The sequence below is a fragment of the Oncorhynchus mykiss genome, chromosome 2 (genome assembly GCF_013265735.2).
Source record: "Oncorhynchus mykiss isolate Arlee chromosome 2, USDA_OmykA_1.1, whole genome shotgun sequence".
Lineage (NCBI taxonomy): Eukaryota > Metazoa > Chordata > Actinopteri > Salmoniformes > Salmonidae > Oncorhynchus > Oncorhynchus mykiss.
Window position 1 is genome coordinate 29,655,263 of NC_048566.1, and position 65,157 is coordinate 29,720,419.

The 65,157-nt window shown below is 43.6% G+C and overlaps 3 protein-coding genes, 1 long non-coding RNA gene and 1 pseudogene across 6 annotated transcripts; 3 read left to right on the forward strand and 2 right to left on the reverse strand.

The window, feature by feature from the left end:
• Window positions 1-6,766, forward strand: part of LOC118936731 — a 7,154-nt pseudogene extending 388 nt beyond the window's left edge.
• A 17,178-nt stretch (window positions 6,767-23,944) lies between these two features.
• Window positions 23,945-29,888, forward strand: LOC110486269. Its single transcript, XM_021557732.2, has 3 exons — window positions 23,945-24,099; window positions 28,209-28,340; window positions 29,273-29,888. The coding sequence occupies exons 1-3, from the start codon at window positions 24,088-24,090 to the stop codon at window positions 29,441-29,443; spliced, it is 315 nt and encodes a 104-aa protein (XP_021413407.2). The 5' UTR covers window positions 23,945-24,087; the 3' UTR covers window positions 29,444-29,888.
• A 704-nt stretch (window positions 29,889-30,592) lies between these two features.
• Window positions 30,593-42,424, forward strand: LOC110486279 (transcription intermediary factor 1-alpha). 2 transcript variants are annotated; one of them, XM_021557752.2, is made up of 15 exons: window positions 30,593-30,765; window positions 30,935-31,124; window positions 32,289-32,404; window positions 32,533-32,668; window positions 33,032-33,152; window positions 33,385-33,501; window positions 37,641-37,755; window positions 37,875-38,021; window positions 38,853-38,964; window positions 39,256-40,832; window positions 40,969-41,168; window positions 41,300-41,402; window positions 41,540-41,608; window positions 41,780-41,914; window positions 42,051-42,424. In XM_021557752.2, the coding sequence occupies exons 2-15, from the start codon at window positions 30,935-30,937 to the stop codon at window positions 42,327-42,329; spliced, it is 3,417 nt and encodes a 1,138-aa protein (XP_021413427.2). In that variant the 5' UTR covers window positions 30,593-30,765; the 3' UTR covers window positions 42,330-42,424. The 2 variants fall into 2 exon arrangements, with proteins under 2 accessions (XP_021413427.2, XP_021413419.2); XM_021557744.2 differs by having other exon boundaries at window positions 30,606-30,828.
• A 972-nt stretch (window positions 42,425-43,396) lies between these two features.
• plin6 (perilipin 6) lies at window positions 43,397-52,679 on the reverse strand. 2 transcript variants are annotated; one of them, XM_021557777.2, is made up of 5 exons: window positions 52,603-52,679; window positions 51,877-52,114; window positions 51,165-51,346; window positions 46,133-46,399; window positions 43,397-45,901 (listed from the first exon to the last, which is right to left on the reverse strand). In XM_021557777.2, the coding sequence occupies exons 1-5, from the start codon at window positions 52,657-52,659 to the stop codon at window positions 44,300-44,302; spliced, it is 2,346 nt and encodes a 781-aa protein (XP_021413452.2). In that variant the 5' UTR covers window positions 52,660-52,679; the 3' UTR covers window positions 43,397-44,299. The 2 variants fall into 2 exon arrangements, with proteins under 2 accessions (XP_021413452.2, XP_036800726.1); XM_036944831.1 differs by lacking the exons at window positions 51,165-51,346; window positions 51,877-52,114; window positions 52,603-52,679 and adding an exon at window positions 47,281-47,438 and having other exon boundaries at window positions 43,399-45,901.
• A 168-nt stretch (window positions 52,680-52,847) lies between these two features.
• LOC118938819 lies at window positions 52,848-54,386 on the reverse strand. The gene is made up of 3 exons (XR_005036152.1): window positions 54,250-54,386; window positions 53,121-53,166; window positions 52,848-53,039 (listed from the first exon to the last, which is right to left on the reverse strand). It is a non-coding gene; the product is annotated as an uncharacterized LOC118938819 (long non-coding RNA).
• Between the last annotated feature and the right edge of the window lie 10,771 nt (window positions 54,387-65,157).

The window sequence follows — 65,157 nt, forward strand, 5'->3', positions numbered from 1 at the left end:
CAGGGTTCCCAGATGCCCAAGGCGTTGCCCAGAAAGCAAGACCAAACCTTTCTGTGATCCTCGTCTCAGTGGGCTCGTGCAGAGTTTGGGTGGGTTTTTGTTGGCCTATTCCTCGCCCCTGTGTACGGAATGACTGCACTGTTCATACAGAACCAAGGGCTGTGGTATTGCGTGTGTACCATGATCACCATAGCTTTCCTCTCAGCATTTGGCACGGGCCTCTCCATCTGCGTGCGTGCGAATGTTGTACTCATGATGCCAATGCTGTGTTCAAGTGAATAGCCTACATATGAAGATTGTTTTAACCATACCACAAAAAATAGTATATGTGCTGTGCGTTGAAATGCACCCAGCCCAACAGTCAAATCAACACTTTGGCAACATTTAGACAGATAGTCCAATTCTGATCTCTTTAAACCCACTATTTTGTCTTTTTACCAAAATAAAAATTTGAAAATATCTAATGTGATTTGTCAAAATCCCAATTAGTGTGAAAAAATATCAGAATTGGGCTGCCTGTCTAAACACAGCCTTTCAAACAGAGAGAGACAAACGGGATTGATGCAAACTGGATATATTGTTTCCCAGGCAGGTGAAGGCACATACAGTAGAAGGGAAAGACCACCATTTTGTATGAAACAAGTGGAGTTGTGTCCATGTCATAGCCTACCTGTAATCAATTAGAGCACACAAACAATTAATTAAAACAGACCAATAAGCTCACAGTTCCAAAATCACATGGTTACCATAGTGTTATGATACTGATGATTTGTCTTCCACAGATTGTTTGTTTACATTTCTTCCATTGTGGCTAGATGGAGGAGGCCTACAGCTCAATCTAGTGGTAGGGTCGGGGACAACAATTGTTGACAACTAGCATTGTAGCTAAGCCTAACCCTAATCCTTTTCCTAACCTTAACCTCATTCTCCTAACCTGTTACATTAATTCACCTAACCTGCCACATTAGTTATCTTAGCCTGCTATGTAAACATACCATCTGTGGCGACAAATCATCAGTATTACCACACCGGGAATGAACCTTTGTTTGGTTGTAGTACGCCAGAATACCCCACAGGCACCTCCAACCTGTTAACATTTTCCCCTGCTTTGAAAAGAAACATTTACTAAAAATTCACTAAGTATGCTATCTTTCATATAGGAGTCGTGAGCAAGTGGCGACGCCTCCACGTTTACAAGTAGCTCACCCACTGGCTCAATCTCTTTAGGACAGTCAGTTTGGAGATGCCAGAAGGGCTGGTCCATATTCTTTCTAGCAGGCCTGTCTAACTTTTTTTGTGCAAAATTATCATGATCTGGCTTATAATGAGAGCCTCAAGGGGGAAAAAATGGGACATTGTGGGGGCCTCGAGGGGGGAAAAATGGGCTAATGTGTTCCGCACATTCCGCCCCTGAGTTGACAAAAGCAGTGCAGAGGTGGAAGATGTGTCGGTAACTGCTGTTTGACTTGACAGGAAAATAAACTCAAGTTTTTAATCTTGCTGCTGAGCAAGTGTGTTAATTAGTGCTAGCTAATTGCTGTAGGCTATGGCATGTGATTGTTCTAGAATGTTATTTATGTATGTCCCTTATCGATGGGTGAATAAAGCTAAAGCAGCCAAGGTGATAATGGCTAGAGTCGTTTTTGCTTAGCCAAAGAACCCGACCAGGCGTTCATTCAGGGGTTAAAGTTTTCCGTTACTTCTGAGGGGTCGTTTTTTGAGATCAGTGTAGATCCTCATTAACTTGAATATGGATTCATATGGATCATTTCAAATTCATTTATTTTAATAAATTAGGGCAGATACAAATTAACAGTTGAAACAGTTATTCAACGCAATGCCTCGTAGTTAAGCCAATTTTCAAAGCTATTTGTGATCCAGTTTGCTGATTTCCCAATGGCCAGCCATCATGATTGGTTCTTGCCCCCACCCCTTTGCCACTCCAGGAAGAAAAAAAAAAAATTGAGAAACGCCCGAGTGGACGGAATGACCTACAATGCAATACTCAGTACACCAACTTGTTCTGGGTACCACTAATGCACTTAATTTTTTATTTTGTATTTCCTCACAGTGAAGGGCAAGGACTTCCTCCTGTTCCTCATCTTCTCCATGTTGGTCCAGGGCCCCATGACCAACACCCTGGAAAACTTTGACCGTGCAGCGGACAGCGTGGTGTGTGGGGCCGAACCTGCCACGAGCCAGACCCAGCAGGTACGTCTGTGGGCCATGCTTATTCTAGCACTGTCATTATTTGAAGACACTGTTAGTACAGTTACTGTATCTAACAATTTAACTCTCCAAATGAAGCCTTCCATTGATTTCTGTGCCCTCTGCCCCCTGTTACAGCTCGTTCCCTGAGAAACGTGTTACACTTCCTGGTCGGCATTGGCGAGGTGTGTAATGACAAACTGGGTACCCCCTGTAAGAAGTGTAACAAGCTATTTGATGATGCCCGTGATGACTGCATGGAGATCCTGTCTGTGTTCAACTTCCTTTGTCACATTGTGGATGGGTTCTGTCCCCTCTGTGGTCTCGCTTGAGGTTGGTTGACATGTTATTCCATCATACAGTAGAATCACTATCCTCACTCACCCTTACTTCCATCAGCTGTCAGTAGTAGAGGAAGGGTAGCTGTTTGTCATAGTGTCAGATGAATAAATTATTGTCCACTGAGAAGCAGGTTCAAATCGCAAGAGTAGGAACCTGGGAGGCTTTAGCACTTACAGTATACAGCTGTATCAATAGAGTAAAGGAAATGTGAAAAGGACATCAATCACTGTGGAAGGTGTCTGTTTAAAAAAGGAAAATCTATGGTAGTGTTATAATTAGGTTGTCATATCTGCATTGTCATTGACGCAGTCTTCGCTTAATGTTTCTCTTATAGAGCCATTATGAAGGACAACTTTGTTAGGGCCTCCTAACCATTACTCCTTGCCTCCTAACCATTACATTATCTGAGATGTTTGTTCTCTGTTTTTAAGTCATTCTCAGCTAGCACATTTGGTTCCTTAGCAGTTCTGGGAATGTACGTTTTTGGTTTCCCATTGGTTGTGGGAATGAAGCCATAAGTTTCCTTACCGTTAAGGCTTTTGAAAAAGTTCTGAGAACAGAAGTGAAAATTTCACTTGTTCTGGGAACATACATTTTCAGATTGCAGGGAGGTTCTGAGAAAGTTTTCCTATGGTTTCCTGAAAGTTTTCCTGGGAGGTTTTATTAACGAACGGAAATTATAGGTCATTTTAAGGTAATTAAATAACGTTCTGAGAACATGTTTCAATAAGACTTTTAATAACACTGCTAGCTTAGGTTTACTGTTTTGAACTCATAGCATAGATAGGACACTTGTAAATTAATTTGCTTAGGCATTAATCATGCAAACATATTTGTTTTTTATTGTGGCATGGTGTCAGTGAGATTCAAACCTATGATCTTCTGCTCTCTATACTCTCTACTAATACAAAGTCGTACATTTTTGTAAATTCAAACAGATTCTATTTCAAAGGAAACAAGCACTCATTAAGATCAGGTGTGGCCAACACACCTGAAAACACTTAACAAGATAGAGGATAGAGAGAGCTTTATTGATGCGGAGAATGGAAAGTTTGTTTTTTAAACGTTCATGTTTTCTTGTGGTTTTTATGGAAAGTTTTCTTACTGTTCTGAGAACAGTACTTTAAATAGAACCATGAGGAAACCTGCAAAAAATGTTATGCTGAAGTACTGGAATTCCAATAGTAGAACTTAATTTCCTAACATTCGCTGAACATTCTGAGAAAATTCATTAAATGGAACCATGAGGGAACTTGCAGAAAACATTATGCTGAAGTTCTTGAATTCACATAGAAGAACGTTGTTTCTTAATGTTCTCTGTACATTCGGAGAACATGACTTTAACTAGAACCATTAGGAAACCTGTAGAAAACATTGGAATTCCCACAGAAGAACATTGTTTCTTAACGTTGTCTGAACAATTTGAGAAGATTACTTTAAATAGAACCATGAAGAAACCTATAGGAAAAGTTATGGGAAGATTGCATGCAAAATAACCATAGGATAACCACGCTCTCGCCAAGCTTTAAACAACATATGGTTCTCAGAACATTATGAGCTAGCTGGGTGGTCAGTAGTTTAAAATCTTCTGAAACTCAGTTAAAATGTCCCCTTTTTTTGCACCCGAGCCTGTTTTTTCCGATTTTGGTGAAAAATTGCTGACTACAAATATGTTAGCTCATGGAAAAATAGATCACCCATTGTTGTGAGGTTGACATCAGTGTGGAGGTACAGCACAGCCCTCCTCTTTAGCTCTCTGGAAGCTCTGAGGTGCTCTGCGGTGCTCTGTGTTATTCTTTAGCCTAGGAGGGCAGGGTAACTTAGGAGCCAAGGCCTAGTTAAAACCCTCCAGCCCCACACTGCCCTCATGTTTCCTCTCACATTTCCCAGGAGGAGCGCAGGCGTGAGTCACCCTCCATCACTCTGCCTCCCCTGTTTTCTTTTCAAATGAATTATTGTTTCATATCCACCGCTGCTCTCGGGCCAGCCAGGAGCCAGCCAGGAGCCAGCCAGGAGCCAGCCAGGAGCCAGCCGGGCACTGGTGACTTTTTAATCCAAACATGACCCGAGGGCCAGAGATGAAACACGCTTCCTGGCCCTTGGGAGATCTAGAATGCTGCTCTCAGCATAAAGTGAATGGTGTCATTTCACTTTCTAAACTATGGGTCATAAATCCTATATAATGCTGTCTTATAAACCTGACATGACACTTGGGTTTACTTTTAATGACCGTTCACAATGGTTTTATGAGACAATGACTAGAGCCTGTGATGCAGAGATGCATTTGTCACGTAAATTAGCTAGAGGTTATGTCATTTGTAGGTATGAGAACAGTAATTATCAATGCATTCCTCTCATGTCAGTTGGTCAGCTGTTTTGCATCATCCCTTCTTACATTGTCGTCCACATGAAGACATAGATTGCTGCCCGTAAGTAAAGTCCAGAGGGACAAAAAACCTTGCCCTATATAATAGTTTCTACTACTTCTCTATTCCAAGGTAGAACATTCTTCAATTATAATTCTACTGTAACTCCTTTTTGATGGCCAATCTAAACAGTCACAAATGCACAGTGGCACATTCTTGAAGTGCCTCTTTGCTCTCTTCTAGCAACCATAGCAGTTTTCGAGAAGATGAAGAAGGAGTTTGAGTTCAACATATCGGCCCCTATGCACTTTGACATGAATGTGAACAGCAGTCAGACGGTGCAACAGGTGTCATATGATGGAGGAAGTGTCGGTGGAGCTGGGACGTTTCTAGGACGTGATGGGTCTAATAGCCTACATAGGCCTCTTCCTTCTGCTGCTAATGTACCTACGGTGAGTCTATCTATATTCATTCACATGGGTCATGCAAACAAGGTTTGACAAGGAGCGGTATACTCTATACCAGGGTTTCCCTTGAGTTTGCCCTGCTCTAGTGTGTGTGTGTGTGTGTGTGTGTGTGTGTGTGTGTGTGTGTGTGTGTGTTTTTTTAGGGCTGTCCTGTACAAACATAAGTACCTGCACCAGAATGACTTTGACAACACTTACATCACAGAGCAGTTTGAGGAGCTCAACGAGAGATTGGCTAGAGAGGGAAAACCCCCTGTCTAACCGCTCAGCCAGAGAGAGGCCCGCACCTACATCAGAGCATGTGTGTGGAGCAGGAAGAATGCACAGGAAAGAGGAGAAGATAAATGGATTGTAGGGAGGAAGCATTGTGGGTGTTGATAGAAAAGGTAGGGAGCGAAAGGATATAGAGAAGTTAGAAAATGAGAACAACAACAAAAACATCTAGAAAGGTGAAAAGAGAAAGTCAGTGTAACATTGATGTCATGGCAGTGAAAACACCCACCTAACCTCCCCTCCCACACACCCATCTCTGTCCTTTAGTCTCAGTGTACCTGACGGCCAGGGAGCAGTGGACGGCTGCCCTCAGCGCAGTGTCCATTCTCAGGCACATAGCCATAGGATGCCTGGGGTGGCGCTGGACCTGGTGGTCTTCTGGATGTTTGACCTGGTGCACTACCAAGCCCAGGGGGACATCGTGGCCAGAGGTGAGACAGTCTGGCTACAGGGAAATAGATGATGTTCAGTTCAAGGTTATTTACTGTACTAAAAACATTGAAATCATTGAAATAAAAACAGGAATAGATGAGAGGTATAATATCTGCATTCGTTATTGCTTCCAAAAAGTATATTTACCTGAATGAAACCAGAAACACTGCTAACAAGCCGAGTCTCAAAACATGTTTGTACAGATATTTTGTTTGTACACATTTTGTTTGGGCTGTTATTTTGGACTTAGTTATTTTAGACATAACAGTTTATTTTATGAGAGAAAGTGGTTGTTCGGTGTGATGAATAACCTTGCCTGAAACCTGAAGTCTATCAGTTTACTCCATTCTATTCAGTCCAATAAAGGAATTAAACTGGACATCAGTTTCCAATTAAATACTATAGAACAGATTATTCTAATGAAATTGTATATCAAACCATATTTGGAACCAACAACATCATCCAAGACATTGTGTTCTCTCTTTGTGCTCTCTCTAGCACCCCATCGTATTGGCAGTGGAAGTAAATGGCACAGGCAATGCCCTGGACATCTTCAAGGACATAGCAGCTGCCTTCGCCATTCTGCAGAAGGGCAGCATCACTGTTCTCAGCAAGAATTGTCTGATGAAGCCTTCAGAGCCAGACCACTCAGGATACATGCTCATAGGTAACACCTAGACTAGTAGTATTTAGTATTTACTAGGATCCCCAAGGCCAAGGCAGCAGCTACTCTACCTGGGGTCCAAACAGGAATAAAACAATTACATGAAAACAAAACAACAGCCTACATTATAAATACAATAATACAATACATTATTACTCTTATTACAAATGTATAATATTTACAATACTACATTAAGGGATAATCAACGAGGGGCTATGCATTCGATGGAAAATAATGAACGACGTGAAAGGTGTGTTCCATCAAGCGTTAGTGGAGTGGAATTGGCCGTCCATGGAGGTACATTATTTTCTACCGAGTGCATAGAGCCACAAATTGATTATCCCTTTTATACCATGGATATAATTTAACACATTTGGCACTAGAAATATGTTCATTTGTTTCTAGAAATGTGTTCGATATCCATTAAAGTAGCTAGCAAGTTTACTACATAGTGTCCATGGTAACCAAACAAACAGACTTGCTAGTTTATCTAACCAAATCATCAGTCCTAGTTTGCTGTTATGAAAATCAAATTCAACAATACCGTGGTCAATTCGACTTGCTTTTAAAAGAAGCTCAAACAAAACATGTAAAAATGAAATATAGCCATTCTAACAATATTTCTGATTGTCTTCTCAACTCACCATCACATACTTTTACTGTGGGACAGTCAACTGCAAATTAGTCTGACATATTGTCTCTTATCTCACCACCACTAATGAGATGGGTGTGCTTGAATCATGTCGCATCGGAGCTTCTCAAAGTCAGGGGGCGTGATCGACCTGGATCGATATTTAGTTTTAATTCAGAAGAGAGCACTGAATCCAGCTTCACACAGATATAAACTGGCAAAGGGCAGCCTTCCATCATTTTGATGGTGCTTTCAAGACAACTGGGAACTCTGAAGTTCAAATCATGACGACAGTGATCTTTAGGATGCAAAGTCAGAGCTCTAGAAAGAGGCCCGAGTTCCTGAGTTGGAATTCCGTGTTGGATGACCGTTCAAAACTACACTGCTCAAAATAAAAAAAAGGGAACACTAAAATAACACATCCTAGATCTGAATGAATGAAATATTCTTATTAAATACTTTTTTCTTTACATAGTTGAATGTGCTGACAATAAAATCACACAAACATTATCAATGGAAATCAAATGTATCAACCCATGGAGGTCTGGATTTAGAGTCACACTCAAAATTAAAGTGGAAAACCACACTACAGGCTGATCCAACTTTGATGTAATGTCCTTAAAACAAGTCAAAATGAGGCTCAGTAGTGTGTGTGGCCTCCACGTGCCTGTATGACCTCCCTAGAACGCCTGGGCATGCTCCTGATGAGGTGGCGGATGGTCTCCTGAGGGATCTCCTCCCAGACCTGGACTAAAGCATCCGCCAACTCCTGGACAGTCTGTGGTGCAACGTGGCGTTGGTGGATGGAGCGAGACATGATGTCCCAGATGTGCTCAATTGGATACAGGTCTGGGGAATGGGCGGGCCAGTCCATAGCATCAATGCCTTCCTCTTGCAGGAACTGCTGACACACTCCAGCCACATGAGGTCTAGCATTGTCTTGCATTAGGAGGAACCCAGGGCCAACCGCACCAGCATATGGTCTCGCAAGGGGTCTGAGGATCTCATCTCGGTACCTAATGGCAGTCAGGCTACCTCTGGCAAGCACATGGAGAGCTGTGCGGCCCCCCAAAGAAATGCCACCCCACACCATGACTGACCCACCGCCAAACCGGTCATTGTGGAGGATGTTGCAGGCAGCAGAACGTTCTCCACGGCGTCTCCAGACTGTCACTTCTGTCAAATGTGCTCAGTGTGAATCTGCTTTCAACTGTGAAGAGCACAGGGCGCCAGTGGCGAATTTGCCAATCTTGGTGTTCTCTGGCAAATGAAAAACATCCTGCACGGTGTTGGGCTGTAAGCACAACCCCCACCTGTGGACATTGGGCCCTCATACCACCCTCATGGAGTCTGTTTCTGACCGTTTGAGCAGACACATGCACATTTGTGGCCTGCTGGAGGTCATTTTGCAGGGCTCTTGCAGTGCTCCTCCTGCTCCTCCTTGCACAAAGGCAGAGGTAGCGGTCCTGCTGCTGGGTTGTTGCCCTACGGCCTCCTCCACGTCTCCTCATGTACTGGCCTGTCTCCTGGTAGCGCCTCCATGCTCTGGACACTACGCTGACAGACACAGCAAACCTTCTTGCCACAGCTCGCATTGATGTGCCATCCTGGATGAGCTGCACTACCTGAGCCACTTGTGTGGGTTGTAGACTCCGTCTCATGCTACCACTAGAGTGAAAGCAACCAAAACATCAGCCAGGAAGCATAGGAACTGAGAAGTGGTCTGTGGTCCCCACCTGCAGAACCACTCCTTTATTGGGGGTGTCTTGCTAATTGCCTATAATTTCCACCTGTTGTCTATTCCATTTGCACAACAGCATGTGAAATTTATTGTCAATCAGTGTTACTTCCTAAGTGGACGGTTTGATTTCACAGAACTGTGATTGACTTGGAGTTACATTGTGTTGTTTTAAGTGTTCCCTTTATTTTTTGAGCAGTGTATTTTTCCCAGTTGTAGCCAATTTCTTTCAGAGTTTCCAGTTGCAGTGAGCGCATAGAAGTCGGAGATTTCCGAGGTCCCAGTTCCAAGTTCCCAGTTGTTTTGAACTCTGCATTAATGCTCAGAGGGAAACAGCAGGGCCTTTGAGTTAAGAACAAAACTCCTCCGTAGTGACCGGTGAATGCATTTTTCTGCAGTTTTCGGTCACATGACAGCTAGATCAGCTGTTCAAATTCACTTACCTGCATGTCAACTGAGCCAGGATCACAGTCGAACGGATTGGGAAGTAGGTCCGTCCCAAAGTACTCATCCAAGCGTTGGAGGTGAGCAGTTATCACTGTGTGGGACACTTCTGTTATTTTCTTTTCATTACACAGAAGTATTTTTTTTCTTTTAACATCCCATTGTGAATGACAACAATTCCTCTCTCAATGCATTTTTTTTCTCCAACACTCCCCCTTGATAACCACCAAGCCTCAATGTGAAACATTGCCATGCTCTGATCACATATCTCCACATAGTTTTGCGAACAGGCGTGTGCGCAGTGGATGTGGTTTGATGTAGTTAACAATCGAAGTTACCTGCTGCAGTATATCTCCAAATTCTGTGCTCAGCTCTTTTGCCACCAGTTGCTCTCGGTGTATGATACAATGCATCCATATTGCAGAGGGAGACACATTCATAACTAGAGTGCAGAGGCCTGCCCCCCATCCCCTGATAGATGGAGCCATATCTGTGCAAATGTCCACCATTCGATCCCATATGGAATCTGTTTGTCGTCAATATAGCCACGCAGCACACTCAACATTCCATATGCCGTTTCATACTTGGAAATCGTGAGACAGAACAATATGTACTTATGAATAGCATCCCCCGACATGTACAGCAAACAAAAGTCAATGCATAGGCATCTCGGCCCTGACAGCTGTCGTCCATTTGAATAGCATAAGCTTGGAAGTTTTTGAGTCATTCATTCAGAGTTTCCTCTTGATTGTGAGCAATATCATAAATTATTTGTTTAACAGTGTTATCTGACAAAGGTATTGATGTGAGTTTCTGTGCCTCTGCCTCCCAACACATTGTTTTCACCATATCAATTGCAGCCGGTAATATCAAAGTCTCTGCAATAGTGTATGGTTTCATAGGTTAGTGGGCCTAGCCATTCACCGTGGGAATGATTCAAGTGCAACGGTCAAGTGCGGCCTTTTCCCATGATCTAAGAGAGCTCTCTGGTTAATTAATTTATACATATAAAGTTATATTTAGATTTTGGGGGAATTTTGGAAATTCTCCCGCAACCCCATTTTCATATCAGGTGACTGATCTCTGTCCGGGTGTCCGGGTGACTGATCTCAGAAAATTCCGCAGGTGAAGAAGCCGGATGTGGAAGTCTTGGACTGGCGTGGTTACACGTGGTCTGCGGTTGTGAGGCCAGTTGGATGTACTAAAACGATGTTAGAGGCGGCTTATGGTAGAGAAATTAACGTTAAATTCTCTGGCAATGGACCTCCCGGGTGGCGCAGTGGTCTAGGGCACTGCATCGCATCGCTAGCTGCTAGCCTAGCGTCATCCGGTTTAGGGAGGGTTTGGCCGGTAGGGATATCCTTGTCTCATCGCGCACCAGCGACTCCTATGGTGGGCCGGACGCAGTGCACGCTAACCAAGGTCGCCAGGTGTTTCCTCCGACACATTGGTGCGGCTGGCTTTCGGGTTGGATGCACGCTGTGTTAAGAAGCAGGTTGGATTGTGTTTCAGAGGACGCATGACTTTCGACCTTCGTCTCTCCCGTCTCTCCTGAGCCCGTACTGCAGTCAGCATTTCAATTGTATGCTCCCTCAAAACTTGAGACATCTGTGGCATTGTGTTGTGTGACAACTGCACATTTTAGACTGTGTAATGATCATGCTGTTTAATCAGCTTCTTGATATGCCACATCTGTCAGGTGGATGGATTATCTTGGCAGAGGAGAAATGCTCACTAGCTGGGATGTAAACACATTTCTGCTGCATAAAATGTGAGAGAAATAAGCTTTTTGTGTGTGTGGAAAATTTCTGCGATATTTTTTACATATATTTTTGTTCAGTAAATGTATTTTTTTGTGGACTTTTAACATTAAATTATCTGGTAGAACTTGCCCCTAAGATTAACATACAGGTAACTGCCAAAATAATGGAAACACTTGAGTAAATGGGGGATACAAAGTATATTGAAAGCAGATGCTTCCACACAGGTGTGGTTCCTTAGTTAATTAGGCAATTAACATCCCATCATGCTTAGGGTCATGTATAAAATGATTTGGCCCATTATTATTGCTACCATGGCTATGCTCCCATAGGATGACAATGCTCCTATCCACAGGGCAATAGTAGTCACTGAATGTTTTGATGATCATGAAAACGATGTTAACCATATGCCATGGACTTCTCAGTCACCAGATCTCAACCTAATTGAGCACCTATGGGAGATTCTGGAGCGGTGCCTGAGACCGTGTTTTCTATCATCAACAAAACACAAAATTATGGAATTTCTCATGGAAGAATGGTGTCTCGTCCCTCTGGTAGAGCTCCAGACACAACAGTCAATGCCTGGGTGCATTGAAGCTGTTCTGACTCGTGGTTGCCCGACTCCCTATTAAGATGCTTTATGTGTTTCCTTTATTTTGGCTGTTATCTGTATCTATGCCTTGGCCTAGGGATATGGAGTAAATTCTACAGGGTCTCTGTATTTTTTGCTGTTTAACACTGACACCCAGTGGCCAAAATAAGCTGTTTGCTTTGCTTCCTCTCTCTTAAAAGGAGTTAAGGAGGCTCGTGTGTGCCAGGTACCACCCGAAACGAGGACGGGTACGTTATGACCCAGTCACAACTCTCTCTTTACCTGTCCAATCCCAAACCCCCTCCTCTAGCCCTTACCACTTCTGTGTTTGCTGATCTGAGGGAACCAGGTAGGTGTAGTAATAAATAGATACCTTCCCAGTGGACTTAGCTGTCGCTTACACCTATCCATTTCATTTAGATCTGCAAACACGGATGAGTTAGGGGCTGTCAGTTACATAACAACTACACTGAAATAAAAAGATCCACAGATAGATTTGTTCACAATAGCCACTACAGGTTGTGGTTTTGTGCAGGCAGAATAGAACTTGTTCTGCAGTAGTCTGCTGGTCTGGGAGTCTAGGAGAAAGCGGAATGTGAACCATGCATAGAATTGAAACAAGGTCAGCACTGCACAGCAATACAGATGTACTTATCTTGATTTCAGGACAAAAGAACAGACAGAAATGTTATGCTTAAAAAGTTAATACAGCTTGATCACGTTCTCTTCTTGTCGTGCAAAAGGTAGATAAACTATTAAACCAGGGAACAAAAACTATCATTTTGTTGTCGATTCTGGTCTTATGTAGTGGCGGTCTTTGTCATTGTTTGTATACTAGTAGTGGCACGGTTAGCATCAGCCATTATCTATTACAAACTGGTGTGACAGGGAAGGTGTTGCATCATTCTAATGGCAGTGTTCATACACGTTGTCAGCAGCTTCAGGTTTAGTGTCACTACATTTTATACTAGACTGTTGGATCAGATGGAATTCAAACCATGTACAGAATGTTGAGACTCAGCACCGGGTCTGTGTACCGTAACTTTGTCTATGTGCACACATAACTCTATGTACAGGTAACTGCCAAAATAAAGGAAACATAAAGTGTCTTAATAGGGCGTTGGGCCACCACAAGCCACCAGAACAGCTTCAATGCACCTTGGCATAGATTCTATTGGAGGGATGCGACACCATTCTTCCATGAGAAATTCCATAATTTTGGTTTTTGTTAATGGTGGTGGAAAACGCTGTCTCAAGCCTCGTTCACATCACCCATAAGCACTCCTTGCGTTGCTCCGGATGTCATGCTTTTCAATGGGGAAGTCCATAATGGAGTGCAAACGCAATGCCCCCTTGCAGTTGAAGGTTCCGTTGCAGGATGGACGCTGCAAACTTTAACATTTTTCAAACTTTGCGTCATCTTTAGTCCAGCCAGAGTCTGTCGAAGAACAGGAAGTTGCCAGACCACAGAGATAATGTGGTTTTCGCTAATGGCTTTATGGGATAGCTAGCAACTTCCTATAAGTGAATACAATTTAATAGCAATGTTAAATGATTATATTATATGACTGTTGCCTACCGTAAACATGCGCCACTACAGAATCTCCCATAAGTGTTCAATTGGGTTGAGAATTGAGATCTGGTGACTGAGACACACGAACACCCTTTAAACCCCCTATACTGCTTTGAGACCCCTCTTTCATAGTCTCTGAGAACTCTTCTTCTAGCCATGGTAGCCAAAATAATGGGCAACTGGGCATTTTTATACATGACCCTAAGCATGATGGGATGTTAATTGCTTAATTAACTCAGCAACCACACCTGTGTGGAAGCATCTGCTTTCAATATACAGTGCCTTGCGAAAGTATTCGGCCCCCTTGAACTTTGCGACCTTTTGCCACATTTCAGGCTTCAAACATAAAGATATAAAACTGTATTTTTTTGTGAAGAATCAACAACAAGTGGGACACAATCATGAAGTGGAACGATATTTATTGGATATTTCAAACTTTTTTAACAAATCAAAAACTGAAAAATTGGGCGTGCAAAATTATTCAGCCCCTTTACTTTCAGTGCAGCAAACTCTCTCCAGAAGTTCAGTGAGGATCTCTAAATGATCCAATGTTGACCTAAATGACTAATGATGATAAATACAATCCACCTGTGTGTAATCAAGTCTCCGTATAAATGCACCTGCACTGTGATAGACTCAGAGGTCCGTTAAAAGCGCAGAGAGCATCATGAAGAACAAGGAACACACCAGGCAGGTCCGAGATACTGTTGTGAAGAAGTTTAAAGCCGGATTTGGATACAAAAATATTTCCCAAGCGTTAAACATCCCAAGGAGTACTGTGCAAGCAATAATATTGAAATGGAAGGAGTATCAGACCACTGCAAATCTACCAAGACCTGGCCGTCCCTCTAAACTTTCAGCTCATACAAGGAGAAGACTGATCAGAGATGCAGCCAAGAGGCCCATGATCACTCTGGAAGAACTGCAGAGATCTACAGCTGAGGTGGGAGACTCTGTCCATAGGACAACAATCAGTCGTATATTGCACAAATCTGGCCTTTATGGAAGAGTGGCAAGAAGAAAGCCATTTCTTAAAGATATCCATAAAAAGTGTTGCTTAAAGTTTGCCACAAGCCACCTGGGAGACACACCAAACATGTGGAAGAAGGTGCTCTGGTCAGATGAAACCAAAATTGAACTTTTTGGCAACAATGCAAAACGTTATGTTTGGCGTAAAAGCAACACAGCTCATCACCCTGAACACACCATCCCCACTGTCAAACATGGTGGTGGCAGCATCATGGTTTGGGCCTGCTTTTCTTCAGCAGGGACAGGGAAGATGGTTAAAATTGATGGGAAGATGGATGGAGCCAAATACAGGACCATTCTGGAAGAAAACCTGATGGAGTCTGCAAAAGACCTGAGACTGGGACGGAGATTTGTCTTCCAACAAGACAATGATCCAAAACATAAAGCAAAATCTACAATGGAATGGTTCAAAAATAAACATATCCAGGTGTCAGAAGGGCCAAGTCACTACCTCACTGAGCTCGAGCTGTTTTGCAAGGAGGAATGGGAAAAAATGTCAGTCTCTCGATGTGCAAAACTGATAGAGACATACCCCAAGCGACTTACAGCTGTAATCGCAGCAAAAGGTGGCGCTACAAAGTATTAACTTAAGGGGGCTGAATAATTTTGCACGCCCAATTTTTCAGTTTTTGATTTGTTAAAAAAGTTTGAAATATCCAATAAATGTCGTTCCACTTCATGATTGTGTCCCACTTGTTGTTGATTCTTCACAAACAAATACAGTTTTATATCTTTATGTTTGAAGCCTGAAATGTGGCAAAGGGTCGCAAAGTTCAAGGGGGCCGAATACTTTCGCAAGGCACTGTACACTGCTCAAAAAAAGGGAACACTAAAATAACACATCCTAGATCTGAATGAATGAAATATTCTTATTAAATACTTTTTTCTTTACATAGTTGAATGTGCTGACAACAAAATCACACAAAAAGTATCAATGGAAATCAAATTTATCAACCCATGGAGGTCTGGATTTGGAGTCACACTCAAAATTAAAGTGGAAAACCACACTACAGGCTGATCCAACTTTGATGTAATGTCCTTAAAACAAGTCAAAATGAGGCTCAGTAGTGTGTGTGGCCTCCACGTAGTCTGTATGACCTCCCTAGAACGCCTGGGCATGCTCCTGATGAGGTGGCGGATGGTCTCCTGAGGGATCTCCTCCCAGACCTGGACTAAAGCATCCGCCAACTCCTGGACAGTCTGTGGTGCAACGTGGCGTTGGTGGATGGAGCGAGACATGATGTCCCAGATGTGCTCAATTGGAGTCAGGTCTGGGGAACGGGTGGGCCAGTCCATAGCATCAATGCCTTCCTCTTGCAGGAACTGCTGACACACTCCAGTCACATGAGGTCTAGCATTGTCTTGCATTAGGAGGAACCCAGGGCCAACCGCACCAGCATATGGTCTCACAAGGGGTCTGAGGATCTCATCTTGGTACCTAATGGCAGTCAGGCTACCTCTGGCGAGCACATGAAGGGCTGTGCGGCCCCCCAAAGAAATGCCACCCCACACCATGACTGACCCACCGCCAAACCGGTCATTGTGGAGGATGTTGCAGGCAGCAGAACGTTCTCCACGGTGTCTCCAGACTCTGTCACGTCTGTCACATGTGCTCAGTGTGAATCTGCTTTCATCTGTGAAGAGCACAGGGCGCCAGTGGCGAATTTGCCAATCTTGGTGTTCTCTGGCAAATGAAAAACATCCTGCACGGTGTTTGGCTATACGCACAACCCCCACCTGTGGACGTCGGGCCCTCATACCACCCTCATGGAGTCTGTTTCTGACCGTTTGAGCAGACACATGCACATTTGTGGCCTGCTGGATGTCATTTTGCAGTGCTCTTGCAGTGCTCCTCCTGCGGAGGTAGCGGTCCTGCTGCTGGGTTGTTGCCCTCCTACGGCCTCCTCCACGTCTCCTGATGTACTGGCCTGTCTCCTGGTAGCGCCTCCATGCTCTGGACACTACGCTGACAGACACAGCAAACCTTCTTTCCACAGCTCACATTGACGTGCCATCCTGGATGAACTGCACTACCTGAGCACTTGTCTGGGTTGTAGACTCCGTCTCATGCTACCACTTGAGTGAAAGCACCGCCAGCATTCAAAAGTGACCAAAACATCAGCCAGGAAGCATAGGAACTGAGAAGTGGTCTGTGGTCACCACCTGCAGAACCACTCCTTTATTGGGGGTGTCTTGCTAATTGCCTATAATTTCCACCTGTTGTCTATTCCATTTGCACAACAGCATGTGAAATGTATTGTCAATCAGTGTTGCTTCCTAAGTGGACAGTTTGATTTCACAGAAGTGTGATTGACTTGGAGTTACATTGTGTTGTTTAAGTGTTCCCTTTATTTTTTGAGCAGTCTACTGTGTATCCCTAATTTACTCAAGTGTTTCCTTTGTTTTGGCAATTACCTGTATATGTCTATTGTCTGCCGATAGGTAATTATTGTCTTGCCCTGGTGACAATCTAATTTAGTCTCTGAGATTGACAAAGCATGATCAGGAAATTCTATAGATTATCTACTGGGCCATGCTGCAGATGCATTCTATTTGTCCAGCACCTTTTCCAGATCCAGACACTTCCAGACACTTTTAACATAACATAGAGCAGGTAATGGTTTCTCATTCCTCTGTGGGGCAGGAGCGGGTGCAGCTCTTCCACATGAGGATTCCGTCTCTAGGTAAAGCCCTGCTGAGGTCTGTAGCCAGGAATAGGGCAGAAGGAGAGGGACCCAGATTCCTCCAGACACTCACAACCTGGTAAAATGAATGTCAATTTCACCTAAATCTCCCATTCTTGAAGTCATTTCTCATCTTTTCACCATGTTAGTATTTTAACTAGTGCATTTTTTTTTTGCACATGCAAATCCAAAATAGTACAGGACTGTAACACATTACACATATTTATAGTGGATGTGTGTACAGAAAGCTTTGACACATCACTAATGTTATTACAGCAACTCGCCCAAGCCTTCCCCATTTCTCCTTCTCCCAAATCCATTCAGCTGATGTTCTGAGCTGCAAAATCTGGACCCCTACAAATCAGCCGGGCTAGACAATCTGGACCAATTCTTTCTAAAATTATCTGCCGAAATTGTTGCCACCCCTATTACTAGCCTGTTCAACCTCTCTTTCGTGTCGTCTGAGATTCCCAAAGATTGGAAAGCAGCTGCGGTCATCCCCCTCTTCAAAGGGGGGGACACTCTTGACCCAAACTGCTACAGACCTATATCTATCCTACCATGCCTTTCTAAGGTCTTCGAAAGCCAAGTCAACAAATAGATTACCGACCATTTCGAATCTCACCATACCTTCTCTGCTATGCAATCTGGTTTCAGAGCTGGTCATGGGTGCACCTCAGCCACGCTCAAGGTCCTAAACGATATCTTAACCGCCATCGATAAGAAACATTACTGTGCAGCCATATTCATTGATCTGGCCAAGGCTTTCGACTCTGTCAATCACCACATCCTCATCGGCAGACTCAACAGCCTTGGTTTCTCAAATGATTGCCTCGCCTGGTTCACCAACTACTTCTCTGATAGAGTTCAGTGTGTCAAATCGGAGGGTCTGTTGTCCGGACCTCTGGCAGTCTCTATGGGGGTGCCACAGGGTTCAATTCTTGGACCGACTCTCTTCTCTGTATACATCAATGAGGTCGCTCTTGCTGCTGGTGAGTCTCTGATCCACCTCTACGCAGACGACACCATTCTGTATACTTCCGGCCCTTCTTTGGACACTGTGTTAACAACCCTCCAGGCAAGCTTCAATGCCATACAACTCTCCTTCCGTGGCCTCCAATTGCTCTTAAATACAAGTAAAACTAAATGCATGCTCTTCAACCGATCGCTACCTGCACCTACCCGCCTGTCCAACATCACTACTCTGGATGGCTCTGACTTAGAATACGTGGACAACTACAAATACTTAGGTGTCTGGTTAGACTGTAAACTCTCCTTCCAGACCCATATCAAACATCTCCAATCCAAAGTTAAATCTAGAATTGGCTTCCTATTTCGCAACAAAGCATCCTTCACTCATGCTGCCAAACATACCCTTGTAAAACTGACCATCCTACCAATCCTCGACTTTGGCGATGTCATTTACAAAATATCCTCCAATACCCTACTCAACAAATTGGATTCAGTCTATCACAGTGCAATCCGTTTTGTCACCAAAGCCCCATATACTACCCACCATTGCGACCTGTACGCTCTCGTTGGCTGGCCCTCGCTTCATACTCGTCGCCAAACCCACTGGCTCCATGTCATCTACAAGACCCTGCTAGGTAAAGTCCCCCCTTATCTCAGCTCGCTGGTCACCATAGCATCTCCCACCTGTAGCACACGCTCCAGCAGGTATATCTCTCTAGTCACCCCCAAAACCAATTCTTTCTTTGGCCGCCTCTCTTTCCAGTTCTCTGCTGCCAATGACTGGAACGAACTACAAAAATCTCTGAAACTGGAAACACTTATCTCCCTCACTAGCTTTAAGCACCAACTGTCAGAGCAGCTCACAGATTACTGCACCTGTACATAGCCCACCTATAATTTAGCCCTAACAACTACCTCTTTCCCAACTGTATTTAATTTATTTATTTATTTTGCTCCATGCACCCCATTATTTTTATTTCTACTTTGCACATTCTTCCATTGCAAAACTACCAGTGTTTTACTTGCTATATTGTATTTACCTTGCCACCATGGCCTTTTTTGCCTTTACCTCCCTTCTCACCTCATTTGCTCACATTGTAAATAGACTTGTTTCTACTCTATTATTGACTGTATGTTTGTTTTACTCCATGTGTAACTCTGTGTCGTTGTATCTGTCGAACTGCTTTGCTTTATCTTGGCCAGGTCGCAATTGTAAATGAGAACTTGTTCTCAACTTGCCTACCTGGTTAAATAAAGGTAAAATAAATAAATAAAATAAATTACAGCTAATGATGTGTTCTTTAATCTAGCCTCCCAGGTGGGTCCTACCTGGCTGAAATTATGGGGGTGTCCTCTGTCTCTTGCATGGCCTGTGGAAGGGGAGGAGAGGGACAGGATGACCCCAGCATGGTCACATGCATCACCCCTCAGTGTAAAGGTACAGCAGCCGAACTCAGGCCTTTAAGGTTGTCTTTGTTTGGGGATTTTTGTTTTTGTTTACAGGACCCCCTTGAAAAGTAGATAGATCTGTTTCTTCTACAAGCTCATAAAAGTTACCTGCCTTTCATGTACCGCTTTTTTTTGTGTCATAAAATCTTACCTTTTTTCCTTGTAAAATCAAATGGAGTTTGACCTTACTGTGTTGTGTGTACAGTGAGGGAGTTGACTCTGTTAAATTGTTGACTCAGCCTATAAGGATAAGAATTCAGCTAACACCTTTGGTGAAGCACAACGAGGGGTGTTTCTCAAAGCCAGATTTGCAACTCTTTGCAATCACTTATTACTTGTTACTTGTTGTTTCAGAATGTTAACCCATGTTTGCAGTCCATATCTTTTGATACTATTTTGTCAAATAGCCCCTGGTCTTGATGAGTTTTATGTTCCTCTTGGCAATCTGACTTTTCTGTTCCATTCAACTGCTCCACTGTGGTTTGTTGCACTCTAATCCGTGTGCTGTTTTAACGTTACACAGGGGTATACTGTAAGCAGTGCTTACAGAGTATGGGCCAGGTGTGTGCAGCTTGCATGGGACCCCTGACCTTTCAGGAGGACTGTGAGAAAGAGCTGGGAGGCATCCACAGGGACACATTACTCATGATGACCACGCGTTAGACTGTTAAACCTGTTAGACTCTAGCTGCCCACTTAACTATCGTGTTACACTTTGTTTGGTTACACTTAAAATACAGTAAGTTACTCACTTGCCCCAATTGCATTTTGTCACTAGAAACAATTTGTAACGTAGTAACTAAACATATAACTAATGTGGAATAATAATGAATTAATGAACTAGAATGTGTCTCTTAGTCATACAGAAGAGCAGTTGTGTGTTGTATGTTCCTGTATGTTCCAGAGACTCCAGTGATGATGAGCAGCTGGGCCTGTGGACCGCCGCGCTAACTTGCCCCCACATCCCCCACAGGGGCACCAGGAGACTGATGAAGAGGGGGATCGCCATGGCAACGTGGCGAAGGCCCTCAGAGAGCAGGGTGCAGCGTGGGGCCTTCAGCAGTATAGGGCTGGTGGAAGTAGACAATGGGGACATATATATATTTTTTTAATAACTTTATTTAACGAGGCAAGTCAGTTAAGAACACATTCTTATTTTCAATCACGGCCTAGGAACGGTGGGTTAACTGCCTTTTTCAGGGGCAGAACCACAGATTATTACCTTGTTTCAGTCACTAGTCCAACGCTCTAACCACCTGCCTCACGAGGAGCCTGCCTGTTACGCGAATGCAGTAAGAAGCCAAGGTAAGTTGCTAGCTAGCATTAAACTTATCTTATAAAAAACAATCAATCAGTTATAATCACCAGTTATAACTACACATGGTTGACAATATTACTAGTTTATCTAGCGTGTCCTGTGTTGCATATAATCGATGCATTGCGCATTCGCAAAAAAGGGCTGTCGTTGCTCCAACGTGTACCTAACCATAAACACCAATGCCTTTCTTAAAATCGATACACAGTATATATTTTTAAACCTGCATATTTAGCTAAAAGAAAGGTTAGCAGGCAATATTAACCAAGTGAAATTGTGTCACTTCTCTTGCGTTCATTGCACCAGAGTCAGGGTATATGCAACAGTTTGGGTCGCCTGGCTCATTTCGAACTAATTTGCCAGAATGTTACGTAATAATGACATAACATTAAAGGATTTGCAATGTAACAGCAATATTTAGACTTAGGGTTGCCATCCGTTAGATAAAATATGGAACGGTTCCGTATTTCACTGAAAGAATAAACGTTTTGTTTTTTCGAAATGATAGTTTATGGATTTGAACATATTAATGACCTAAGGCTCATATTTATGTGTGTTATTATGTTATTATTATTATGTCATTATGTTATGATTTGATAGAGCAGTCTGACTGAGCGACGGTAGGCACCAGCAGGCTCTTAAGCATTCATTCAAACAGCACTTTTGTATGTTTTGCCAGCAGCTCTTCGCAATGCTTCAAGCATTGCGCTGTTTATGACTTCAAGCCTCTCAACTCCCGAGATTAGTCTGGTGTAACTGATGTGAAATGGCTAGCTAGTTAGCGGGGTGCGGTTGTTCTCCTTGTGGAGTGATGGGTAACGCTGCTTCGAGGGTGGCTGTTGTCGATGTGTTCCTGGTTTGAGCCCAGGTAGCAGAGAGGGATGGAAGCTATACTGTTACACTGTCATGAGAATTATGTTCTCAAGGTTCCTAACCCAATTCAAGTATACTACTCAGTCTGTGACCTAGAATTTGTAAGATACTGGTCGAATGAAACAGATGGAGGCCCAGCTAAAATAGTCAAAAAGGTTTATTCACGAGAGCGCTGGTCTGTGTACAAAACCATTCATTTTATACTGGCTTCTTACGCACATACTTTCACACACAAACTTTAGGTATCCTACGCACACACGCACATACTTTCACACACAAACATTAGGTATCCTACGCACACACTGTCCTGCTACCCAGCCGACAAAGATTAGGGGAGTCCGAATTACTCCCCGTCCTCCCTCAAGAAAAGGAGACCCTGGGAAGTACTCTCAGTGGCCCCCAGCCAAGGTCGGCACCGAATCTTGCTCAGACAGTCTGTTTTTAAGATACTATATCAGACATTGTACAGATATATTGTTTTACCCTAATTCTGACTAAAAACTACACTCACGGATATATAATTCTACTGACTAAAACCATACACCTCATTAATTATAACTTTATGATTCTAATCAATTTCATACAATTATATGGTTTCAGGGTGGAGTATTCGAATCATTAATTTAAACCTATAAATTCCATCAACATACACTGGCAATACTAAAAAAATAAAAAATGCAATTCGTATAGAGAGAAATATTCCTATAATAACTACAACCTAAAACTTCTTACCTGGGAATATTGAAGACTCATGTTAAAAGGAACCACCAGCTTTCATATGTGCTCATGTTCTGAGCAAGGAACTTAAACGTTAGCTTTCTTACATAGCACATATTGCACTTTTACTTTCTTCTCCAACACTTTGTTTTTGCATTATTTAAACCAAATTGAACATGTTTCATTATTTATTTGAGGCTAAATTGATTTTATTGATGTATTATATTAAGTTAAAATAAGTGTTCATTCATTATTGATGTAATTGTCATTATTACAAATACATTTAAAAAATCAGCCGATTAATCAGTATCGCCTTTTTTGGGTCCTCCAATAATCGGTATCGGCGTTGAAAAATCATAATTGTCGACCTCTAGACAGTAGTGGTCATATCAGTCCCCCCCATTGACTCTGAACACAGGTAATGGAGATGTGACTCTTCATATTTATGAATATGATCACTACTATCATTACCATCAGAATGAACATGATCTGACATTTATTTGAGCATTCATTACCAAGACTACTCAGAACAGGACCACTCTGAGCCTAGTGACCATGAGTATAACCACAACCCCAACCCAACATTGTCCCTCTCGGCCATCTGTGTGAGCGGGGGGGCTGGAGATCCAAGGGTGCGAGAGTGACACTTCATACAGTGACGCCTTGTTTCACTCTATCACCTCTGGCCAGATTGACCACTCAGTATGGATCCCTGAGAACGGTCACAGTCCACAGCCTTGACCACAACTCACAACCGCAACTTTCTCAGGGATGACCACCTTAAAACCAACCAGCTCCACTTACATTCAGAAGGAACTAATTGTGCTCAGCTCAGAACACTGCAGTCTGTGATAAAGAGGCTACAGATGCTAATAGGGATGAGCAAATAAAATAGGGGAACTTCATAGTGAACTTTTAGATGCATTTGAAGTGTTCTCCAAATCTAGAATGTAAATGAGCTTTGGTTTTGGTTAAATTCCCCCCATTTATGATTTAGTAACATTGGAATGCACTGCATGAATCACCCGCACCCCAGAGGTTCATTTATAATCAAACTGATGATAACCTTAGATGCTATAGGGCCAATGACCTTAGAGTTATTTGAAAGATGAATAGTACAAGCTGATGTCATGGATTGTGGATTGACCATTTTAGGACCATTTTAAGAGAATAAATACATTATTTAAGATTTACATTTTATAATGTTAGTCAGACTGTTTTGTGATATTCATATTTGTATATCTCTGTGGAAAGTTGGAAACAGATAAGGACACTATGACTTTGTAAATGGGGTGGTAAACGCCCACAAAGTTTGAATTAAAAAGTACAATACATATGTAAACTGAATAACAACGCACACGTCTCATGTTTCCACCCTCAGTTCATTATACAGGCCCAGTGTTAAATGTCGATGTTTCTCCTCCCCATTCCTTGTCTGATGCCAGTTTTTTTTTTTTTTTTGTGTGTGTGTGTGGGAGGATACGAGATTCCAGCCAGGATGACAATGGAACGCTGACAAGAAAAGTTTCCTCTTGACTGGACAGACCAAAACGGACTCAATGGCGACCAAGGTATGATATATCACCTTGTAAGAGTGGTTTTCTTACCATTAATCATCTTTAAGTCAATAATTATCTGTTTATTATTTTGATATTTAGAATTTGTGATTCAAACGGACAGGAGACTGTAATCAAGTTTATTAGCTAGGGCGCCGGCTCTCACCTATAGGACTTTCGTGCAAACTGACATCAGCGCATAATGTACGATAAAGCGCTAGCATGTTAGAGCGTAACAAATCGAATCCAATTGAGCTATTTTACCAGAGTATATCATTAGCCTACATTATGCTCACTGGTCTTGTGGATTTCATTTTGACACGGAATTCGCAATCTGGGTGCCAGTTATTTTGGAGCAGTTGGGTGCCCTGTGCCTCGACATTCGGCGCAGAGTAATAGAAAGCACGGGGAATCAATCAGGTTCACGCACCCCTTTCTAGGGAAACGCTGGAATGGGGTCCATTGCATGCACAGTTTCGATACGCTTTTTTGTTAAGGAGGAACGTCTAATTTTGCGTGGCTATTTGAATGATATCTGCATTTATTGCATTGAAAATTGGTTTCTAGCCACCATTGATAGTAAAAGTTGACGCCTCACACATATAATAGGTGCAGTACAGTGGGATTTAATGAGCCCAAAGTTCAGCGCATGGATATACAATGTATGGCAAAAGGCTACCCGAGATGAATAGGAATAACGTTCTACAGCTTTGGCCAACACCCAGAAGGTAAATCTGTGAGAGCTGCCAGTGCAGACTGACGGGGTGTGCTACAACGCTTTGAGTGGGATTGTTAAATGAATGAATCAGTCAGTCAACCATTAGTTTAATAAAATTCTGCTGAAATATACACTAAGGGCATAAAACATTAGAATAACCCCCTTTTGCCCTCAGAACAGCCTCAATTAATCTGGGCATGGGCTCTTCACTGTGTCGAAAGCGTTCCACATTGATACTGGCCAATATTGACTCCAATTCTTCACAGAGTTGTGTCAAATTGGCTGGATGTCCTTTTGGGTGGTGGACCATTCTTGATGCAGACGGGAACTGTTGCGTGTGAAAAACCCAGCAGCATTGTAGTTCTTGACACACTCAAACCGGTATGCCTGGCACCTACTACATACACTTAAATATTTTGAATTGCACATTCACCCTTTAAATGGCACACATACACAATCCATGTCTCAATTGTCCCAATGCTTTAAAATCCTTCTTTAACCTGTCTCCTCCCCTTCATATACACTAATTAAAGTAGATTTAAACTCCGCGGGACAGTTGAGCTAATGTGCTCTAATGTGATTAGCATAAGGTTGTAAGTAACAAGAAAATTTCCCAGGGCAAAGACATATCTGATATGGGCAGAAAGCTTAAATTCTTGTTAATTTAACTGAACTGTCCAATTTACAGTAGCTATTACAGTGAAATAATACCATGCTATTGTTTGAGGAGAGTGCACAGTTGTGAACTTGAATGTACAGTGCCTTGCGAAAGTATTCGGCCCCCTTGAACTTTGCGACCTTTTGCCACATTTCAGGCTTCAAACATAAAGATATAAAACTGTATTTTTTTGTGAAGAATCAACAACAAGTGGGACACAATCATGAAGTGGAACGACATTTATTGGATATTTCAAACTTTTTTAACAAATCAAAAACGGAAAAATTGGGCGTGCAAAATTATTCAGCCCCTTTACTTTCAGTGCAGCAAACTCTCTCCAGAAGTTCAGTGAGGATCTCTGAATGATCCAATGTTGACCTAAATGACTAATGATGATAAATACAATCCACCTGTGTGTAATCATGTCTCCGTATAAATGCACCTGCACTGTGATAGTCTCAGAGGTCTGTTAAAAGCGCAGAGAGCATCATGAAGAACAAGGAACACTCCAGGCAGGTGAAGAAGTTTAAAGCCGGATTTGGATACAAAAAGATTTCCCAAGCTTTAAACACCCCAGGAGCACTGTGCAAGCGATAATATTGAAATGGAAGGAGTATCAGACCACTGCAAATCTACCAAGACCTGGCCGTCCCTCTAAACTTTCAGCTCATACAAGGAGAAGACTGATCAGAGATGCAGCCAAGAGGCCCATGATCACTCTGGATGAACTGCAGAGATCTACAGCTGAGGTGGGAGACTCTGTCCATAGGACAACAATCAGTCGTATATAGCACAAATCTGGCCTTTATGGAAGAGTGGCAAGAAGAAAGCCATTTCTTAAAGATATCCATAAAAAGTGTTGTTTAAAGTTTGCCACAAGCCACCTGGGAGACACACCAAACATGTGGAAGAAGGTGCTCTGGTCAGATGAAACCAAAATTGAACTTTTTGGCAACAATGCAAAACGTTATGTTTGGCGTAAAAGCAACACAGCTGAACACACCATGCCCACTGTCAAACATGGTGGTGCAAGCATCATGGTTTGGGCCTGCTTTTCTTCAGCAGGGACAGGGAAGATGGTTAAAATTGATGGGAAGATGGATGGAGCCAAATACAGGACCATTCTGGAAGAGAACCTGATGGAGTCTGCAAAAGACCTGAGACTGGGACGGAGATTTGTCTTCCAACAAGACAATGATCCAAAACATAAAGCAAAATCTACAATGGAATGGTTCAAAAATAAACATATCCAGGTGTTAGAATGGCCAAGTCAAAGTCCAGACCTGAATCCAATCGAGAATCTGTGGAAAGAACTGAAAACTGCTGTTCACAAATGCTCTCCATCCAACCTCACTGAGCTCGAGCTGTTTTGCAAGGAGGAATGGGAAAAAATGTCAGTCTCTCGATGTGCAAAACTGATAGAGACATACCCCAAGCGACTTACAGCTGTAATCGCAGCAAAAGGTGGCGCTACAAAGTATTAACTTAAGGGGGCTGAATAATTTTGCACGCCCAATTTTTCAGTTTTTGATTTGTTGAAAAAGTTTGAAATATCCAATAAATGTCGTTCCACTTCATGATTGTATCCCACTTGTTGTTGATTCTTCACAAAAAAATACAGTTTTATATCTTTATGTTTGAGTCCTGAAATGTGGCAAAAGGTCGCAAAGTTCAAGGGGGCCGAATACTTTCGCAAGGCACTGTATTAATAAACCAATTAGGCACATTTCGGCAGACTTGATGCAACATTTTTAACAGAAATGCAATGGTTCATTGGATCAGTCTAAAACGTTGTACATACAATGCTGCCATCTAGTGGTCAAAATCTAAATTACTTCTAAACTGGAATAATACATTGTGGCTTTTCTCTTGCATTTCAAAGATGGGAAAAAAACTGCATGTTTTTTTCTTTGTATTATCTTTGACCAGATCTAATGTGTTATATTCTCCTACGTTAATTTCACATTTCCAAAAACGTAAAAGTGTTTCCTTTCAAATGGTATCAAGAATATGCATATCTTTGCTTCAGGTCCTGAGCTACAGGCAGTTAGATTTGGGTATGTCATTTTAGGCGAAAATTGAAAAAAATAGTCTGATCCTTAAGAGGTTTTAACAGGTGACATCAATAAGGGACCATAGCTTTCACCTGGTCAGTCTCATGGAAAGAGTTCCTAATGTTTTGTACACTCAGTGTATATGTAAACAAATGAAACACTTCAGAATCCTATACAATCCACCCTCAATTGAATTTTGGAATTGTACCAATTCTTTCTGAATCTGAGATTCTGCCATTAATGTTTTTCCCATGATGATGCAGATATTGTGGCAGATAAATCAACATTTGCTGAAATATCAAATAAATTAGGAAATGTCAGTAATAGCGGTTTAACTAATTACAACTGGGGAACTCCATTCAAATGCTTCAAGAGTACAGGTAATTTTATCATAAGGGTGTGTCAAGCGACACGCCCTAAACAATGTTCATGACTAGCCCTGAGGCTTAACACATCTTGATATTGTTCTTGGGTAAACATTATCCTAACAGTAGTGTGTGTGACACGTATATGTTTTACTACCAGGTATGCACTGTGCAGGATACTGATCATAATGTGATTGCAAATGAGTAACTTACACTCATGATTATGTTGTGTTATGCATAGTACAATTTCTGTCATACACTATTAAAGTGTATACTTCCCTTCAAATCTGCTCTTAATCTTTGTGTTATTCTCTCTCACACACCACAAGTACTCAGATCTGGAGTTGGCATTGAACACCCTGGTAAGTCAGTTCCATGGTGCTGCAGCCAACAATGCCCCCACACTAACCACAGAGGAGTTCCAGACCCTGGTCTCCACACAGCTACCCACCCTTGATAAGGTAATATGAACCCACACAGTAAAGTACGACTCTGTTCCAATATTTCCAATATGTTCCTTCCTTGCGGTAATCACTGATCTGACATAACTGAATTCAGGAAATCTGTGTAGTTTAACCCCGGTTTAAACCTATCCAGCCATGTTATATTCATTTTTATCCCAAGGAAAGGATGAAGGAAGAATGCATTTGAACTATTGGGCCAGGGAGAGGTCCCTCATTTTGATTGATAAATTCTTCCCTTCTATGGCAACCCCTGAACAAATAGAAGTGCAATCCCAAAATGATCCCTTAGCAGTCTAATCTCTACCATCAGGCTGTGTGTTGCCTCCCCCTTGTGGATCTGAGAGGATTGGAATTAGGTTGTGGCTCCACCTAGTTCAACTGGATACATTGCGTAATTACATGCTTACATCTATCCAGCCATTACTGATTCATGGAGGGTGGATTGATGGGGTGTTTGGATGGCTCTATTTAAATATGGACCGTAAATTATGTTATATTTTTCAACCCTTTTTTTTCAATATATATGTTTTTTAAACAAAACATACAAATGACAACATCACACAAACATCAACTACATCACACCTGCCCAGACCCACATGCTCATGCCGCCATCTCCAGCGCCCACACTCTCTGCCACATGGCCTCAAACTTTACCGTTTTATTTCTCTGTCACCCATATACTTTCAACATTGTGTTAACGATGAAGGATTGGTTGATTTCCAGTTTTTAAGTGTATGTTTTTTCAAGATATTTGACGAGAAAAGTATCGTCCAACCCATCGGCTATCCCACTGCACCCTCATATGCCAAGTCTTGATATATGCTGCCAGACAGATTAAAAGTACATTTACATTGTAATACTTCTGACAGACAACTTTGTAACCCCGCCCATAACTTTTGGACTTTATAACTTTATACCCTTTCTAATAGACAGCAGGAGATGAACAAGGCTTGAGCCAGCTGCTGCAGCAGATTGGAGTGAAGGATGGAAGGGGGGTCTCCTTTGAGAACTTTTGGAACTTAGTCCAGACACTGGCCACCATTCAATACGGACAGAGGAGCCAGGAGAAGACAATCAAGTGTAATTGCGTTCTACAGTGAGGAGCTGGTCAAACATTATCTTGGGAAACCTACCACTTAAGGGAACAGTTTACTCCACCCAGAAAATCACACTTTAACCTGGGCCCCTCCACCCACCCCATCCTAGTATTCTAACTCCCTAACTCCTCCTCCCTGGCTGTTCACACCTGGTTGTTATGTGTCTGCCACAGAGAGGGTTAATAAAGTTGTAGGCCTATTGGATGGTTAAATGAAAGGTTTACATTATAGTCTTCTATTTCATCTGCAATTACCCAACATTATTATTTCAACTTCATTGTTATGTCAGTTCTTATGGATAATAGCATGCTATTTATGTTTTCATTATTTACATTGTTGTCACGCATATTAAAACCAACATGTCAAATGACTAGAAATGAAACATAGTATGTGTGTTATGTTCATGATAATTGTATAACTTGTTGAATAAAACTTTACATTTTGTTACCTGTTTTGTGTTATTCATGCTTTTTTTATATCATAAGTATAGGCTAGGCCAATATCATGAAAGCTACCAACTCTAGAATACGCAACACTATACAGTCTACTCCTTTATGTAGGTCTGACTCCACCTACTGACTCTGGATCTGATAATATGTCATTCCTAGAGCTAATGTCAGAATTAGAGGTAGAGTAATCTGATCAGTGGTTATGCGGCAACGTCTCGCTCAAAGTAACCGAACCAGAGAGTTTCTAAACCCAGAGGTGCAACATTGCGAGACTTCCGGGAAGGCTTGCTAAACAGACCAGGCCTGCACTTTGGGTTTGAGAAGTCAATGGGCCGTGCTCGATAGGATCAAAACTGTAATGTATCGTGGCTAAATGGACTGATCTAAAAATAATAAAGAGTAGTTATTTATGATGGAAGGTGATTTGTAGATCAGTCAGTCGGCGGTCGCCTGCAGTCTGCTGCAACTTTGAACAAGTCCAATGAGAAGTAAAACATTCTTCCTTAGTTGTTCATTTCCTCTAAAGGCACACCTAAATTGGAGCCAATGTCTTAAGTTGTTGAACAATTTCTAACTCCAACCTCGTGAAGGGGACAAACTGTCACATTTTCGTCAAAAACGAATTTATGTGGAATGTGCAGGCCTTTGACGGCCTGCACATGCGCAGTTCGGCGCAAGACCAATGTTTACGTGATTCTGCGCATGAGTTTAGCTAGCCAACGTCGCCATGGACCTCGCCTAATGCAACCGTCGTGATCGGGAGAAGCAGTTTATGCCTAGCTGGACTATCTTTGACCAAACTTCTTCCGTTACAATGTTTTTTTCAGTCTGAAAGAATATCCGGAGTAGCCTGCCCTGGTTTAGAACCTGCGCAAGGTAAATACAAAAACAGTTTAACGGTTTTTATTCTCATTTGCGTGCGAACAATCATCAATAGAGGTAAGTCTCGCCTTAAATATACATACGTTATGATTATGAATAGTAATGCATGTCTCGTTTTTCTCTCATTAAAAGCTATTTTATCCCGAATGACTCTTCCACACAGATGAACCATGGCGGGCAAAGCGGCGGTGACTTTCCGTTTGGGCCGAACGTAGTGAAAGAATCGGGAACCTATGGAAATTGTGTCCTCTGTGGGTTAACTTTAAACCACGAGCGATATCCCCAACTTCTTCCCTGTTTGCACTCTATATGTCAAGCATGCCTGCCCCCAGACAATCCAGGGTTGCAGAAAGGTATGAAGCACTTTTGTTGAACACATCGGTTTGGTGAATTTACTGTATCGAGCCCTTGGAATAAGGACTGTTCTGACATTTTGGTCAAAAATTAGTTATTCACATAGCTAGTTAGAGTTGTTCTTGACTTTAGTTGGTGTCCTTCACAGCTCTTTAGATGGTCTTCACATGTGAGACCTCAGGTTATTGGAAAAAGTCAATTTACGACGGAAAAAAATAAATTATATAGGAAGTTTTATTTGCACAAACAGCTTTGCTTTGAACTTGGTTTTATAAGGTTCTATTTGCAATTCAATCACACAATGCTGGGTTTCCAATAAAAAATGATGTAAAGTGATGTCGTGAAAGAGGAAGACATAACAAAACAGTTCTGAGATCTGGGACTCCATATTTAAAACTATACATTTTGATAAAACCAATAGTTCCATGTCCTTGATTATTCATATCATGGGTTCTGACGCTCTTTTGCAATTATTTTGATTTGTTTCACCACTTTTGTAGAATAATGACTGGCCACAACTTCTGCTCTTTATGGCAATAATAAGTAAATACAGGTACCTTGGATGATCCCTTAAATCCCCATTGGCGAGGCATCCCTGTTTTTATCTGGTTCTATATAGATATTGAAAGAATATTTCACTGAAAATACAAACTTACCAGATTGCATGGATAACTAGTAAGTAGTTTGCTTGCACTGGGCATCAAAGACCAGAACAATATACCAGTTTACTCATCCAGAGCTAAGCTTTAGCCATGTTGCTAGTTATCCATGGTGTATTTGACATTTTAGTGAACTATTGCTTTAACAAATATATGGTGAACATGAATAAATGTATTTATGTGGTTTGAAGGATGGAGGGGATACTCTTTATTTAACAATTACATGGCTTTTCTTTTGAAATTAAATTAATCTTATAATTCAGTGCCAGATAGAACTGTTTTACTCAACCCACATCCAACATATGAGAATGCTCAATATCTCATACTAGACTTTTGGCAGATAGAACCTTATAATTCCAAGGTCACAGTATCATTATCTGGGGGAGAGGCCAAAGACTATTCAGAGAAACCCACAAGACAATCACACAGTGTTTTAGACAGGAATGGAGAATGGAAATGTTACAACATTACAACAATAGTCTATTTCTCTCTCTCTCTCTCCAGATCTCTCTATCTCTCCAGCATGTCCGTCCTGTGACCTGCCATTTAATATTCTGGAAGTCAAAGATAATCTCTTTATTAAGAACTCTTCCAACAAACTCTGGACTGGTAATGTCCAGGTGAGACACTTTGGGGGTTAATATGAATAACTCAATAATATTAACTCAGTCAATGATAGTGCTGTTCCCCTAGCCTGTGAATGCCTTTACAAATTCTGTGTATTCCATCATCACGTCTGTGACTGCAGTGTACCTGTTGTGAGGGGTTCGTGGCGAGTGGCTGGTGTGTGGAGTGTGGAGAGGCGCTGTGTTCGGAGTGTGTATCTGCACACAGGAGAGTGAAGGTGACGAAGGACCACACTATCCGGCTCCAACCCCCAACAGGTCTGCCCTAGAAAATCATCATCCAGAATTATATACCCTCAATACCATGCTATTGAGCATTATGGCTATTTTTTTCAGAGACTTCTACTCATGTAGAATTTGATTAAATGATCCACAGACATATCTTATCTGCTCAAAGATTTTTACAAGCATCATACCATCTTATGCAAACACTTTGTAATATTCAAGTTATATTTTATTATCTGGTCACTACACGCGCACAAAAGACCTGGGCCTCCCAAACATTGACTTAGAGGTCCGACTGAGCCAGACACAGTCATCAAACACTTGTTGATAATACCAGGGCACTGAAATAGCATGTTCATATACTAGAATGTATCATGTTTTTGTATTCCCCTGCAGGAGTCTCTGCCCCCACAGTGTTTTGTCCCACACACAAACATGAGCCAATCAAGCTCTTCTGTTTGACCTGCGATCAGCTGACCTGTCGAGACTGCCAACTAATGGATCACAGGAACCACAGGTAAGTTTCCTGGCATATTGTAAATACAGTATCATGGAATGTGAGGTTGGGCCTAGTTCAAATGCTGTAGAAGAAGCATCCTTACCGGCCTTGAAGTAATCGCTAAAACACAATTCGATAGGTAAAAAATAAGTCACGTGATTACTTCGAGAGGAGGACAAGATGGATTCTTTAAGCATTTCAACAGGGCTGAAGTCTCTTCTCCTGAGTCTCCCCTTCCATTCCCATGCAGTTTCCAGTTCCTTCATGAGGCAATGGTTAGCCAGAAAGAGCAGCTTCAGTCCCTGGTGCAGAGAGTGAGGCAGCAGAGATTTGCAGTGAAGCAGAGCCTCCTGGACATGGATGGCAGGTAATAACTAGTCAATTACACAGGAATTAAATTACAATATTGGTAGCCATGCTGGTTAACTGTGCCTTGATTTCATGAATTCAAGTGTGCCTTGAATTATTTGATTATTTGAGCTGTTCTTGACATAATTTGGACTTGATCGCCCTATTTGGTAAAAGATCTTCTGTATACCGCCCCTACCGTGTCACAACATAACTGATTGGCTCAAATGCATTTATAAGGAAATCAATTCTTTATTAATAAGGCACACCTTTTAATTGAAATGCATTCCAGGTGACTACCTCTTGAAGCTGAATCAGAGAATGTTAAGAGTGTGCAAAGCTGTTGTCGTGTCTTTACTATGATTATATTATATGACATGCTATTTTATCAAATCGATTACCTAATGTTTAATTGATTACATGATTGAATTAAACCATGCAACAATTAAAAGATGAATAACCTGGGGCACCACAGAAGCATTCATTTATATAGAGCGGTTATCTCCCAAATCCACTCTCTTAAAGTTTGAAGATCTTTTATATCAATAGCAGTCAATTATTAATGACTATTAATTGTTACCTTCTATCAGTCTCATCTGAACGTCGTAAAATTCTTGGTTATCTGCACGAACCCTAGCTTAAATTATGAATAAGTGATATACAAATTGGCTTAATTATTTATTTACTAACTAATCAAGTCACAGAAATACATGAAAACAAACAGTAGATATTATACATTGGGTTGTTAACAACGATACAAAGAAAAGGGCCCTAGAGGGCAAAGCCGATATGACGGCTTGGTCGACAAAAGAAAGGGGTGTGCAGTTCAAGAGCGGGAAACTCATAGAGGATTACTACACTCATAGAAATTGCTAATACTTTACATGAACGACCGCTCATTCCAAAATAAATTGCAATTCATATTTACGCCCGTATGTCGTTGTTGTCTTCTCTGTTGGAATCCTCGATCGTCCTGTAAGGTTCATCAGAGTCTCTGGGTTAACTTTCATTGAGGTCACAGTCTTTCGTGGTTGTAGGTGGTTAGAATGGATACTTCAGAGTACCATTCAGAAATGTTCTTATAGAATAGATGCTTCAGGCTGTGTGTATTCTCTTCCTAGGTTTACGTAATTTCTAGCTGCAAACTAGTAATTTGTGTCTAAGATTTGCTCTTATTCTGTAGGGATCGATAGTCTCAGAGTTTAATCATTTCCAGCCATGTAGCCAATGCTCCACGTGGTATAGTCTTGTCCATTGATAGAGTTGTAGTTTAAACCACTTCACACCCCAGCGTCACCCGGCATGTTTTGGTCTTAGAAATTCAACCATTTGCAACCTTGGCTTACACCAGGGTTTGCGTGGTCTGGTGTGAATTTCATCAGGAGTGGGTTTTATGCGTTTCAGTAGAAAAGGGCGGTCCATGACCCTGACGTAATGTCTATGCTCACGTGGGCGTGGCCACTGACTAGTTAATCTCTATATGAAAATCCATACTCTCATTTAGAAGGTTAACATTACATTTCATCTTTACACAAATAGTTTCATGTTTAATCACATACGTTTCACAATATTTAGATGTAAACCTGACAGCTAGGAAATGTACACTTTAAGAGAGATAGTTGCTGTCCTTCATGAGATCACCAAATGAAACACACTCGTCATAACTGTCCCTAAAGTGTCCACGGACCCTTCCCACATTCTCAAAAGTAGCGATATTGTTTAATTCTCCCATTTTGGGGATTTAGGAGTTTGGCTAAGTGAAGTCCTTTGTTCTCTCTCTGTGCTCTCCCTCTCTTTCTGCATGACCAGGGGGAGAGCGTCTCGGCCAGGAATTTATGACCTGAGATAACAAATCCTGGGTTTAGGAGAGAGAGTGAGGGTGGGGGGCACGTTCTACACCCAGAAAGTGCCACGTCATGACACTGTTCTCAAGGCAAAGGGTGGCTACTTTGAATCAAATCAAATCAAATGTATTTATATAGCCCTTCGTACATCAGCTGATATCTCAAAGTGCTGTACAGAAACCCAGCCTAAAACCCCAAACAGCAAGCAATGCAGGTGTAGAAGCACGGTGGCTAGGAAAAACTCCCTAGAAAGGCCAAAGCCTAGGATGAAACCTAGAGAGGAACCAGGCTATGTGGGGTGGCCAGTCCTCTTCTGGCTGTGCCGGGTGGAGATTATAACAGAACATGGCCAAGATGTTCAAATATTCATAAATGACCAGCATGGTCGAATAATAATAAGGCAGAACAGTTGAAACTGGAGCAGCAGCACAGTCAGGTGGACAGGGGACAGCAAGGAGTCATCATGTCAGGTATTCCTGGGGCATGGTCCTATGGCTCAGGTCCTCCGAGAGAGAGAAAGAAAGAGAGAATTGGAGAGAGCTAATGTGGGATGGCCAGTCCTCTTCTGGCTGTGCCGGGTGGAGATTATAACAGAACATGGCCAAGATGTTCAAATGTTCATAAATGACCAGCATGGTCGAATAATAATAATAAGGCAGAACAGTTGAAACTGGAGCAGCAGCACGGCCAGGTGGACTGGGGACAGCAAGGAGTCATCATGTCAGGTAGTCCTGGGGCATGGTCCTAGGGCTCAGGTCCTCCAAGAGAGAGAAAGAGAGAAGGAGAGAATTAGAGAACGCACACTTAGATTCACACAGGACACCGAATAGGACAGGAGAAGTACTCCAGATATAACAAACTGACCCTAGCCCCCCGACACATAAACTACTGCAGCATAAATACTGGAGGCTGAGACAGGAGGGGTCAGGAGACACTGTGGCCCCATCCAAGGACACCCCCGGACAGGGCCAAACAGGAAGGATATAACCCCACCCACTTTGCCAAAGCACAGCCCCCACACCACTAGAGGGATATCTTCAACCACCAACTTACCATCCTGAGACAAGGCTGAGTATAGCCCACAAAGACCTCCGCCACGGCACAACCCAAGGGGGGGGGCCAACCCAGACAAGATGACCACATCAGTGAACCAACCCACTCAGGTGACGCACCCCCTCCAGGGACGGCATGAGAGAGCCCCAGTAAGCCAGTTACTCAGCCCCTGTAATAGGGTTAGAGGCAGAGAATCCCAGTGGAAAGAGGGGAACCGGCCGGGCAGAGACAGCAAGGGCGGTTCGTTGCTCCAGAGCCTTTCCGTTCACCCTCCCACTCCTGGGCCAGACTACACTCAATCATATGACCCACTGAAGAGATGAGTCTTCAGTAGAGACTTAAAGGTTGAGACCGAGTTTGTGTCTCTGACATGGGTAGGCAGACCGTTCCATAAAAATGGAGCTCTATAGGAGAAAGCCCTGCCTCCAGCTGTTTGCTTAGAAATTCTAGGGACAATTAGGAGGCCTGCGTCTTGTGACCGTAGCGTACGTGTAGGTATGTACGGCAGGACCAAATCAGAGAGATAGGTAGGAGCAAGCCCATGTAATGCTTTGTAGGTTAGCAGTAAAACCTTGAAATCAGCCCTTGCTTTGACAGGAAGCCAGTGTAGAGAGGCTAGCACTGGAGTAATATGATCAAATTTTTTGGTTCTAGTCAGGATTCTAGCAGCCGTGTTTAGCACTAACTGAAGTTTATTTAGTGCTTTATCCGGGTAGCCGGAAAGTAGAGCATTGCAGTAGTCTAACCTAGAAGTGACAAAAGCATGGATTAATTTTTCTGCATCATTTTTGGTCAGAAAGTTTCTGATTTTTGCAATGTTACGTAGATGGGAAAAAGCTGTCCTTGAAATGGTCTTGATATGTTCTTCAAAAGAGAGATCAGGGTCCAGAGTAACGCCGAGGTCCTTCACAGTTTTATTTGAGACAACTGTACAACCATTAAGATTAACTGTCAGATTCAACAGAAGATCTCTTTGTTTCTTGGGACCTAGAACAAGCATCTCTGTTTTGCCCGAAGAATCTCAAATATCAAATATATTTTGATTTGTTTAACACTTTCTTTGGTTACTACGTGATTCCATATGTGTTATTTCATAGTTTTGATGTCTTCACTATTATTCTACAATGTATAAAATAGTACAAATAAAGAAACCTTTGAATGAGTAGGTGTGTCCAAACTTTTGACTGGTACTGCATATATCAAAGGGATGCAAAAGCCATTCATTTCATGGAAAGACCCACATGTTCTCTCCCACTCGCAGATTGCTAGACATAACACAACTCAAGTCAAAGCTGAGGGAGAGCCTGAAGAGAATGCTTCTTGCCACTGTTCAACTCTTGAAATCGAGAGCCATGTCGCTCTACAGCAACATAGAGGTATTTCAGCTATACAAGACTAACACAATGCATGAAAGCTAAAGAAGGTGTGTGTGTGCATACGTGTATGTGATTTTACTCAGTTTGAGTCGATAAAATGCTTGCTCATGTCTACCTAGACAATGTGTAATGCCGAGGTGGCAGGGATCGAGACGAGACGGAGTGCGCTAAACAGACTGGGGCAGAGGCAGGAGTATGTTGCTGACTTTGCTGAGAAAGCCCTGAATGTGGAGGACTTCTTTGCCCTGCTCTCCTGCAAAGGGCAGGTAGGGACCCACTTGTTCTGCCTGTACAAAGCTGCTCACACATTTCTTTGTTTTTCTTTTGGCTTATATGAGAGTGCCTTCTCCCCCAACTCCCCCAAAGACACTTCATTCTGAATTGAGTTGCCAATTTCTCTTTGAATTGAACTTGGATTGGCCACAACCCATATGAAGCAGAATTTGAATTGAATTTCAATGAAAGGAAGTAGAATTTAATTCTATAAAATTCAGTGAAATTCAAATGGCTTATTTTTCCAACCAATCACCATAGAAATGTTTATTTTGACATAATGTATGGTTACCAATATCACGTAGCATAAGGTTGAACATTTTCATTTTAAAAACTCATTCTCCTAAAACCATTTAAAATTATTACTGTGGTCTGGAAATATTCTAAAATCATGTTGTGGGTTTTCTATAATAATTCATCATTCCCTTAATGTTTTTAAATATCAGAATACATTTCCCAGAATGCATTAGGTCAAACACTGCAGTATGGAAGGGAATAATCTAACATCTCATGACAAATATTTGAAATGGTATGTGTGTATTATTTGTATCAATAAGTGGCATATCCTTCTTGATAAAATATTTGTCAAATGAATGATACTTTCATGTTTTATGTCTTAGTTCAATTGGTTTGAATTAAATGTTACTTCCTTCAATTAAAATTCATTCAAATGTTGCTTTCTGTGTGGTGTGGCAAATTCAATTGTATTGTTCGAAATTGAATTAAATTGAGAAATTCCAAATTGACCCCAATTTTGCACACAAACATTACCACATCAACACACATGTATAACCCTATGGACACATGCTCCTCTCACTCCACAGATTGGGTCCCAGTTACAGCATCTCTTGACTCAGAGTACTGAGCCCCCAGGGACCATGCTTAAGTTGCAGCTGGTGATTACGGATGACTTCAAGAAACAAATAGCTTCCTTTGGTAAATCAAGATACTCAATCTCATATTCATGTAGGCTTTGCTGGCTTGGATCTTAACAAAATCCTTAGATTAAATCAGGAAAAAAATGTTTTAGCATTGATTACCACATAACGATGTGGTAGTCTAGTATTGCCCATTTTAGTGTTGTTAAAATAACATGCCAAAATCGACCCAAGGAATTTTTTCAATGGGAATGGGACCCCAGGACGCAAGCTTGAGACTGTTTGGTCGTGACCATCGCATTTATATCATCGCTCCTACAATAGTATTATTTTTCTTCCTTTTTTCCAGGTAAACTTTTGGGCGATATTGTTCCCTTTGCCCAATCACATGTTAGTCAAGACAACCCCCTGGAAAACCAAGAAAGACCCAATGCTCCCTCTGGCCAGACCTCTTCCAGTTCTCCTAACATGTCCATCCATTCTGTTCCCCCTCCACATAACCCTGTCCTCCAGCCCCCATGCCCTTCTTACACTGCCCCATCCAACCCCCTCAGTCAGCCCTCAACTTCCCAGCCCTCCACCTCCCGTGCTCCTCCTCCTTATCGCTCCTTGCCTGTCCACACCCCTTCAAACCTTCCATTGAGCCATCCTGTGACACCCCAGCCCTGCCCATCTACACTAGCACCATCTCACCCCTCCCTGAATATACATAATTCACCATTCTGTCTTCCATCGAACCCTGCCCAGCCATCACTTGTCCCTGAACTTCATGTCCAATCAGCGTTGGTCCCCACAAACCATGCCCAGCGATCCCCTGTTCAGCCTCCAACTTCCCCATCTCTCCAACCACTGATCGAAGCCACACCGAGACTTTATGGTATGTTCAAGGCAACTCCTCCACCTGGCCCTGGACGATCTCGGAGAGGTAAAGATGGAAAGTCCTGGACGTTCCACTCATACTCACCTGTAGAGATCTGCCTCCCACCTTCTGGCTCCTCCTCTCCTGCAGCCGTAGCTCAGCATCAGAATAGGAACTTTCCAGAATCGCAGCTACTGTGGATCCTCCATCAGCCTCCCTCTGTAAACCCCATCCCCGTCCTCCCGGTTAAAGCACTAGCAGACTCCCCCTGTGATAGAAGCCTGCCTCCTACTGGTCTGGCAGACCCTGACCTAAACTCTCAGGCCAGGGAGAACGAGCCTACTTCTACTGTCACTGAATTGGAGACTGACACAGAGGCAGACAGTGCTATCGAGTTGGAGGTCCCGTCAGCCTGGGGTGATAGAAAAGCAGCTGCCTGCTCGGACAGTACTTCTTCAGATCTGCCTTTCACAGGGACTTTGTCTACTGAGAGGACCTCTAATCATCTCTCTCACAGTGTCTTAACCCACACCCACCACCCCAAAGAAGAAACTGACATGGACCCTAACAGTAAACCCTATTCTGTGGGTAGGACCCGTACTGCCCCCCACAACAATAAAAAGATGGCTTATGACCAACAACATGAGGACGCTAAGGCTATCAGGTCACTTCATCGGCATGTGAATAACTGGAGAACTGAGCTGCCAACACGCATTAGAGTGCTACTGGAGGGCCCCTCTCCAAGCCCCAAAAGGACAGGTTTGGTGGAGGGCCCCTCTGTAAACCCCACCAGGACAGGTTCGGTGGAGGGCCCCTCTCCAAACCCCACCGGGACAGGTTTGGTGGTGGCCACTGAAATGCCAACCAGGCAACCCAATAACACAGAGCCACCGAGCTTGACCAATGGCAACAATGTTAACAACTCCAGGTACTGGCAACCAAGGGTCTTGATGTTTCGGCTACCCATCTCCACCCCCACTCCTGGAGGCGCTCTTCCTCAGTTCCTGCTCGTCCAAGGGGCCAGCAAAGATGAGATTATTCTGCAAGAGATTGCAGAAGACCACCAGGTAAGCACGTTGCTGCACTACATGTTTTGTTTCTGATTTAAAGTGTCGGTTAAGGTTAGTGATAAAGCACTTTACACTGTCCTTTTTAGCTTAGTAAGATAGTGATGATGATCTATCCCCTCCGCTGTTGTTGCAGTCCCATGGCGATGACATCACACCACCAGAGTCAGACAACCTCCTCTGGACTAAGGCCCTGTCTTCCCCAGAGAGTCCCCCACTGCTCCAGTATGTGACCTGTGCGGCCTGCCACACTGTTGGCGGTTCGCTATTCTGTGTGGAGTGTGGGAGGGGCTACCACCAAGATTGTCATATCCCACCCATTGGTCCTTCCTTCTGGTAATCTCCATAAAGAATTACAGTACTAGTTTCTGTGTAAAGTTCCAGTTTGGTGGAGTTGATATTGAGGGGAATACTCTAGTCTGTTCCTTGTGTTAAAGCTATGTGCTGTCTGTTTCCCTCTCTGGTAGGGAGGAGTGGAAGTGTTCACTTTGTCAGGACCTGGCTGACACCACAGACCCCTACAGTGATGACAGACACAGGACTATGTGCCTCAGCCTAGCAGACCAGAGGGTACGATTCACCCCGTTGTGGATTTGAATTTGGATCCTCCTGCTGAGTTGGATAACATTTTTAAATTGAACTTTTAGACCGGTAACTTCTTAGATTCAATGCTGGCATTAACCCGATCTTATTTTCTTTGCTAACAGAAATGTGAGCATCTCCTACTCTTTCTAAGGTGTGAGAATGACAGAAACATCCTTTGCAGCATGGCTGAGGTGTGTATGAAAATATATTAAAAACAAGTTGTTTTATTTTTCTGATTAGTCTGTCCTGACCAAAATGGCATATTGTAACTCAATGGCATTAGTGATATTTGTAAATAACCTTATATTTTGCTATAATTTAGCACATTTAAAATGAGAGCTCTCATACTTTTGTCTCTTCAGCCCCCCTCAGATTCAATATGTCTTGACTCCATACATGGAAGGCTGCTACAACATCGATCACCCCCTTACCGTACCCCCTCCGAATTTGTCTCTGACGTCTGGGTCCTTTTCGACACCATGTTGATGAACTCAAAGGTTGTCACATATTTTAAAATGTCATTTATATAGTCAAAATGTCATTACCGAAAGCATTTTCTAAACTTAACTGAGAATTTACAGATAAAAATACCAGACAAATTACATTGAATGTGCATTTTTTATTATCTCAAAGGACCAGGAGTTGGTTGTCACGCTACGGGGCAGCTTTCAGAGGAAGTTAGGTGAAGTGTTTGGGACAGCTCTCCACCCCTCCCTCCTCAGCCACCCTAACAGCAGCTGGACTGAGACTGGGGAACCTGGGGAACCAACATCTGCAGAGTCTCTGAAGAGGATGAGGGAGTTGCTGAATATGACCAAAGTGCCAAAAGCTAAGAAACATCACTCCCAGGTCAGAGTTGAAACAGATGAAAATGAAACTAATGTGAAAAAAAATAAAAAAGATGCAGACTGAATAATGGCCATTGAAGTGGAGTCTCAGAAATGCTGTTAGTCAATTATATACAACTGATATTGTACTTTGTTTCATTAAATTAAAAACAAAAGGGATTGTGTGTGTGACTTTGTTTTTGCACATTTGTACCAACTATGCAATACGGCCTTTTGTACTGTGCGCTTGTATATCAAATATTCTATGTATGCCTGTGTTTGAAACGTGCTAAAGTTGGCCTAGATGAAAGGTGCACTGCATGAGCATAAGGCTGCCAAAGATTCAACCAATGTTCTTGGCGATGCTGATACAACGCCACCAGATGGCGCCTGAGTAAAAGCACACTGATCAGGGGTGAACAACTTCTGACTGTCCTCTAGGACTGCATTCCTGGCTGTTTCAAGTGGGGAGGGCCGACTCCTTGCTATCTCGGAAGACTGCGTATTTTTCGAGATATCCGCAGCTGAAACATACCACGGTGTTTTGTTGGTCGAGAGCTCTGCGGAAAGGTGCTGCGGGTATTAAAAGTATAGTGAGAAGCATGTCAGCTGTATTCGGGAAGAAACGTGCAGAGTAATCTAGCTACATTATGCGCAATAGTCAGAACATGTAGGTAGCTACGCCGTTGGCAATTGAGAAAAATTGTCTATGGCAGGTTGTAGTGCAACAACAGGTGCCGAGAGGGAACTTCATTGGGAGGTTTTCAGAAAGGAGAAATTGGTTATCTTGTAGAGTTACACTAAAGATTGAATTGCAGATGGATGCAGTCATTCAATAATTTATTCTACTTTTTGAAGTTGAAAAGTAGGCTTACAGTACTGTTGAGAAATCATGTGCACTTCCATCCTTCACTCAATATGTATTCAATGTGAAGCATGAACAGGAATCTGGAGTAGCTGACATCTGACAATACTGTTGATCTGATGGAAGTCCTACCCATTGCCAATTGTTAGGGAGTTTCTGTTCAGTGACAATGTACATTCAGTTTGTAAAATGTTGAAGGCTTGATGTGTGAATAATCAGCAATGCAAAACAGCAAACAATTACATTTCAGTATTGTACTTTATCTGAAAACGAACAACTTCTAGCAGAGGTCTAGCAGACTTGGTCTAGCAGACTTGATACTTATTTGTGCTGTGCACACGTTTGTTTGAGAATTGTAAATAAATGAATATATTAATATGAGAGAGAATTCTGTCTACTATTTTCTCTCTAATGTGTATAAAACGATTTAATTTCTGTGAAATAAATATTTGGGAAAAGTTATGTTGTAATGTTCACCTTCATACAATGCATGAAACATGAATGTGTTATTCTGGGAAAGTACATGTATGAGCTGAGTACTGTACTGTAGATGGGGAAATGGCACTTTATTTCACTCTTCATAACCTCAATACATTTCTCTGCAGCAATACAAATGTTATTTATTTCTTGAATACAACCAATATTATGTTGATGCATACTGTAGGACAATCTAAACGTGTCATGTATTATATATGTTATGAAATATAACATGTTATGACATTGTAATAAAGACACATTTTCTACTGTCTATTTGATGCTCATTCCTCAATCAACACATTCAACATCCTTCCATCATCCATATTTAGGCCAATCCATATTCTACCTTTAATCATGACAAGCTATGTTTCTCACAGCTACTTAGTGTAACAGAAAACAGAATGCAACATCAGGTTAGCACATCATTGAAGAATAGTTAGGTCTAATATATAAATGGGGTGCAAGGTGTATAATGTCACATGATGCTCAGTTAGGAAACCAAAACAAATGTGGGTTGGCGTCTGTACATGAAGAAGAACGCCTGAATCTTTCAGTGACATACATTGACACATTTTGGATTCCAATGGACCGATTACAGATTATGTCTGCTGAACTATGGCCCCCCCCTATGTGTACCCACAAACTAAAATCAACTAATAAGTCTTACACCTGGGCCTGCAAAGGGAGGCCATTTCTAGGACACTGGTGACTTCTTAGTGCTCTGTGGCCTCCACCACAGGTATTTCGACCTCTTCTATATCAGCCTTATCTGAATGCCCAGGGTTCAGGTACTGCAGGATGGGGTCTAGGAGGACCTCGACAGCCCAGGAGCGGCGACGCATGGTGCTGGTAGAAGGGAAGGCCAGGGTGTTGAACTCCACAGAGAGAGGCTCTTCATTCTCCAGGCTGTCCTGCATCTGGCTGCCCTGGCGGTCATTGTGTGGGTTGTCTGGGGTTAGCCCAGGGGCTGGGGCGTTGCCTCCACTGGATGAGCTCCTGCAGGAGCGGATTGACAGGCTCTTGCGTCTGAGTGGGCTGCCGTTTCCTTCGTCAAAGTAGTACTCAGTAGTCTCCACCTCAGGCACAACAGCACTGGACGAGCTCCTGCGGGAGCGGGGAGACATGCTCTGGTGTCTGGGTGGGCTCTCATCCTTTGTGTGTGAATTCTTCTCTGCGGTCTCCACCTCGGGTATAACGGTCTCGTCTGAGGATGGTTCAGAGCTCAGGTACTGGAGGATGGGGCCAAGGAGTACCTCGGCAGCCAAGGATCGGCGGCGCAAAGCACTGGTAGAAGAGACCTCCAGGATGTTGAACTCCACAGAGAGAGGCTCTTCATTCCGCATCTGGCTGCCCTGGCGGACGTTTGATGGGTTGCCAGCACTTGATGAGCTTCTGCGGGAGCGAACAGACAGGCTCTTGCATCTGGGTGGGCTCTCGTCTCTGGCTTCTGTGTGGTTCTTGGTGGTCTCCACCTCGGGTACAACAGGCTCGTCTGAGGGTGGCTCAGAGCTAATGTACTGGAGGATGGAACCTAGAAGGACCTCGGCAGCCAAGGAGGGGTGACTCACAGTGCTGGTAGAATGAAGCTTTAGGGGGTCCAGCTCCAGAAAAAGAGGCTGGCCGTCTGGCTTCTGGCTGCCCCGGCGAGAGAGAGGTTGGTCATCTGGCTTCTGGCTGCCCCGGCGAGAGAGAGGCTGGTCATCCGGGTTACCAGCACTTGATGAGCTTCTGTGGGAGTGGGCAGACAGGCTGTTGCGTCTGGATGGGCTCACGTCTCTTGCATCGGAGTAGTACTCAGTGCTCTCCATGGCCTCATCTGAGACTTTCTTGGAGCTCAGGTCCTCAGTGGTCTCCACCTTGGGTATAATGGTCTCATCCGAGGGTGGCTCAGAGCTCAGGTACTGGAGGATGGAGCCAAGGAGGACTTCGGCAGCCGAGGAGGGGCGAAGCACGGTGCTTGTAGAAGGGAGCTCCAGGGGATCTAGCTCCAGAGAGAGAGGCTGATCCTCTGGCATCTGGCTGCCCCGGCGAGAGAGAGGCTGGTCATCTGGCTTCTGGCTGCCCAGGCAAGAGAGAGGCTGGTCGTCTGGCTTCTGGCTGCCATGGCTGCTGTTGGGCGATTTGGCTGGGGCTGGACTGGGGGCACTGGTTGAGCCCCTTTGAGAGCGGGCATACGAGCTTGTGCGTTTGTGTGGGCGGCCGTCCATGGCCTTGAGAAAGAGGCTATTGGCAGAACTGCGGCGAGTGGTGTCAGAGGACATGGATTCCTGGTGGTTGAGGAAGTCCTCCACATCCTGATCACTTGGCTGCTGGAGCTGAGACAGAGACAGAGATAGAGAGAGAAAGAGAGACAGAGAGAGAGACAGAGAGAGAAAGCGACCGAGATAAAAGGTGGGGGTACACAGGGGATTAAGACTGTGGGGAATATACATACAGAGCGACATATAAGGGCAAATAAAGGAGAGATTAGACGAGGGGAGATGATACAAAGAGGAAGGTTAAGTAACCTAGTAAGGAAGGGTGCAACTATAATCTAGAATGCTCACCATGTTGTAGAGAGGGGTGCTGTTGACCAGCAGCTGCAGTAGGATCTTGCCCAGCTCCTGCAGGTCAGCCACCACAAGCTGCACCTGAGCAGGCAGTCCCAACAGCTGCTTGACGGGCCCCAGTTCAGCCAGGACCCGTACCTGGGCCTTCAGCTGGTCCAGGGCCAGCCTCCTCACGACGTCTAGACGCAACACCTGGTACACGTAGAGCAGCTGTAGTCTCTGGAGCACAGAGCCTACCACCTCCAGCAACCTGCTCAGGCCGATCTGTTGATACAATGATAAGGCACTTAGTTGAAGACTGACAGACTTATAATGGCAGTTACAGTTGAAGTCAGAAGTTTACATACACCTCAGCCAAATACACTTAAACTCAGTTTTTCACAATTCCTGACATCCTAGTAAAGATTCCCTGTTTTAGGTCAGTTAGGAACACCACTTTTTTTTTAAGAATGTGAAATGTCAGAATAATAGTAGAGAAAATTATTTATTTCATTCATCACATTCTCTGTGGATCAGAAGTTTGGTAGCATTGCCTTTAAATTGTTTAACTTGGGTCAAACGTTTCGGGAAGCCTTCCACAACCTTCCCACAATAAGTTGGATGGGTGATTTTGGCCCATTCCTCCTGACAGAGCAGGTGTAACTGAGTCAGGTTTGTAGGCCTCCATGCTTGCACACACTTTTTCAGTTCTGCCCGCAAATGGTCTATAGGATTGAGGTCAGGGCTTTATGATGGCCACTCCAATGCCTTGACTTTGTTGTCCTTCAGCCATTTTGCCACAACTTTGGAAGTATGCTTGGGGTCATAGTCAATTTGGAAGACCCATTTGCAACCAAGCTTTAACTTCCTGACTGATGTCTTGAGATGTTGCTTCAATATATCCACACAATTTTCTTTCCTCATGATGTCATCTATTTTGTGACCAGCACCAGTCCCTCCTGCAGCAAAGACCCCCACAACATGATGCTGCCACCCCGTGCTTCACGGTTGGGATGATGTTCTTCGGCTTGCAAGCCTCCCCCTTTTTCCTCCAAACATAACGATGGTCATTATGGCCAAACAGTTGTAGTTGTATTTTTGTTTCATCAGACCAGAGGACATTTCTCCTAAAAGTACAATCTTTGTCCCCATGTGCAGTTGCAAACCGTAGTCTGGCTGTAACGGCTGTTGGAAGGAGAGGCCCTAGGTGCAGCAGGGTACGTGTTCATGGTAGATTTAATAAAGAAACTGAACACTAGAACAAAAAAACAACAAAGCGGAACAAACAAAAGTTCTGTCTGGTGCAGACACAAAAAAGACAGAAAACAACTACTCACAAACACAGGTGGGAACAGGCTACCTAAGTATGGTTCTCAATCAGAGACAACGATTGCCAGCTGCCTCTGATTGCGAACCATATCAGGCCAAACACATAGAAATACAAAACCTAGGCTACAAAACATAGAATGCCCACCCCAACTCCCGCCCTGACCAAACTAAAACAGAGACATAAAAAAAGGAACTAAGGTCAAGACTTGACACTGGCTTTTTTATGGCGATTCTGGAGCAGTGGCTTTTTCCATGCTGAGCGGCCTTTCAGGTTATGTCGATATAGGACTCGTTTTACTGTGGATATAGATACTTTTGTACCTGTTTCTTCCAGCATCTTCACAAGGTCCTTGGCTGTTGTTCTGGGATTGATTTGCACTTCACACCAAAGTATGTTCATCTCTAGGAGACAGAACGCATCTCCTTCCTGAGCGGTATGATGGCTGCGTAGTTCCACAGTGTTGATACTTGCGTACTATTGTTTGTACAGATGAACGTGGTACCTTCAGGCGTTTGGAAATTGCTCCCAAGGATGAACCAGACTTGTGGAGGTCTACAATTTTTTTCTGAGGTCTTGGCTGATATCTTTTGATTTTCCCATGATGTCAAGCAAAGAGGCACTGAGTTTGAAGGTAGGCCTTGAAATGCATCCACAGGTACACCTCCAATTGACTCAAATTATGTAAATTAGCCTATCAGAAGATTCTAAAGCCATGACATCATTTTCTGTTTAAAGGCACAGTCAACTGAGTGTATGTAAACTTCTGACCCCCTGGAATTGTGATACTGTGAGTTATAAGTGAAATAATCTTCCTATAAACAATTGTTGGAAAAATGACTTGTGTCATGCACAAAGTAGATGTCAAAATCTTTTGTTAACAAGAAAATTGTGGAGTGGTTGAAAAACAAGTTTTAATGACTCCAACCAAGTGTATGTACATTTCTGACTTCCAACTGTATATGAATTTCATCAGTCTTTGGGGAAATTGTTGAAGGACCCTTTAAAGCGATTTCTCGCCACTATTTGTGAAGTTGAAAAAACAAACATGACAAACTGACAGTCACTGTAAAACTAGTCATTTAGCCATAAAAAGCAACCAATGTCCGTCCACTGCCAAGAGGAAGTCATCTGACCTGGAGGACACTTGAATATGACCATTGATGAAATGCGTCATTCTTTTTACATTTGTTCTCTTCTGCATTATAAGATCTGACATATCACATCACTTGTGATGCCTGGCAGCGTATCTTGTTTACCGCAGCAGTAACGTGGAACTAGAAGCAGATCAAATCACACCATCCTCCAGGCTTTTACATGTGAGCTTGTAGTGCGGATCAACAGCTCCAGAGAGGCAAACACATTTTACCAAGTCTCTAGAACTAGGCCAAAAGTACCACAGTTTTGGTGGGGAAGACAAAAAGAGGTGGGAGAGGTATTTGGGTCAGCTAAGTGACACGCTATCCCCTTCTGTTCCTGCTGTGTGAAACCAAACCAAGGATTCTGGTGAGGAGACAGGGCACTGGCCCAAAGTAGCCTGGGGACAGACTCAGGGCAAACGTAACAATGCAGCATGGTACCTGCTGCCAAATTTCATCAATGTAGGACATCTGAGGACACCACACACACACACGCAATCGCTGTCTCACACACACACGTTTCTTTCCCAGTGCCTCAGTCTCTATGGGAGAGGGTGTTTGTCTAATGAGGCCGACCCTCATTGGTGGGCTTTCAGCACCAGCCTATTCTCCTCTCTCTCAAGCCAGCAGCCTGCAGCAGCAGTTACAGTCCTTTATCACCAATTACCCCTGGGAAAAATGGGGACTCAGGTCGTTCCATCACAGCACATTACAAGAGGTTCAAGCAAAGAGGCTGCTGGAAACCCTATAGTTGTAAGGAAAACTATATAATATCTCTACCAAATTTCCTAGTGTTACTGTTCATTTTTATATTTTTTTATTCAGTAACTACTTTGACAGCTTCGCTATACACCCAATTTTAGTTCATTGAACCGTAAACCTAAAAAGTAATATATTATAAAACAATCCATTGAAATTCTAGTAGTTATTCTTCTCAATGTTCATCCTCTTTCCTAAAAGCCTCCTTGAGGTGACCCACATAGTGACCCTGTTATTGAAAATATCCCCCAATTTCAACTGACCTAAACCCAGCTTGAGCTTCACATCAACAGTAAGCCTCAAAATGAATTAATTTCTAAACATGCCACCATAGTGTTTTTTGTTAGTTTCCACAACTCTTGCATTCAGAGAGCTGTGTATGTTTACTGTCTGTGTCTTATTGGTCCATTAAAGTCTTGCCCCCCAGCCCTCATATCTCCTCATCGCTCTGTGTATTTGTCTTTCTGAGTGTGTGCTGCAGGGGCAGTGGTAGGCTCTAAAGCTCACATAGGCCAAATCCCACAGGGACCATTCTCAGGACGGGAGGTAGCTTAGTGGTTAGAGCGCTGGGCCAGTACCTGAAAGGTTGCTGGATCGAGTCTCTGAGCTGACAAGGTCAAATCTGTCTTTCTGCCCATGAACAAGGCAGTTAACCCACTGTTCCCCGGTAGTCTGTCATTCTAAATAAGAATTTGTTCTTAACTGACTTGCCTAGTTAAATAAAGGTTAAATATATATATTTTTAATCTTTGTCCCTTTCAAGTTGTTAATTTGGATGGCAGTGGTGCCATTGTCATGATGCTTTTCATGTTGACGTACTATGTATCTCTTGTGGACATTTTTGTTGCAGATTTCATGTCCCTTTCTATCCCTTTCCCTGTGCATGCTCAAAATAAATTCCTCAAAAGATAACAAGGATAACAAAAACGTTATGTGAACTATCTAGCACTCTATTCAAATGTTGTCATCTCGCTTGTCTTATAAGCTTTCCCTCCCCTCCCTCCCCTCCTTCTGTCCTAGGCCAGAGTCTGCTATTGCCCCAGGAGATTTGAGTCTGCTACATCTTAATGATGGTTCTCCGTGGTCAGAACTCTGTTCCCAGGTAAGGGTAATACTGAGCCCCAGCCCTCTGCTCATGTAGACAGGAAATGGAGAGAGTGCCCTAGAGCCTTCACAGAGAGCACTGATCATGTCTCTGGGCACGTAGTCTGCTTCTATTTAACCCAAACCCAATAAAGGCAGACAGAGACAGGCGAGGATGTTGTGTTGGTTAGAGAACCTCCCGAGGGACCTAGCATCAAGTGATTACAGAGGAGGTCAACAAAGAGCAGCTGAGGTGCTGCCTGAAAATGCTCTGTTTAATTCATCCATTTAAAGTTATTCTGTTGTGTTGTTATTTTATCATTACATTGTTATTATCATTATGTTTTACTTTTAGTGTAAATTATTATATTGTCTGAGTGTTAGACTATTTTAACTGTACATCTAAATGTCTTTAATACCTTGTTCGATTTTGTGCTGTACCCTGATTGAGTAAAGAGGAGGCGGTATAGTTTATCATGATGGATGCGAGGTCTGACAGCAATGAGGAACAGATTGGTGTGTGGAGGAAAACGAGAAGGAAGAGAAAGGTGTAAAAAACAGGGGAGTGAGACACGGAGGGTGGCAAAGCATGGGTGGTTCAGATGAATGAGAGTCATAGTGTGAGAAAGGACGAAGAGGAGAGAGCAGATTGACCTGGGCTAGGACGTGATGCGTGTAAAGCAAGAGGCCTGTAGTTGAGGCTACAGGCACAGCCATTGAGAGGGTTCTAGGTGATTCTCACCCTTTCGGTAGCATCCTGTAGCATCCCCATGGCCTGCTCCAGCCTGTTTCTGAGCTGCAGCAGGCGGTGGTACAGCTGCAGGCTCAGACAGAGCAGGAGGCCTCGGAACCGCGTCCACAACCCAGGCTCATCCTCCCCATCTTCATCCTCATACTGCTGTGTCCTCCTCTCCCACTCTAGGCCTGGGGAACACACAGAGGCAAATCAAAAGACAAATATAGTGTGGTCAACTCATCAGAAAGATGTAGATGTGTCTTTGTTGCCAAAACCTGCCCTCGTAACTGTAGCGTCCAATATTCGAAGAAGACTGGACACAGCCATATTGACAGAGCGAGGTGTTAGGGACATATACTTCCCACTGGGCACACAATGGTTGAATCAACGTTGTTTCCACGTCATTTCAATGAAATGACGTTGAACCAATGTGGAGTAGATGTTGAATTGACGTCTGTGCCCAGTGGGTTACTAGTAGTTGGTTGTATTTGCACGGTAGGCTATGTGTCATTTCTTCCACACAGGCATCACAACTCCTTTCACCCCTTCCAAACACCTCTTCCCCCACACACAGAGCATCATCAGTGTGACACACTGTCTGATCAACACAGTCTATGCACTCTACAATTACACACCATCATCTAAAAAAACAATCCACCATTCGGCAAAGACTGTGTAAAGTGCACTAGCCCCTCCACCACCATCCACCAAAACTCACGCAGGGGAGCCGTCAGGGGCATGTACTTGGCCATGGCCTCCTCTGAGCGTGTGAGGATGTCATCCAGGCCCGAGGTGGCTATCTGACCCAGCTGTGACTCCTGCAGAGCCAGGAGGTAGTACCAGGTGGCATCGGTCAGCTTGTCCCAGCGCCCCTGTATCCCGTCCAGCTCATCATTCACACGCAGTTGCACGTCATCCAGGGTCAGAAAGAAGGCATCCTTCAGGTGACCCAATACCTGTGGGGAGGATGGGGGGTGGAGGAGAGGAGGGTTGTAGGGAATAGGGTGATAAAGAAGTAGCAGGGTGTTGAGATAATGAAAGAAGTGAAAGATGGCGAGTGAAGTAAAAGGGGGAGGTGGGAGTGGTAGAATAGTTGTAGATGATAAGGTAGAAAGAAAGGGAGAGAGGCAGTTTGGAATTTAGAAAAAGGGAAAAAATAATCAGTCAGAGCAATAGTAGGATGTTATAAATGGAATCCATCCAACATGACTAATGATCAATGGCAGTAACCTTCCACATAGTCTAACGCCATTAAACTTAATGTCAATGTCAACTATTGAAACTCTGGTAATGCATCAAATAGACTATAAAGTGGTGTGAAAGGTCAGTTAATGCTGGAACAATCAGAATGTGTCTCTGATGACAGACCAGTCAGTCAGCCTCACACACTGCATCATCACTTAGTGGGCCAGGCAGAACAGAAACAGAGAGAGAAGACACCCACCTCCTCTGTAGACTGGTGCAGGACGGGAAAGTTCTTTTCCAGCTGGTCCAAGCCCATACAAGCATAGTTATTGACGACCTCAACTGCAATGTGAGGGATGGAAACCCTATTTAGTGGTAGCAGTGGCATCCATGTTAAAGTTATTCACATTTTACATTTTATATTTGATGGCAGATGAGAGTTATAAGGCAATACGGTATAATCGATCAGTAGAGTTTTCAGTATTCAGTGGACTCACTCTGGGGCTCCAGACTAAGTAGGAGGGGGGTGGCACGGAGAATGGCAGCCTGGGACGCATTACGCACCCCAATCTCAGCCACGCCCCCCACCACACCCAGGAGCGGGTAACGGCCCTTTACGTCCATGTAAACTGAAACAACAGTTTTCAGGGCGGAGTCGAAGAGCGGCAGACTAGCCACACGTTGCACGGCGTTGGCCTGGGGATAGAAGGACAATTTACTCCCTTGGAATCAAACGTTTAACCCCTGGTTATTGTTTTTATATATTTTCCAGCTCACCTCAATGTAATGATTATTTGTGTACGACATGTCCTTTTCACCAATCCTGTAAAACAGAATATGTAGAAAGAGTGAATTACCTTAGTGACTGTCAGGCAAACACCTCATAGGGACACGGGGAGCAAAGCAGAATGCCCCAAGCAGTCTTTCCCACAATAACTATGCTTGTATGGGCTGCTGCTCCAGTTTCAACTGTTCTGCCTTATTATTATTCGACCATGCTGGTCATTTATGAACATTTGAACATCTTGGCCATGTTCTGTTATAATCTCCACCCGGCACAGCCAGAAGAGGACTGACCACCCCACATAGCCTGATTCCTCTCTAGGTTTCTTCCTAGGTTTTGGCCTTTCTAGGGAGTTTTTCCTAGCCACCGTGCTTCTACACCTGCATTGCTTGCTGTTTGGGGTTTTAGGCTGGGTTTCTGTACAGCACTTTGAGATATCAGCTGATGTACGAAGGGCTATATAAATACATTTGATTTGATTTGATTTGATCTTTCATAATTACTTCCTTATCTTGAATCTAACACCCTGTTTACATGGTCATGTCAGCTGCTAGGGTGCCACAATGATATCAGTTGTTCTATGCTCCTAGCATGGAAATCTAGTTATCCCTTCAATGGGCGCTGACCATACCCAAGGAGGATGACAGTGAACAATGGGCGTCATGAAAGGGAATGAACTGTTCAGCAGTGCTGCAATGAAGAAACCATTTCAAACAATTCTGTAATTAATTTAAGCAACAGTAAGGAACCATAAACCAGAGGTCATCCATCCTTACATCCAGGTTTTAGTATGATCAAATATTAAGCCACAGCCTAGTGGTATTGACCAGAAACATAAACACAGAAAGCAATTCTGCTCACACAATCAAATTTAAATGAAAATACTGAAAGACAAGACAAATATATGCTTCGAATAAGATCAAGTAAGCAGAGCTTTGGATAGAACTACTGTCAATGATATATACAAAAACTATATGCCAACATAGGCTACCACTAACACCTTGTTGTAGCCCAGGCTAATGACTCCATCTGTCTTAAGATTGACCAACTAGGTAGCCTTGCCTAGGAAAATAAGGAAACATTTCTTGAAGGCTGATAAAGACAATGGAATAACATTCTTACCTCAGATAATTGTAGTTTTAAAGATTTGAAATATAATATGAAATTTAACAAACTCTTCTCCAAGTGTTTATGCAGGTTTGGCTTGCACAACTTTCAATTCAGCCTATCAACTCCTGAGCTTCCAGAGCCGTTCAGCACCAAATAAGTATAGCTGCTGAAGTGCGCGGGTTATGACATCTTTGCAATTTGGAAAGGACACGCATGTGATCGAACTGCGAATCACAGTTTTGCACTCAGCAATTAGAGGAGCATAGCAAATTGACCTTGCTTCTGCATTGATATTTCATGCATATTATTAAAAGCAGCCTCTCTATGTATTTTTGTTGTTGTTGCTTGTTTATAGCCTTGTAGAGTTTGTAAAGTGCAAACTTGTTATTTTTCTTGTTCTGTGGTGGAATGTCTACAACAGTCACGATAACAGCTGAAAACACCCTCCGGAGGTAGAAGGGTCAGCATTTGAACATCAGGTATTCCAAGACGGCTGAACAGGATTCGGAAGCCTGAGCGCTCAGTCTAAATTAAAGACTGGGTCTACTACTTAGCCCTTCAAAAACTGTACTAGAACCTTAATGTTGAAGTAGGGGCTTTTAATGTCCTATCCCTTGCAACAGTCACTGAATAAATAAATGAAACATGCATAAGTGATTTGATTTCCAAAGCATCATTGGAAACACCATACACCGATTCAATCAGAAAACATGAATAGGCCTACAGGCACAAGATTGAGTCAACTTTCTGTGACTACTGAAATTATTCAGAGATGAAGTTGCTCACGGTCTTAAGAGGGATTGACTCTGACATAGTAGATGATGTTACAACTTTTGAAAAGATTTTTAAAGTACCTGAAAGCTTACTACAACCCTATTAGTCGTCTAGGTAGACTAATACATTGATTAGTGTCTATATAAACATGGCCAACTATAGCTTTGCCACTTAACTCCATTACTTAGGGGTCCTGGTTGGTAGGCTAACATAACATGGGCTCCTGAGTGGTGTAGTGGTCTAAGGCGCTCCATCTCAGTGCTTGAGGCGTCACTACAGAAACCCTGGTTCGATTCCAACTGGCTGTGATTGGGAGTTGCATAGGGCAGTGCACAATTGGCCCAGCGTTGTCTGGGTTTGGCCGGTGTAGGTTGCTATTGTAAATAAAAATGTGTTCTTAACTGACTTGCCTAGTTAAATGAAAAACAGCACCATCACTGTACACGGAGCCCCACTTGAGGAGGCTATTCAAGTTCGTCAGCTCTAATGACTCAATTATGTGAACCAGTTTAGAAGTGACGTGTGATGATATGGGAAAAAAAAACCAATACACTTTCAAGTTAACTCATCTGGGCATTTCCAAAATTTAACAGATGATACATTGTGTATCTATGTTCTTAGTTGCCCGAAGCTAATTTCAATGAAATGCCACAGATATCGTTAAGCAGAGTTTCACTGACATTTAACAGCTCCTAGCCATAAGACTGCTGAACAGTTCATCAAAAGGGTACCTGGACTATTTGCATTGACACCCTTGTTTTATTCTTATCTATTATTATTTCTTGCAATGATGCAGGATTTTGTCCTCTTGCACAGGATCAATGTACACTCATTGGACACACACACACATATATATATATATATATATATATATATATATATATATACATTCACATTCCTTCACACTCTTCACTCACACTGCTGCTACTCTCTGTTTATTATCTATGCATAGTCATTTTACCCCTACCTACATGTACATATTACCTTAATTACCTTGACTACACCGTAACCCTGCACATTGACTCGGTACCGGTACCTCTTGTACATAGCCTTGTTATTGTTATTTTATTGTGTTACAAATTTTCCTTTCGTTTATTTAACAAGTTTTACTTTTAAATACTTTGCATTGTTGGTTATTAAGGACTCGTAAGTAAGCATTTCAGGGGTAAGGTAGAATTCGGGGGATGTGACAAATAAAATTGGATTTGATGAGGCCTAACTACTTGACCTGAACAAAGAAGGCCGACTGTGGTAAAACTTTTTTTATTTTCTACACTATTACTTCCATTTTCCCAGATCTAAACCATTATAGAGCAAAGGAGACATCTTTATTCAACTTCATTCCCACATTCAAGAACATTTTCATGTTTTCTTTCTAATAAAACAATCCTTCTATCACAGTTGAAGGCTGATTCTTAGTTTAGAGGGAAAGATACTAGCTTAAGGTAAAGGTTATTCACATAATACACTTTCTCTTATTTCAAGCCAAATCAGAAATTTATATAATTTCAGTTTCCAAGGAGTGGAATGCACTTGACATGAATGGACTTCTGTATAGTGAAAGTTCCCAGAAGCCATGCTGAATTTCACAGATGACTCCATGTCAAATCTGACCATAATTCTATCCTCCTGACTCCTGCTTACAAGCAGGAAAGCAGGAAGCACCAGTGACTCGGTCTATAAAAAAGTGATCAGATGAAGCAGATTCTAAGCTACAGGACTGTTTTGCTAACACAGACTGGAACATGTTCTGGGATTCTTCTGATGGAATTGAGGAGTACACCACATCAGTCACTGGCTTCATCAATAAGTGCATTGATGGCGTTGTCCCCACAGTGACTGTACGTACATACCCCAACCAGAAGCCATGGATTACAGGCAACATCACTGAGCTAAAGGGTAGAGCTGTCGCTTTCAAGGAGCGGGACACTAAACTGGAAGCTTATACGAAATCCCGCTATGCCCTCCGATGAACCATCAAACAGGCAAAGCGTCAATACAGGACTAGAACGGAATCGTACTACACCAGCTCTGACGCTCGTCGGACGTGGCAGGGCTTGCAAACTATTACAGACTACAAAGGGAAGCACAGCTAAGAGCTGGCCAGTGACACGAGCCTACCAGATGAGCTAAATTACTTCTATGCTCGGGTCTATGCTCAGACCACCATAGTCCCTGTGCCCAAGAACACTAAGGTAACCTGCCTAAATGACTACCGACCCGTAGCACTCGCGTCTGTAGCCATTTTTTGCATACTGCCCCAACAGATCCACAGATGATGCAATCTATATTGCACTCCACACTGCCCTTTCACACATGGACAAAAGGAACACCTATGTGAGAATGCTATTCATTGACTACAGCTCACCGTTAAACACCATAGTGCCCTCAAAGCTCATCACTAAGCTAAGGACCCTGGGACTGGATCCTGTACTTGCTGAAGGGGCCGCCCCCAAGTTGTAAGGGTAGGTAACAACACATCCGCCACGCTGATCCTCAACACGGGGGCTCCCCAGGGGTGCGTGCTCAGTCCTCTCCTGTACTCCCTGTTCACTCATGACTGCACGGCCAGGCACGACTCCAACGGCATCATTAAGTTTGCCGATGACACAACAGTGGTAGTGGCCTGATCACAGACAAAAACGAGACAGCCAATAGGGAGGAGGTCAGAGACCTGACAGTGTGGTGCAAGGACAACAACCTATCCCTCAATGTGATCAGACAAAGGAGATGATTGTGGACTACAGGAAAAGGAGGACCGAGCACACCCCCATTCTCATCGACTGGGGCCAAACTTCCTGCCATCCAGGACCTCTATACCAGAGGAAGGCCCTAAACATTGTTAAGGAGTCCAGCCACCCTAGTCATAGACTGTTCTCTTCGCTACCACACGGCAAGCAGTACCGGAGCACCAAGTCGAGATCCAAGATGCTTCTAAACAGCTTCTACCCCAAGCCATAAGACTCCTGAACGCTAATCAAAGGGCTACCCAGATCCTATTTTACACTGCTACAACTCTGTTATTATCTATGTATAGTCACTTTAATAACTCTACCTACAGTACTGTTCAAAAGTTTGGGGTCACTTAGAAATGTTTTATAGAATATCTACATAGGCATACAGAGGCCCGTTATCAGCAACCATCACTCCTGTGTTCCAATGACACGTTGTGTTAGCTAATCCAAGTTTATCATTTTAAAAGTCTAATTGATCATTAGAAAACCCTTTTGCAATCATGTTAGCACAGCTGAAAACTGTTGTTCTGATTAAAGAAGCAATAAAACTGGCCATCTTTGGTCTAGTTAAGTATCTGGAGCATCAGCATTTGTGGGTTCGATTACAGGCTCAAAATGGTCAGAAACAAATAACTTTCTTCTGAAACTTGTCAGTCTATTCTTGTTCTGAGAAATGAAGGCTGTTCCATGCGAGAAATTACCAAGAAACGTAAGATCTTGTACAACGCTGTGTACTACTCTCTTCACAGAACAGTGCAAACTGGCCCTAACCAGAATAGAAAGAGGAGTGAGAGGCCCCAGTGCACAACTGAGCAAAAGTACATTAGAGTGTCTAGTTTGAGAATAGATAAATAGATAAATAGTACCCGCATAACACCAGTCTCAACTTCAACAGTGAAGAGGCGACTCTGGGATGCTGGCCTTCTAGGCAGAGTTCCTCGGTTCAGTGTCTGGGTTCTTTTGTCCATCTTAATCTTTTCTTTTTATTGGCCAGTCTGAGATATGACTTTTTCTTTGCAGCTCTGCCTAGAAGTCCACCTGTTGTATTCAGCGCATGTGGCAAATAAAATGTGATTTTATCCCCACCAAAAGCATGGAAGATGTCCTTGTTGCAGTAACATATCCACAGGCCACATAATAGCTTCTTCCTTAAAAGTAATGAAGATCAAATAAAGTCCATGTGACATGACTGTAAAAAGTGGTGTAAATGCATTAACACAGAAATTATTGATTTTTGTGCTTTTATGGGATAAATAGAGTCATAAGACCAATGGACTTTATGAGCTCAAATGAAAAGAGGAACTGTACACTAAAGATTCATATTGGCAGGTGTCTTATCTTAATTTTATTTTCTTCAAACAATACAAAACAAAACATACACAGAGGCTACAAAAGACAACATACAGAAGCACACAAACATTAACTACATCACTCCTGCCCAGACCCACCTGTTCCCACCTATCGCCAGTGCCTGCACTACTCTCTGCCACATATCCTTGAATAACACCATTTTGTTCCTCTCCGTCGCCTACGTTCTTTCAATATTCAGATAATGACGCATATGATTTTTCCATTGTCTTAACGATGAAGGATTGGTTGATTTCCAGTTAAGTATATGTTTTTTCAAGACAATTGACGAGAAGAACATTGTCCAACCCATTGGCTATCTCACTGCCCCACTCATATGGCACGTCTTGAAATATGCAGACAGACGGATTAAAAGTAGGCCTACATTTATATTGTAATAGTTCTGACAGCTAACTTTCTAACTCTGACCCTAATTTTGGGATTTCACCATTACCCAGAAGGCATGGATTATTGAGGCATTGTTAGTTTTACACTTAAGACACGACTGTCGTTGTGCTGTATCATTTGTGAATGTTGCCTCTTGTATAATACATTCTGTACATTCTTTTTTTCTGGATTCAGCGTAAATTGTCGTAATTTCGTTAGTTATGTTGCAACATTCCAACAGTCGTGTGCCAATATTGGTTCTTTTTAGGTCTTGGTTACAATAGTTTATATTTTCTAAGAGGTTGTCAGTTGGATAGGCTTTCTGCAATATTTTCTATATCTTACCTACCATATGAATATATTTGTTTGACTCAAATAGGATACCCTCAAGATTGTTCTGATGTACAAATGGACATTCCGTGATAATAAACTTTTAAGTTGCATGTATTTGAAAATATCTACATTGGTCAGTCCAAAATGGCTTCTTGTAAGGGGTACATAATCAGTGGCAGGGAAGTCAGACGAAGGTGAGCAGAACTTGGTAATAGCCAGAGTAGTTTAATAGCAAAACCCACGGCATAAAGATAACAAGATAAGTTGGGTACAAAAAAACAGTCGTGCACCAAGCAACACGTGCACAAGCACTTACAATAAACAATCCCACACAAAGACATGGGGGGAACAGAGGGTTAAATACACAACAAATGATTGAGGGAATTGAAACCAAGTGTGAGGAAAAACGAGACAAAACACATGGAAAATGAAAAGTGGATCGATGATGGCTAGAAGACCGGCGACGCTGATGGCCGAGTGCCGCCCGAAGAAGGAGAGGACCCGACTTCGGCGGAAGTCGTGACAGGACCCGCGCCGGCCTCGGGGACGACCCGGAGGGCGAGGCGCAGGGCGATCCGGACGGAGACGGTGGAACTCCCGCAGCATTGAAGGGTCCAAGACGTCCTCCACCGGAACCCAGCACCTCTCCTCCGGACCGTACCCCTCTCACTCCACGAGGTACTGAAGGCCCCTCGCCCGACGTCTCGAATCCAGGATAGATCGAACGGAGTATGCCTGGGCCACATCGATGTCCAGAGGGGGCGGAGGAACCTCCCGCACCTCAGACTCCTGGAGCGGGCCAACCACCACCGGCCTGAGGAGAGACACATGGAACGAGGGGTTAATATGGTAATCAGGGGGAAGTTGTAACCTATAACGAACCTCATTCACTCTCCTCAGGACTTTAAATGGCCCCACAAACCGCGGACCCAGCTTCCGGCAGGGCAGGCGGAGGGGCAGGTTCCGGGTCGAGAGACAGACTCGGTCCCCCGGTGCGAACACCGGGGCCTCACTGCAGTGATGGTCTGCACTGGTTTTCTGGCGCAGCACGGCAAGCTGGAGTTGAACATGGGCGGCGTTCCATGTATCCTCGGCGCACCTGAACCAGTCGCCCACCGCTGGAGCCTCAGTCTGACTCTGATGCCAAGGCGCCAGAACCGGCTGGTAACCCAGTACGCACTGGAAGGGGGAGAGGTTAGTGGAGAAGTGGCAAAGTGAGTTCTGAGCCATCTTGGCCCAGGGCACGAACGCTGCCTACTCCCCCGGGTGATCCTGGCAATACGACTGCAGAAACCTACCCATATCCTGGTTCACTCTCTCCACCTGCCCATTACTCCCGGGATGAAACCCTGAGGTAAAGGCTGATCGAGACCCCCAGACCTTCCATGAATGCCCTCCAGACCCTCGAAGTGAACTGGGGACCTCGATCAGACACTATATCCTCAGGCACCCTGTAGTGCCGGAAGACGTGCGTAAACAAGGCCTCCACAGTCTGTAGGGCCGTAGGGAGACCAGGCAGAGGGAGGAGATGGCAGGACTTAGAGAACTGATCCACAACGACCAGAATCGTGGTGTTTCCCTGTGAGGGGGGTAGGTCGGTAAGAAAATCCACCGACAGGTGCGACCAAGGCCGCTGTGGAATGGGTAAGGGGTGTAGCTTCCCTCTGGGCAGGTGCCTAGGAGCCTTACACTGGGCACACACCGAGCAGGAGGAAACATAAACCCTCACGTCCTTGGCCAAGGTAGGCCACCAGTACTTCCCAACTAAACAGCGTACCGTCTGACCGATTCCAGGATGACCAGAGGACGGTGACGTGTGGAGGAGTATGGTAGTGGGATCCATGGGCCGCTCCTCTGTGTCATACAGTCGGGACATTGCGTCTGCTTTCACGTTTTGGGAACCTGGTCTGTAGGAAAGGGAAAAACAAAACGGGTGAAAAACATGGCCCACCTTGCCTGGCGAGGGTTCAGTCCCCTCGCTGCCCGGATGTACTCTAGATTGCGGTGGTCAGTCCAGATGAGAAAAGGGTGTTTAGCACCCTCAAGCCAATGCACCCTCAAGCCACACCTTCAGAGCCTTGACGACAGCCAACAGCTCCAGGTCCCCCACGTCATAGTTTCGCTCCGCCAGGTTGAGCTTCTTCGAGAAGAAGGCACAAGGGCGGAGCTTCGGTGGCGTACCCGAGTGCTGAGAGAGCACGGCTCCAATCCCAGCCTTGGACGTGTCCACCTCCACTATGAACGCGAAAGAGGGATCAGGATGGGCCAGCACGGGAGCTGAGGTAAACAGAGCCTTCAGGTGACCAACGGCCCTGTCCGCCTCAGCCGACCACTGAAAACGCACTGGGCCCCCATTCAGCAGTGAGGTAATGGCCTCCGCTACCTGACCATAACCCTGGATAAACCTCCGGTAGTAATTGGAGGAACCGCTGCACTTCCTTTACTGTGGTGGGAGTCGGCTAATTACGCACGGCTGAAATGCGGTCACTCTCCATCTCCACCTCCGAGGTAGAAATTCGGTACCCTAGGAAGGAGACGGACTGCTGGAAGAACAGGCATTTCTCTGCTTTGACGTACAGGTCATGCTCCAACAGTCGACCAAGCACCCTGCGCACCAGGGACACATGCTGGGTGCGTGTAGCGGAGTATATCAGAATGTCATCAATATACACCACTACACCCTGCCTGTGCAGGTCCCTGAAAATCTTGTCTACAAAGGCTTGAAAGACTGATGGAGCATTCATCAACCCGTACGGCACGACGAGGTACTCATAATGCCCTGAGGTCGTACTGAATGCCGTCTTCCACTCGTCTCCCTCCCGGATACGCACCAGGTTGTAGGCACTCCTGAGATCTAGTTTGGTGATGAAGTGCACCCCGTGCATTGACTCAATCGCTGTGGCGATAAGAGGTAACTGTAACTGTACCTCACCGTGATCTGATTTAGGCCTTGGTCGTCAATACACGGGCGCAGAACTCCCTCCTTCTTCTTCACAAAAAAATAAACTTGAGGAGGCGGGTGAAGTGGGGGACCGAATGTACCCCTGACGTAGGGATTCGGAGACATATGTTTCCATAGCCTCCGTCTCCGCCTGTGAGAGGGGATACACGTGAGTCTGCCAGGAGATTTATTGCACAATCGCCCAGTCGATAGGGTGGTAATTGAGTCGCCTTCTTTTTTGAGAAGGCGAGAGTCAAATCGGCATATTCAGGGGGAATGCGCACTGTGGGGACCTGGTCTGGACTTTCCACCGTAGTAGCACCAACGGAATCCCCTCAACACCTCCCCGAGCACTCTCGGGACCATCCCGTGAGAGCCCTCCGTTGCCAAGAAACAGTGGGGTCATGACAAGCTAACCAGGGTAGGCCTAGCACCATGGCAAGAGAGTCAATAAGGAAGAGACTAATTCTCTCCTTGTAATCCCCCTGCGTCACCATACCCAGAGGAGCGGTGGCCTCCCTAATCAACCCTGACCCTAATGGTCGGCTGTCTAAGGCGTGAACGGGAAGGACACAGCCACGGTAACAATAGGGATCCCTAAACTACGGGCGAACGATCTGTCTATAAAATTCCCAGCCGCGCCTGAATCAACGAGCACCTTATGTTGGGAATGCAAGAAAAACTCAGGGAAAGAAACATACAAAAACATGTGTGCAACAGAGGGCTCTGGGTGAGAAGGGTGCCGGCTCACCCGGGATGACGCCAGAGTGCCCTGCCTGCTGCCGTGATCCCCAGAGGAACCAACCCAGCACCGACCGGCAGTGTGCCCTCTGCGGCCACAGATGGTGCATGAGCCAGAACCTCCTCCAGTCTCCCTACGCACAGCACCTCCCAGCTCCATGGGTACCGGAGCGACAGAGCTGGGGGATGGAACCGATAGAACCTGATCTGGACGTCCGCAGGTAGCCAGAAGGTTATCCAGCCAAATGGACAGATACACCAGCTGGTCGAAAGTGAGAGTGGTGTCCCTGCAGGCCAACTCCCGACAGGCGTCCTCGCACAAACTACTGCAGCGATAGTGGTTGATCAGGGCCCTATCGTTCCATCCCGTGCCGGTGGCCAGGGTCCGAAAATCCATGGCGAACTCCTGGGCGCTCTTCGTCCCCTGCCTCAGATGGAAGAGATGTTGAAATCCTCTAAATGGTCCAGCGCTGCATCTCCTTCTCCCCACACGGCATTGTCCCACACCAATGCTTTCCCAGAGAGGCACGAGACGAGGGCGGACACCTTCTCACGACAAAAAACCTGTCGTGCACCAAGCAACGCGTGCACAAGCACTTACAATAAACAATCCCACACAAAGACATGGGGGGGAACAGAGGGTTAAATACACAACAAATTATTGAGGGAATTGAAACCAGGTGTGAGAAAAAAAAAGACAAAACACATGGAAAATGAAAAGTGGATCGATGATGGCTAGAATACCGGCGACGCAACCGCCGAGTGCCACCCGAACAAGGAGAGGACCCGAATGAGGCGGAAGTCGTGACACTACTTAATTCTGTCATGGAAATAAATGTATTTGCAATTACCGTCATTTACGGTTTCTATGCCTTTAGTTTTCCATGTGGACCATTTTATTGGTGGATTATGAAAAGCTATCCAATGATTGTTCCATAGGGTTGTGATTTTAAGGAGTGATATTTATTATTGTATAGTTCGTTACATGTTCTTCTATATTGTTATAGTGTTCTTAACTTTGAAGTTATTCATGTTCTTATCTTTATCATTTGAAAATAGACACGTGAAAAGATTCTGGGGGTATGCAAATCTTCAATATCTGATTCAGAGGGGTTGGGTTAAATGTGGAAGACACATTTCAGTTGAATGCATTCAGTTGCACAACTGACTAGGTATCCCCCTTTCCCTTTACCTTAACCCTTTTTTACTCATTGTTCTTCTTTAGTGCATTTATCAATATGTCTCAAGTAAAAGCCTTGGGTGGCAAGGTGATACAATTGCAAGTCAGACTTAGAGAGATTTTATTTGCCCATATTAAATTAATCTGCTTTGATATGGTTGAGTAATGGGATAGAGTTATCTTTATATATTTGTTGTTTGTTGTCATTTATTAAGCATCTTATGTATTTGATGTTTTTTTGTGGTCCACAAAGGATTGCATGAGTTGTTATTTTATGAGTCCTGTCTAATTCTTTCTGCAAGCAGTTCAATTGCCAGCGATAACAGAAAGGGGGAGAGAGGACATCCCTGTCTTGTGCCCCTTTCTAAAGCAATTTCGTCAGATAATGTTGTATTTGTGTACATGTATATTTTTGCTTCAGGATATTTGGGTGGCCTTTTCTCTGTCCTCTACTTTTTACATTTATGTATATAATACATTTC

Coding starts and splice junctions, on each gene's coding strand:
- plin6 (XM_021557777.2), bottom strand. CDS start 52,659: ATGGGCTTGGACCAGCTGGAAAAGAACTTTCCCGTCCTGCACCAGTCT. Junction 52,115..52,602: donor TGCACCAGTCTACAGAGGAG/GTGGGTGTCTTC, acceptor TCCTCCCCACAG/GTATTGGGTCACCTGAAGGA. Junction 45,902..46,132: donor GCACCCCTCTCTACAACATG/GTGAGCATTCTA, acceptor TCTCTGTCTCAG/CTCCAGCAGCCAAGTGATCA.
- LOC110486279 (XM_021557752.2), top strand. CDS start 30,935: ATGAACCATGGCGGGCAAAGCGGCGGTGACTTTCCGTTTGGGCCGAAC. Junction 32,669..33,031: donor CCGGCTCCAACCCCCAACAG/GTCTGCCCTAGA, acceptor ATTCCCCTGCAG/GAGTCTCTGCCCCCACAGTG. Junction 41,915..42,050: donor CCATGTTGATGAACTCAAAG/GTTGTCACATAT, acceptor ATTATCTCAAAG/GACCAGGAGTTGGTTGTCAC.
- LOC110486269 (XM_021557732.2), top strand. Junction 28,341..29,272: donor AGCTACCCACCCTTGATAAG/GTAATATGAACC, acceptor CCTTTCTAATAG/ACAGCAGGAGATGAACAAGG.